The sequence below is a fragment of the Achroia grisella genome, unplaced genomic scaffold, assembly GCF_030625045.1.
Source record: "Achroia grisella isolate CSIRO2021 unplaced genomic scaffold, CSIRO_AGI_Agris_v1 utg1062, whole genome shotgun sequence".
Classification (NCBI taxonomy): domain Eukaryota; kingdom Metazoa; phylum Arthropoda; class Insecta; order Lepidoptera; family Pyralidae; genus Achroia; species Achroia grisella.
In genome coordinates this window covers 1,261,191-1,333,279 of record NW_026712566.1, presented here as the reverse complement: position 1 = coordinate 1,333,279, position 72,089 = coordinate 1,261,191, and the positions used below count along the sequence as shown (strand labels likewise).

The 72,089-nt window shown below is 33.0% G+C and overlaps 1 protein-coding gene across 1 annotated transcript; it reads left to right on the top strand.

The window, feature by feature from the left end:
* The first annotated feature begins 24,254 nt into the window (after window positions 1-24,254).
* LOC131854406 (B-cell lymphoma/leukemia 11B) lies at window positions 24,255-69,970 on the top strand. Its single transcript, XM_059205537.1, has 5 exons — window positions 24,255-25,044; window positions 52,179-52,355; window positions 52,666-52,866; window positions 53,339-53,524; window positions 66,409-69,970. The coding sequence occupies exons 1-5, from the start codon at window positions 25,008-25,010 to the stop codon at window positions 68,406-68,408; spliced, it is 2,601 nt and encodes an 866-aa protein (XP_059061520.1). The 5' UTR covers window positions 24,255-25,007; the 3' UTR covers window positions 68,409-69,970.
* The last annotated feature ends 2,119 nt before the right edge of the window (window positions 69,971-72,089 follow it).

The window sequence follows — 72,089 nt, the reverse complement described above, 5'->3', positions numbered from 1 at the left end:
TCAGTGCAGTGTCGGTATATCTATCTGTGATTATGTTATCTGGCGATTGTTTATAATAGCAGTTTATCTGCATCGATGATATTGTTAATGATTGTATTTTTGATTTATTGAGAGCTTATGTGGTTATTTAAATAGCTTTTATATATAGTAGTGAGACGAACGTCTTAGCATTCCATAGATTCACCATGTGTGTACCGGGTCCATCGTGTGGCAAAGAGGAAAACAGCGAGCTGTCTGTAGATTTAACTAATGTGGGCAAGGGGCTACTTGCTGACATAAGTCAATCACCTTTACCACTCGTGTATCTCTACCTGAGGTATACAACAATTTCGAGGCAGAATTCCAATGTGAGAAACATCTGTATACTATATTCTCTAGATACCGTGATGAATATTATATTCTCTAGATACCGTGTCTATCTGTATTTCAGTTTCGTGCAGCTACGTAGGCTGTAAATTGATTTATTTTGAATACAAAAAAAATATTCCATACTAGCTGAACCTGTGACTTCGTACCCATGCAACTATTTTGTTCATAAACAGATTGGTATTAAATAAACACAAAACTTTAAATTCATCTTACTACAATATATTAGTGAAAAACGGTATTCACTGGTATAACCGTTTCTGAGATTAGCATACAAAAAGACAAAAATTCTAAAAATCATTATCGCTCCTCAACATTTATTTCTTATTCATATGTCATGGTACAGACAGTGTTTCAATATATTTTTATTACACCTATATGTAGATAATAATTAAAACGACCAGCGTCTTAAAGAATGGTATACACTGTGGCAATACATCGACACGAGCGTACACAATGACCGGCGCGATGACAGAGCTGCCCACGCGCAGCCAGGCTCTAATCACACGTATCTTGCGCTTGTACAGTCCATTCATGAATATTTGTTTCTTTTTTATCCACGTGAGTGGGTTGTGTAGAGTAAAACGCGTATTTTTAACAGTATAGTAAGGTTTACCCGTTTGCGCTAACGGTATAGAAATGTGAATATAAAAATATCTAAATTCTTTAGTACACACCCTCTCTCATGCACTCATACTTTATCACATGTAAAGGGGTTTTATGCACACATATACAAGTTAATTATTATAACTATATTCCATACTTCAAACTAAAAAATTCTGTAACTTTTACACCCAAAACAGATACTTTAATATTTTTTTAAGAATGTATAATATTATACTGTAAGGTCCCGGAGAGAGCCTGGAGTTTTTACTTCGTTTAGACTCCAGACTCTCACACTCTCCACAATGAATAAATATTGTTTTCCTTAGCTGAAAGTTTAAATATAAATTATACTATAAGGATATATGAGAGTGATGAATAAAGATTATTATTATTATTTACGCTATTGTCGCATTTTCTTTTTATTATTATTAATGGAGCATGATAGGATGAGAATGACGTCAGGTCAGGTAAGCTAACGCTTATAGTGATGAGTTCACCAACAATTAACTATGATGTTTTCCAGAAAGTACCGTGTGAAAGTATTATTTCAATTATGTAACAAGAATGACAAACCGGCTGACGGTAAGTGGTAAATGTCACCAATATGGTATACCACGTCATCATGCGACGTCTTATGTTTTATTCGATACAACTTCGTCATTATGTTACCATCTACTGATACTACATTAGCAAGAATTAAAAAAAAATCACAATTAAAGAATATCGGCTAGCTTAATACTGACAGGTTAATTATTTCATCATTATTACAAAAAAAGTATTATATTAAATTTGAATTTAGAATTAAATCACTATTCACGAGAAACATTGGAATAAAATTTAAATTTAAAATATCAATAAAAAATCATAGATGTAATACATGGACTCGAAAACGTTGCGTCATCATTTCAATATGTTCGAAATAGAAAAAAAAATATGAACAAGGCAACGGCTAGTGAGAGACTATTCATAAATTTTAATGTAGAAGACATGTCCACTGTCCAGTATGTTAATAGGACGTGTAATGTCAAACTCCTCGACTTTGTTACGAAGACTAGGCTCGTGTGACACGCCCTTTATTTGCCGGCGCATTGAATGGGTCATCATTCATAGGGCAAATTCATTCTTTCATTCATATTACGTTCGGCATGTTTTATTTTTAACACTCATTTCCGTTCACTTTGTTGACGTAGATACCTATTGTTATTTTGTTAAATGTTTCCTTTACAGTTTAAGAACTAAATATTATTGAATTAGCATAACAATGAAATATTCAGATGTAGTGACTGACCATGGCTGAATACAATTCTTACTAGTCCTAAGTTCGGATTCTAAAACTAGTTAGTAAAATTTACTCAACGAATCATTTTCGTGCAAAAAATTAAGCGTATATAATAACAATAGCTATAGATAAAAGTTGTGTACTTAAGTTAAAATATATTTTTTAAAATACATACATTCGACGGCCTCGATGGTCTAACGGTTTAGCACACCGCTTTACTTCCGATGACAGCGGATTCGATTCCTCGCATAGTGCAAACAGTTGTATTAGTGCGTATGATTGTTTGTAAACAAAAGATATCTAAGTGTTTATATCAGTTGTTTAGTACCCATAACACAAGCTCTGCTTATCGTAGGACTAGATGGCGCTGTGTTAATTGTCCAGGGTTATTTATTTATTCAATTAATTCCACTATTAACTTGAACAAATCACTAAAAATAGTTGTAACTGTAACAGATTTTAATTGAATCTTGACCTCTAAACAATAGACGGTCCATCTTCACCGCACTACATTGGACTATAAGTCTATACAATTCTGAATACTGATTTATTATCTACGTCCATACAAATACGTAATAGTCAAAACGTAGGCGATGGATTATAGGTACAATCAGGGAAGAAATGTATACGTAATCATAAAATTATTATATATCTATAACATTATTATAAATATTTTTTTATTTTTATTTATATATCAATATGCGTGTATGCATATGTATGTATATATATGGGTGTGTGTTGTGTGCGTATATTTGTATCTCGATGTTTAGTTATTGTTATGAATGTGTGAAAGTAATGGACGTCAATGAATGTTTTTCTTCTTTCTTTTTCTTCATCATACTCTACATCTCATACATTAAGTTCCAATCAATCGCACAAATATTATATTATACAAATAAATAACATTGTAGTGTCAGTTTGTAATATCAAATGAACAACTTTTTCCTAAATGTGAAAAGGCTATACCTATATGTCAAAATTTGTTGGAATATAAAGAAATATATATACCTACATTAAAAGGAAAGTTATAAGTGTTAAACTATAAACACAAACCAGACTCAAGTACTGATATGCTTCTAGGTCATCCCAACACTGTCTTAATAAATTCTTATTGTTTTCGATGCTAATAAATATTTTTTAATTTATTTTTTTAATTACATTTTTCAGAAGATATAAACTTTTTTGCATTTTTTTTTCAAACCACATTTGACCTTGTCAGTACATCCGATTGTGTACCTCTAGGAGCCTACGCATCCAGTGGGCAGACGGTCCGTTTAGCAACTATCTCTGTTCATCACTAAGCTGCCATTAATTACACGCCAGTTACTCCTCATTATAAACAGACGAAACCAATTATCATTACACAATGCACACTTTTGATGGATTGTGTTATTCATTTCAATTTTTAACCCGAATGTACCTCAATTGTGTGGTGTTTTTGGGTTAATATCATTACATCATCTGTGATTATGTGTTCTGTAATGATTTTTTTTTATGATAATGGATTGGTGCCCCCGTATATACTTACGGTTTACGCTAGGGCACCAATGGATGATAGTATGAACATGAGGTCAGGTCAGTTAGCCCATCCATTTATCATGTTGGTTTCCAGGGGGAACCGCGTGGAGGTCAACCTGACATGGTACATAGCTAGGAATAGGCTCAACAATCCATATTACTAACAATTCTCTTTCCTCCCACCAATTATCATTTCAAAATGCACACTTTTGATAGATTGTGTTATTCATTTCAATTTGTAACCCAAATTTACCTCAATTGTGTAGTGTTTTTGTGTTAATATCATTACATCATCTGCGATTAAGTATTCTGTAATGATTTTTATGGATGATAATGAAAATGGTGCACCCGTATGCACTAACGGTTTACGCTGGCAGGGCTCCAGTGGAGGATGATAGTATGAGCATGAGATCAGGTCAGTTAGCCCGTCGTGATAAATTAAACAGGAATTTATCATGATGGTTTACAGGGGGGAGGGGGGGGGGGGCGAGGAGTTCAACCTAGAAATAGGGTCATAAGACCTCATTACTAATAATCCCCTTTCCCCCATTCTGTATGATTTTAAAATGGCTTCTGCCCACAACTTCTATTGGCCATGATTGGCTGTATCGAAAAGTGTCTATGTTCTTCTACTATTCAAGTGTATTTTTATAAATATGAATTTTTGTTTGTCTATTTGGTTGTTAGATCTTAATCTTAATGAAAGAAAGGGTATAGACAATCTTATCTCATAAAGCAGACGAAGTTAGATGTATCAGTTAGTAACACATGATAGTTCTCAATAACTATATTTTGGTACAGGCTATATTTAAATTAACGATTCTACCTTCGAAGGAACCCTAAATAATACATTGACATATGTTGTCGTGGTGCCAAAAAAACCAAGTGAAAGCCAGCGGGCAGTCAAATACTTAATTTACATGCGAACCGCAAAACTGACAAACTTACATTGCCTATACATAATACGTGAACATTGAAAATTATTATATCCTTTTAACCGGTTTCAAAAAGAATTCTTTCATTTCATTCATTCTTTATAATAATAATATAATAAATAATCCTGAACAATTAACACAGAGCCGGCTAGTCTCACGGTAAGCAGAGCTTGTGTATAAGTACCCACTTTTTTTTTTGTAAATACGTACATAATATACATGAATACACCCAGACCGATACAAACTCATGAATACGAGTATTTTCATCGTGCGAGAAATCGAACCTGCGACCATCAGAAGTTTGTATACCTACAGCACATATACGTGGTCCCTAACTACGGGCCTCATAAATAAGCTCAAAGTAACTCAGAGAGAAATGGAGAAGGCGATCTGTGTGATTGTATCAGAAATGAGGAGATCCGAAAAAGAACCAGGATGATCGATATAACCCGAAGAATTGCGAAAGAAAAGTGAGTGACAAAGGCCCCAGCGGCCATCTGGCCGCTGGGGTAGTAAAGTCTTCGAGTGGCGACCGCGGACCGGAAGACGCAGCGTAGGAAGGCCTCCAGTAAGGCAGACCGACGATCTGGTCACGATCGCTGGAAGGCGTTGGATGCGAGCAGTGAAAGACCGATCGTCGCGGAGATTTTTGGGGGAGACAAGGGTATCTCCTTCCCTTCATTAACCTGCGACCATTGCAAGTAATATACTGTGCTAAACCGCTAGACCACAGCATCCCGACCACCGTCCACTTAGCATTAGATGACGCTGTGTCAAAAATTGTATAACAAAATGTGAGCTCAGTAAAAAAATCAACTGTTCTGAGTTGGAGCTTATACAATGAGCGGTATGCAAATGATGCCAAGTTATTATTTAATATCGACTATGCTCCGGTCCAACTGTATGGTATCTCGACCAACATGACGCCGTCGAGGATAACGTGTGTGGTAATCACTCAATTGAATGCAGAACCTATACTTGTTCTGGTACTGGATAATTTGCTCGCAAAACAATAATGGTGTAGAGTCGCCATTTATAATTTGTTTCGTATATATTTCTGCAATAATTTTTGGAATTATTTTTAAGATTACTGACACGGCCCAGCTCCGCCCAGGTAAGTATATATAATGTAAATATTATATATAACCTATATTCTGGATGTAATAGAGATTTCACGCAATAGAAAATATCAATGTGGTATATTGCATGAAAATTTAGATTAAAACTGACGAAGTGTACAACAATATTATTTATTATTAGATGTTACCCGCGACTCCGTCCACGGGGATCTCTTATTTTAATAAAATAAATATAATATAATTGTAGCATAAGTTACGCCTTCTAAATATTAGCTATCTGCCAGTGTAGTATCCATCAAAATTGTTTCAGAAATTAATAAGAATAAACAGTAGAGACAGTATTTTTTTAAAGTCAATTATGATTTTAGTTCGGTATAATACAATCATAAGACTTTAGTGAAAAACTGTTAATTTGAATTTCAAAGTCAGCATTATATTATCCTGGAGTAATGTAACCTTGAATAGAGATTCTACAAATTACGTAAACGAGATGTTTCCTACCACAACATAAGATTGAATCTAAGATCGTTCTATAAGAATTTAAGAGCTCTCAATATTTCCACTATGATACAAACCTGGTCACGGATCGACTGGAGATAGTTATACGTGGATGTAAACAATTATTATGAGCAGCCAAATCTGCCTACCCACTTCCTTAGCACTTAATACTACTAGATAAAGATTATTTTTACATGTATTTGCTTGTACAGGAAACCTGCATTCTAGAAGATTATATTAAAAAAATTGTGTAAATTATATTTTATAGCCGCTCCATACCATTTTGTTCTACGAGGACCGCACATCAGTACAACATTTGGCAAAACCGCGAAAGTGGGATATCATTGTTTGACACGGTCGCCATGCGCCGGCCTGTCGTGCACTGAGTTTATTTTGATACTCCACCGTACAATAACATATTGGTCATCACAATGAGGTATAAAGACGTTTTGTTAAAGCAACAATTGTGTTATTACGTGTAATTTAGTTATTACCTATAAGGTTTGCAACATCTGTTTAAAAAATAACACTTAAATGCATCGATGTTCAAAATTCGTCAATTGATTGAAGTTTTAAAATACGAAGTAAAATGAGAGTTGGTTGAATCGGTAGGGTCAATCTGTAGAATTAAGACTAGGTGTTTTTATATAGATGATATTGAAATGCAATCAAATGCACTATGCTAACGATATATGCTAGTTGGGTACCAGTGGAGGAAGGGAGAATGATGTCATCCTCATAATAGGCTCTAATGGGACTATAACGGGCTGACTGACTTCATAGTCAGGTCAGTCAAAGTTTACTTTTCCAAAGAGTAACGAGTATTTGTTAAATATTGTTTTGAAAAACAAATATCTTCGAACATACTAAATTGTAAACTTGTTATTTTTAAATTACGAAGTAACAAGTTTTGATTTCAAGGCACGCTAAGCTTATCACACCTCAGAGCAAAGGTTAATTTGACAGACTAATTTAACAAGTCAACAGGGCTTCTAAATTCAAATTTAAATTGAGAACGCACAACGATCGACCTCCAGCCCACATGGCGGCCCACACTGCCAGTCATTTGCAATTCGGGCCGCGTGCCCATTGTTTTACTTTTATTTGAATTTGGAATCAGAAGGGTTTCGGCAGATTATCATTCAGCCATAAATCACATGCAAAATTATCATGATCCATGAGCTTTTAAATTTTGACGTTTACCAGAACTATGTGAGGGATCTATTTAAAATGGTCATGACTAATGGTCATTGATTCGGACTTTCTCCACTTACGACACCTATTGTCAACTGATGCTTGGCTCATGACCAAGTGTTTTATTGCGAGAACGTAGTACTATGTCATCAGTGTCCTTACATCCTTAACATGTCACTTTCTGGGAAAGCAGAAATCAAACGAATTTACATAAGTAAAATTTATTATTTCTTCAATATAAAATTGCATAGGTACATATATGTCACTTTTACTTTTTTTCATTGTTTTTAATTTATTACAATATGAATTTAAATTTAAAAAAAATTCAAGGAAAAATGATAGCTATATAGGAATCTAAGTACCTACTCAGTCGGATTATGAGTGTATTACACTGTCAATTTATATAAGTATCTATATATAATATAATTTGACTAATTCATTGATGCACTTATGGGTACCTATATAGTGGTATATAATGTAATAGATGTGAGTATTTGTAAATATTAGAAATAAGATACAAAAATTAATAAAATAGGCACTTTTATTATTATATACTTCTGATATTATTTGTAGTTATGTCATGCATTGTTTATATTTTCAAAATCTACATTATTATAATATGATAATATACTTATATCTCTTGATTTAAAAGTATCATATTACTGAATAAATTAGACTTATATACACTAAATAATATTGAACTAAATAATAATATATGTATGGATGTTTGTCACTCTATAACGCAAAAACTACTGAACGGAGTTTGAAACTTTACAGTGATATAGCTTATATATCAGAATAACATATAGGCTATAATGATGTCATATTAGTGTAATGCAGCAGATGAAGTTACGCGGGTCAGCTAGTATTAATATATAAACTAAACTAGTTAAAAATAAGTACACTTAGACCAATACGTTGAAGCTTATTTATATATTAAAAAAACTACAATAAAAATACTATAACATACAAACACAACACCTTAATAATAAATTCGCCTTCACTATTTTCGAAGTCGGTTAAACTTTGCACTACAAAAAATCATTCACGCAATTCCATCTGCAATTCTCAATTGGGTAGCGCTGTTTTTTCAGCGGCCCATCGCGTCCTAAATAACACAATATGCAACGGACTTGTCAAAACATTTACTTTACCCGACAATTTCTAACAATAGGCCACTCTGCTAATAATGCCATTCGCCATTCGGAGCCAGAATGGCATGTAATTGTCATTATAATTCGTCTGTTCTCACTATTTTGTATGATAATAGACGTTCGATATCCGATTCTCGATTGACAATCGAGATGTGTCTTAAGATAACGGTGTATCGTATTGCTTAGTTCTGTTAACATCGATATTTTAATTCGATACTATATTCGCAGATGCGAGTAACAAAAACGTGTGACTACTGAATACTCTACTTTATAATTGAATGTGCTATGTATTCATTTTTTTATTATAAATTGCTTTTATACTATGATGATGGCGAAGAAGCTGACAGTCCATCTGATAGACCGTTACCATATACTTATATATCTACATGATCAGCACTACGGACATCACGTTATCACGTAACACTCGTGATACCACTCGTACATTGTCATTTCCAACTTTTCGATATTTTTCTAGTATTTTCTAGTAATATTTTCTAAGGTTTTCTATTATTTTCTAGTAGTAATAAACTATATTCTTATGTTTCTTTAGCAGTTTCTATAACAGGACAAAGTTCTCTAAATAATGGAACGTGACAAATATTTGGGACATAGCGGGTGTTTGTATTTTTGCTTTTTATCCAATAATTTCACTGCTCACTGGACGATAGGGGGCGAGTGCAGATGGCACTCCAATCCCGCGGAAGGACGTATGGAGCGGCTGAGGGCTAGCTCCCGCCTGACGGATACGACTTTAGTCTGATGGCACCGTTAGGGGTTCGAACCCCGGCTCAGGTCGTTGTAATTTCGATCCCCGTTTGAATCGGACGGGGAATCGAATCGCAATAGCAATCTACTTAGTGGCTGAAGACTGAGGTACCTTTGAGACTTAGGTACCTCAGCGCGCATACACGAATATACAGGATACGGTACCTAGGTACATCAGATGCGCCGTTCGAGGAATCAAACCCTCATTTGATGTAAAGTGATGTGCTAAACCTTTAGAACAACGAGACCGTCAGAAACTGGTACATACATCTTCTTAAAAAAATCTATTGTAAACCGAATTTCAGGAACTGGGAGAGATATTCAGATTTATTTGGACAAAGTCCCAAGCGGCAATTATTGTAATATTAAGTATAAATAATTTTAGTGACAATACAATACAAAATTTTAAGACAAAGGTGAAAAAACCCGTCACCATTGTTAAATCATAGACAACAAACCGAACACTTCGCTGACATAAACAAGAATCAAAATATTTACCTCAATTTACCAGATACGAAATTCAACTTTATCGTCTTCGATATAAAGTACACATTTGCATAGACAGATATTAGTGCTAGTGCTACATGATGCGTATGAAATTGAAGCTTACGGTATAGGAAATAAAGTTTATTGTTGTAAATTATGTTACATAGATTTTGAATGACAACTAATGAGTAAATTTTAACAAAAACAGTGACCCTATGCTGGTCATTGTACAAGTGTGTATTTGTATGTTAATTGTGGACGTCATCTCGCGTAACCTTGACATAGAGTCATCAGGAATGAATTACGGATCGCACTTGACCACAAAGGTCAACTAATGATTGACGAACTGACAGCTTTTTGTCTATGTATGCATTATAGACTTTGTCTTTGGAAGGTTACAAATATACACGTAACTATGTAGTTTTTTTTTTATTTTTGACTATGGAATGGTGCTCCTAGCTGCTTAACGGCATGTTTCTGGGACATCAATATAGGAAGAATGAGCATGGAGTCAGGTTAGTTAGTCCTTCATTGCAAATTCACTAGGAATTAAAAAAATTGTTCAGGGGGGGCCGTGTGGAGGTCGGCCTGACATATTACTTAATTATTCACACATACTACAAGGAACATAACGAGCAATGGTACCTATTAATAAAAATAAATAACCCTGGACAAATAACACAGTCCCATCTAGTCTCAAGGTTAGCAGAGCTTGTGTTTTGGGTACTAGACAACTGATATAAATACTTAGATGTTTTGTAAATACATACATAATATACATAATGAAAACACTCAGATTAATACAAACAATCATAGTCATGAATATAAATGTTTGCACCGTGCGAGGAATCGAAGCCGCGACCATCGGACGTAAAGCGGTGTGCTAAACCGCTAGACCGCCGAAGCCGTCGAAAATAATACTATTAAAAAATATACCATGTTATATATTTGTAAAAATTAGTCTGCGTTTTCGTATAATTCTAGTCTGAGTTACATACTAATCAATGTGAAGTAATTTCCCATAAGAAAGCCGACCGCATGCGAAGGCGAAATAATTCCTTTGTACAGCTATCAACGTCAGCAATAAATATGCGACCACGAACACTACAAACTTGTTATTTTACTATAACTTATTTAATTGTGGATAATATTACAACATCTAACCTGAATTGTAAGCTTAAAAAAAACTGACAACGATCGTAAATGTACTTTTAAATTACAGTATTAATAATGTCGTTCGTCGTTATCCTCATAATTTTTCTCTATTTCTCCAATAAAAAATAGGCCTATTGTTGTCTGTCATAATCTTTATTAAACACTGAAAAGTTCTCTATACAAAAATGTATAATAAAATTCTTAATAGAAAATACAATCTAAATATGAAATATAAAAATATATGGCCAGTACGTCAGCAACAGGGTCCAAAAATAATACCACATTTTCTTTCCACTCGTGTTTAACTTTGATCATTCATTTGGATTCTTCTTTCTTTCCATATGTTTTAAACGTATTAACTAGGTTTGTAACCGGTGTGTTGTTTACACACCGGTTACATGTTGAGCGGAGCATGTTTATTCTTAAGAACTCGACCTTGACCGATCGGACTTTTTTAAAGTGGTAAACGATGGAGGTAAGGTCAACCTTCCTAATACCAGAGTCTGTTATATATCTGCCTGAAACAAGATTTAAATGTCATATAAAATACGTCCTTTGCAAAAAAAAGCTTGCTATAAAATTGAAGAATTCGTTAACGATAATAATGTTTTTATAGAAAAACTTAAAATCCATAGCACTGACAATATTATCTGATTACACTAATAATGAGTGCGTAGCGATTTCTATGATGATTATCGCATGCCTCTTACTCGTTATACCTACTGTAATTATTTATATAAAAAAAACATCTATTCAAAAGAGCAACACACAAGTTTCTTGCTCATTCTTCTTGTGATGAATCTGCATTCCGAATGAGTGGAAGAATCAAAATATGACTATTCAAAAGTGCTTGTAACGAGTTTATTTGAATAAAGATTATTTCTATTTCTATTTCTTCGATGAAATACTGGTCTCAATCGGTCAAGCCGTTTCAGATGTGTATCGTTACAAAAAGTGCAAATTTGATCTCTAAGATCTCTCCGTGCTTCATGCTCCGCTCAATAAATACAAATATTTGTATTCACGTCTATGCTTGTTTGTATTTGTCTTGATGTTATACAAGTATACCTACTATGTATGTATTTAGATAATAATGTACATAAGTGTTTTATCAGTTTTGTATACACATAATAGGCTCTGTTTGGCTTGGGACTAGATGGCGCTGTGTGAAATGTCCTGGGTTACTATTGTTAATAACTTCAAATCAAAAATCATTTATACATGTGGAACATTTTAGCCGCTTATGAATGTCAAATGTTTGTATTATAATTTTTCCCTATCATTCTTACTACCTTCGCTTCATAATATAAATGTACGAATATATAAAATTTTATAGGTATTTTGGTCTATAGCTGTTTGAGCTATATCAGGGTGTCTTAATTGTAATATTCCCAAGTCAACAGTGTATGTGTTGCCACATTTCTATGTAGAATGACATACAGGCAACGTAATTGTGGCAACAATACAGGCATTGTAACATCTTTCTTCCTTAGAGGCATCACTTGCTTTTACAACTGAATTTCTATTCAAAACATAAGTAACTAAATAATGGCTGAGTTATTTTTATCCGACTTTTAAAAGGATGACGTTTTTAGTTTTCCATTGTTTTTCGGACTACTCTAATGCTGTTGGCCGCAGCTGAACAGCTTACCGGATCTAATTAATATTTGAGGCAGAGATAGATTGTATCAAGACCGGATGTGAACTATCTTATATAAAAGAAGCAGAATTAAAAAAAGTCTCGGCTGACAATTTAGTATACCTATATATCATATACAAACTAGTTATTACACACGACTTCGTTTGCATAAAGACACATACTCCATTTCATTTTGTTACAGATTTCTTAATAAATAAATGATAGCCTATATCCACTTTCGCAATAAATCTATTGCTACGTCAATTTTCATTAAAATACATTCAGCCGTTTAGTCGCAGTTGAATGACAAACAGATATACACATTTCGAATTTATATTATTAGTAGGGTGAACCAAGATATGAAGCTAGTTGTATGAGAAGGCCATGGCCGATAGCGGTCAATACATGGTGCCAGCCGGTGCCTTACTCTCACTTTGAGGGTGGGAAACCTCATAAAACCGACCCCATAGTTTCGACAGCATAATTTACCATCACCTCCACAAAACAGATTCTAGTCTTAGCCGGTTAAAAACAAAGTTTATTTATTTATCTACAATCTAAAATTCCTATTTTTTATGAAATATATATTTATTAATTTATATCAGTTGTTTAGTACCCATAGCACAAGCTTAACTTAGCTTGGGACTAGATGGCACTGTGTAAATTTTCCTGAGATATTATGACGTTAAAATTAAAATTTAGTATTTTAATAATTACCTACTCTTAAACTTTCGCGTTTGGTACACATTATTAATATAGTTAAGTGGGTTATAACAAGAATAATTTTGTGGTAAATAAAGTTCTCCCTCATCTCTCTCAATGTTTGGACCGAGGTGCACTAGCCCTGGTCACGAGCTACTTATTGCCAATACAAACTTAATAATTAAATTGAAATGTGACGTCATAAACTAACATATCTCCTAGGAATCTAGGAGACCTACACAATATTATACGCCAATCATCTATTATTCCACAAATAGTTTATATCCTTGTAACCCCTTATTTGTCAGCCTTATTTGTATATGTTGTAGATACATGGTAATGTGGTTTTAGTATTTTTATAAAAAATATTGACTAGCTCTAATATTAATCAGCTCTATTTTTTTATATAACGTGAACGGAACAATAGGGTATTTGCCACAGTTAAACTTGTGGCAAATTTCGCACTTCTCCGTTCATGTAAATATTGCAACCATACTATTAGAGAAATTGGAATCATATATAAATAGAGAGGAACAACCATATTCTAAATTCAAAATTTATTTCCACGAAAGTTTCTATTACAAAAGTATTTGCTTGTACTCATTCTAGAACGATTCTTCATTTTTCTTAATGACGAGTTAATTTATTTTCATTGCATTTATAATAAACAAAAAATAACAATAAAGGGTTATTTATAAACAAAAGAGTTGGTCCGAGTGGTCGCTGCACAATCGCGAGCGACGTGGGCGCGTGCCAGTACTAAATTATAAGCACTACTAAGCGATGATATCGTACAACTTTGAAATTGGAACGTGTTTTTGAAATATGAGAATTTATGATTAAATTCAAAATGCGTTCTAAGTTTGAAAAATATTGTCACGCGAATATTTTAATCACGGACATTAAGTAGCAGAGAAAAAATATTTAAAAACTAGTTTAGCCTGCGTATTAGGAATGGCAATTGGTTAGAATATTTTTGTTTGTGAGTAGCCAATATATTATATCAAGCAATGCCTAAATGTTAAGCTAAACTTGCTACAATTACATCATGCAAACCGCATTTAAATCGATTAAGCTGTTTTTGTGATTCGCGTGCAGTCACTGCACACACGCACAGATAAATATATTATTAAGAATACTGTCATACTCGTTAACGGGTGCTCCTTGTGGGGATTTGTTTGTTCTGGTTACGCCCACTGATTAGACTATTTCTTTTTGCCAAAATTGCAATAGCATATGCTGATGGTCACTCGATTCTCCCTAATTTGAATATAAATTCAACCTATATTTAATTGGGCAATTTAATATATATATACATAGACCGACCACCACGCGGTCCTACTAGAAGTTAAAACTGATCTGAACTCATATTCGTCTTTAATTCTTCACTGGTGTGCCGCCTGCGTATACTATTATAATACTACCTTCCTTTAAAAAATACTACATCTGGGTTTGTTAGTAATAAACATATAATAATAGGTCTAGTATCCCCATTGCCAGCAATGCACCATCTTAGGTTGACCTCTACGCGGTTCCCCCTGGAAACCATCGTGGTAAATTCCTGGTAATTTAATCACTATGGGCAAACTGACCTGACCTGTTCATCTTATCACCCCCCGCTGGTACCCCTCCAGCGTAAACCATTGCGTGCACCCATTCCATTAAAAAAACACTAACTGGTAAAACTGGCGTGATGGCAGATATATTATTATTATTTAGAAAGGAGTTGGCGGCTGACCCTATAGTTTATTCATTAGGTCGGCAGCCATTGTGATCGGTCAATAGATGGTGCCCGCCGGTGCCTCGCGCCGCCGGGGCTGGGGTACGATTCCGTGATTACAAAAAACTCCATTCAAAAACATTAATATACCGTTTTATTGTCTCAATCATCTTTAAACTTAATAAAAGACGCAATACTTTGGGAATACCTGAGATTTTTCGGTAGTTACCGGTTATTTATGAGGTTTTTATTTGTATTTTTGGATCACGCGCTATTATGAGGAATGTAAATTTATTATTTACCTCTGTGGTCTGGTGGTTTAGCAGATCAGCTCACTTCCGATGGTCGCAAGTTGTATTCTGACATGGTACAATTTGATCTGGACTATTACCAACAAATATTCATAAGTATGATTGTTTGTATACATAATTACAAAAAAAATGCATAGCGCTAAAAATGTTATGGATACTAGACAACTGATATAAATACTTAAATATATTTTAATAAATTCATACATAATATAATCATGAAGCATCCGGACCTTTACAAACAATTATACTCATGAAAACAAATGTTTGCACAGTGCGTAGGCACGAACCCTCAAGAATTGGAAGTGAAATGGTATGCTAAACCACTAAACCACAGGCCATTAAATGAATACTATACTACAACAAGTAGGTGAGCTAAATTGTAATTATGGAATGTATGAGAATATAAAGGTAGTCACGCCCAGAATTTCATAGAAGGGATTCTATGGACTCTAAACAATGTAGTTTGTATATGAAACCCACATAACAAAGTTTTATGAGCTATGAAATACATATTTAATAAAAGCTAGTATAAATACTCAGGTTCTGTCTACATTTTACTATTAAATATTTAATTGAAATATATTTTATTCTTCTATTTAATCACACTTTATAATATTTTGCAATATAATTTACCAATATTTACCCAGATATGAACTAAGTAAATTATTATAGTTAACATGTTTTATTGTTAAATAAACTCATAGTTCATTGAATAGAACTGTATATACATCTTAATTTCTAAATCAATTTTTTAAAGAACAATACATATGGTTTTGCTAATTCTCCTTATGATGAGTCTGTGTTCGTCTGCAAATGAGTGCTAGAATAAAAAAAAAATGTATCTATTACATAGTGATTAGATATATTAAGTTTATTTGAAAAAGATTATTTCTATTTCTATTTGTAACGGTTTACGTAAATATTTACAAGCGATTCCAAATAAATACGACATTACGAATTCCAAATGTACGCTGTTATTTTTTTTTATTCACCGGTAAGTTAGTATTAATTTTTTTCTAATACTTAACTAAATTATATTGCTAGTGCTAATTAATGTACTGACTAGTAATTACAAAAATGTTTTATATGTATAACAAACATAAATAAAAATAAGCCTGGACAATACATACAGCGCCATCTAGTCACGAATTTATTATCAAGAAAACGCCATAATCAGTTAAACTATGGAATAAGCACTAAAAATATTTGTATACACAGACAGACAGACACGTCATCAATATAAACATTACTTATTAACAAATACGAGGTTTTGCAACTGATGATTCAGCCTGTGAGAATATTGGATGCGTGGGCGGTAGGCAGATGGATTGCGAAGTGCTCTTGCGCTGGTGTGGATACCACTCAGGTCAGGTCAAGTTGCATCCTTTATTGTTTATTTATTTATTTATTAAATTAATAAAACTAGCGGTTGATATATAGTACGACGGCATCGGTGGTCGTGGGTTCGATTCCTTGTACGGTACAAACATTTGTAGTCATGATTATGACTATTATTATTTTATTTTTTTATTAAAATATTATTGTTTGTATCAGTCTGAGTGTTTTCTATATATTATATTATGTATTTACGAAAAAAATAACTAACTATCTAGTACCCATAACACAAACTTTAGCTAGCTTAACTTGGGTATATGTGGCGCTGTGTGCATTGTCCTGAGATTATTATTATTATAATAAAATTCAAAAATCATTTAAACATGTAGATGTCTTACATACATCATCAGAAGAACGGGCAAGAAACTCAATTATATTTATTTTTTTTTAAAGCCAGTTTATTCACGATGTACCTTTATATATGTAGGTGTCTATGTCTAACATTAAATGAAAATGCCGTGCTTGAACAACTATTGCCATGCACACTCGTCATTTAAGTAATTGTTAATGAGTTTTGTGAGGTTTTGCTCCGTAAAAGTATAATAGAACTAGTGGTCGATAGATAGAACGACGGTCTCGGTTGTCTAGCGGTTTGGCGCACACCACCTTACTACCGATGGTCACGGATTCGATTCCTCGCACGGCACAAAAATTGTATTCATGAGTACGATTGTTTTGTATCGTGTACGTGATCGTTATCTAACGGTAGGTAGGTACATTTACAAGATGATGACGATGATGAGTATTTCCCATTACTGATAACTCCCCCTCACCTCTCCTCTCTTTTCATTAGGGATCTAACTACAAAATAGTGCAATCCAAAATTTCTAAATTAATAATTTGATGATTTTTTTTAATTTTCTCATAGAAACCGTGCGAAACTGGTTACAAAAGCAAGTGTTCAAGTAAAAATTATGTTCATACATATAAAATAGTCGTGGTTTATAGGACAGGAGGATGTATTTGGATACGCAGTTGATTAGCACGTAGGCGCATGAGTTGATTCACTGCAGCTTGCAACATTTATCCTAATTAACGAATAATAATTCTTCTGTACCTACGTCTGTTTGTCATCTAACACCTCTGTAATGGCTGGACCTATGTGGATGATATTTTATATACATCCCCTTCATTCTTTCAGGGATCATAATGGGATGGTCCACTCGCTTATGCTAACGGTATACGCTGACGGGACATCAGTGAAGGATGATAGGATGAACATAAAGTCAGGTCAGTTTGCTCATTGTGGCGAATTTACTACATGTGACAGTTTCCAGAGGGACCGCGTGGAGGTCGACCTGGCGGGCTATATTGCTATCTATGGGGTTATTAGTCTACATTACTAACAAACCCCTTCCTCATCCTACTAGGTTTTTTTAATGGATAATATTGGGGTGGACACGCCTGCGCTAACGGTTTACGCTGGCAGGGCACCAGTAGAGGATGATAAGATGAATATGAGTTGAGATCAGTTAGCCCATATTGATAAATTCATGAAGAATTTCTCATGATAGTTTCCAGAGGAATAGCGTAGACCTGACCTTCCTGACATGGTATATTGCTGACAATGGGGTTATTAGTCCATATTACTTACAATCTCCTTCCCGCCCTATACTAGGTACTTGACTTAAGTTACCCAACCAAGACACTAGTAGAACTGACTTCAACATACACGAAATACCATCATGACTATTATCTCGGACGGGGTAGTCAGAGGCATTGTTAATTGGTGATGTCTAGATATCTAGGTAGTGTAATATTTCGGTCAACACTTGAGATTCTTCCATTAGTTTACGTCTCGACAACCATAGATTTAAGTTAAGTGTAAAACAGTCCGCTTTACAACTCCGCTTTGAGTACTCGCGTCTCTAATAAATATTGTAGCACATTACCAATACCAATAAATACTAAACTTAATAAATAGTACAATTAATTATCGGTATACTCACTACCTACATACTACAATAAATAATATATTAAGTAGCGACACCTCATCACACACACAACATATATAACGCTACAGTAGTGAGGATAACCACCGCGCAACAGTATACAAATTTCACTAAATACATATTTACATCAAAGAATTTATTTAAAAAACATTTGTCTGTCTTTGTTCCTGCTAATCTTAGAAATGGCAGGACTGATTTTGAAGGGACGTTCTCTTGTAGATAAGGAGAATATTAGGCTAATTTTAGTTTAGAAATTTTATTTATTTTAATAAATTAAGAATATATATAAGTATTTATACCAGTTGGTTAGTACCCATAATACAAACTCTGCTTACCGTGTAACTAGATGGCGCTGTGTTAATTGTCCAGAGTTATTTATTATTATTATTATAAATAACCAGAAATAATAGTTTTAGATGTATCAACCAGTCACTAAGTGTTATGGTGTTCCGCCACTAAAGTAACATTGTCATTTCTGTTCTAACCATGGAGGGATGTCTGTCTATTTCCGTCTGTGAGGACACCCTAAAAACACCACCATATACTATACCGTTCAAACCAACAGAATTAAAGAATTCCCAACTGTAACACTAAGAGATAAAGTCTATAAATTATTTTGTAAATGTACTAATTAAGTTTGTTATACGTCATCGTATAGATACCATTCTACATTAATTCTTGTCGGACACACGTGTGTACCAAATTGTATCCTCAGGTTTAGTACTGGCCTGATCTATTTTAAACTTGCCCTTGGAAGGGACAGGGCGGGCGAGTGTCTCTGTTAATTAAAGAAATAATTTATGAGTCAAAGTTCGGGACACTCAGATTTTGTTTGTTATACTATATATGTCAGATTTGTTTTTATTTTTAACAAATCAAATCAAAATAAACTAGTTGCGTTTATCTGATAGACTTGTTAGCCAATAATTATTAATCGAAGTATTTGTAACATTAGTTAAGACTAGTTTCTGCTAATGGCTTTATCTTTTTCTTCCTGTCCTGTTCCTTTATCGCTTCTGCCTGTATGGCGGGGTCTACTTTCCTAATCTTAAGGTTCCATGCATTTCACTGGCCAAACTCCTTCATGTCCCTATGGTCATTACTCAACCAGGTAGTTGGTTGAGCAATTCTGTCCTCTTGTCTCGTCCTTTTGTCATTGTAGCTATGGAAAGGCACCTTTTCACGACGTGGTTTTCGAGTTTGCGCAGAATACGTCCATACTCCATACAGTACACGTATATACATACCACTTAATACTACATTCTTTAAGCTTTTCGCTAATAGGTGTCACTCAGAAACTGTCCCTTACAATCTTACGGCTTTATCCGCCTGATTAAATAATTAACCAGGATAAATGTAGTAGCTACACGGCTTTCCTCTTCATTTTATGTTACTTACAAGCAGAACATATAATTAGGATATTTATTTAATACTAAATAAAAAAAATATTAAATAAAAAAAATAGGATAGTTGTTTTAGCTGGTAGGGCTTATGCCTTTCATAAGGGCAACAAACAAACTCACTTTCACATTTACAATATTGATTAGGATGGTTATAAGAAAGTTTATCTTCTTTTCTTAATACCCTCTACAATTGAAGGTAAGTGTTGCCATACACCGGCAAGAGGCCTAACACCCGGGTCACAAGTCCCGAGAACTGCTCGAATTACCACACGATAGACTGGACACTCGGTGAATCCATTAATGCTATGAAGTTCATCTCATTATATGTAATTTTATTAAAAATTCGTTCAGCAGTTAACTCGTGAAAGGAACAAACAGGCAGACATCGAACATTTATACTATAAAAAAAATATAATGAAACTGAAAAATGCTAATCCTATTTCAGTTCAGTTAGTTACACGTTTAATAAAATATCGTGAAAGCACACAGAACTTGTAACAGTTAAATTTCGCGTGACAAAAAATAACGTCAACAGGATTCGAACCCGATACTTTTACAGATATAACGTTACGTCTCGTATTGGACAATCTCGTATCCTGGCACACATCTGTCACGGAATAAAAAATGTATCCGTTTTAACGTTTAGTTAAAGAAAAAAATGCAGTTTACTTAATTACAGTTTCAAGATTCATATGACAGTTTACTAACTTAGTTTTAACCGATTTCAAAAGAGTTGTTCTGGATTAGATTTTTTACTTAATGACTGTCTTAGCTAATGCTGAAGCGAAATCAAATCAAATAAAAGTATTTTGTTTTATTAATCTGTAATATATATAAGAAGTAAGAGGAAGAGATTGCTAGTAATATGGATTGATGACCCCATTATTAACAATATACCATGTAGATTGACCTCCACACGGTTCCCCCTGGAAACCATCGTGCTAAATTCATGGGAAATTTTCCATAATTTCTTTTTAAATTCATGTGTTAACGGATTTGACGTCATGCTCAACTTATCGTCAGCTCTGATGCCCCGCCAGCGTAAACTGTTAGCACAGGCTGGTGCACCCTTCATTTCTCATATATTAAAAAAAAATACAAGTAAATACATTACTTTACGATTTTTTTTGAGAGTAGATATTTTACGTCTATGCATTATGTAGTTTCCAAATACAAGCTTTAGTTCTAATTGCGCTTAGGTAGCATTGAAAACATTTATTCAAAAGACCAACACACAAGGTTCTTGCTCATTCTTCTTGTGATAAATCTGCGTTTCAAATGAGTGGTAGAATAAAAAAAAAATGTCTACTCAAAAGTACTTATTTATTATATACTTGTACTGAGTTTATTTAAATAAAGATTATTTTTATTTCTATTTCTATTGCCGGCGCTGATGGAACAGAGAGCGATAAATTTACTAAGAAATAATCAGTAATTTAAACAAAACACTAGCAGATTTTTCTCTTGAATTTCAATTTCTGTTTTGAAACAGTCAGGTTTTAACTTTTGTTTCCTTAATGAGTATATTTTTAATTTTTCCTCTAAGTCAAGATTTATTAATTTTCTATTTTTTAATCCAATCAAAGATATTACGTACTTCTACATTTGTAAGAACCCGAAAACAGAACAGCGTTTTCCACGCCGCCTAGCGTCGAGTAGCGTCGAGAAAACCCCGTACGTATGAGCCCCCATCCCTTTCCACACACCCACGCACCCTACACATGAACGGGATAGTCGTATATCGGTCATTATATCCGAGAGTTTCCACGGGGGAAAACGGACAACCCTTCAGCCGTCTCTGTTTTCGGCTATTAAGTCTGTTGATTAAATAAGGACGGAGATATTTTCAAGGTTGTATTTTGAGATGGACACGCGATGACCAAGTAGTTTTCTTGAGTGACCTATCCGAGTGTATTTGAGTGCTGAATGTAACTATAGGGTGCATTCACATAGTGGTTTAAGAAAAAATAAGCAATAATTATTTTTCCAAAAACATTATTCTAATCTTAATTTGATTATTTAGATAAACTTTTTATTTTTTTATTCTATTGGATACTAACAAAAATGCTTTGTTAGCTGGTTATAATAATATACGTATTCAATAACGGATTATGATTTCAATTTGATAAATTTATAATAGTCATAATTTAGAAATTATAACATTATATATTATAACAACACTGCAGTAAACTCTTTTTATTAAAAATATAAGCAATATCCTTACATATAAAAGGAACGAATTAAAATTCCCGTTTTTTTTCAACTACGTTAAAACACTTATTACATTTCAACTAGGACTTGTAGTTACTTTGATAAGTCTCTATTAATATATTTACGTTTTTATTAGAACAATACAATGGACAATGCATCAGCGTGAAATTTCTCATCTTGTGTGCTTATATGTATATTATAATTGAAAGATTATATGTATATTATAATTATCTGTGAACTTTCTGTCATTTTCTACAAGTATAGTAAAAAATTGAATAATTATGTGTATAATTAATCATAAGCATTCAATCTTTTTAAATAAAATTGCTTAAAGAACATTACACCGACATACGACATTGAATTTGTGAGTAAAAAATACCATGTATTATTTAGTTGAGTATCCACATTTGTTAATTTCGTTAAGTGATTATAAGTAAGGTAGTCTACAAATGTTGACAATTTGCTTAAGAAAATACTACGGGGACAATATAGACTTTAATAAAAATGTAATAAAAAATACTGAGAGACAAATAAAATAAAAAAAAAAAAATATGTGCTAATATTTCCAAAATTATTCCTATGCATGTGACTTTAGATGTCAGATATAGATTTGTGCAAAAAAAGTATGAATAATTCTATATTCAAAAAAAGAACGTTAAAATCATTTAATGCGAATTACAGAAGAAAGCAGTCATAACAGTCAATCGTGGAACAATTTGAAATTTCAATAATCGAACGCGGCATTTGCGAAGTTCCCGTTCGAGACTGTTCAGAAACAATTATGAAAAAGTTCTTTTCGTCGCCCGTTCTCGCGCCCGTTAAGTCTCGACTGACACTCATAAAACTTATTAAAGTCAAGGACCGACCAAGATAAGTTCTTCGTGGCGCTTTAAGTAAAATAACGCGGGGAAAAAAATTCGCTCGGAAGTTAGCGCGAGTGAGAGTGAACGATCTAGTGGCGTTCTTGTTTTCGACTACGTGTTGCTACGAATTTATTATTTAATTATCATACTAAACTTGCAATTAACATTATTAGCCTACTTAATTAATACCTTCATTTGTATTTTGAAAATAAATATATTACGTATATTACAATATAAAGTTCTCATCGTAAGGTTATATACATACATGCTATATTATATTACATAGATATATATTAATGGCATCAAAATAAACTAAAATAAAAATTACAAATCAAAGAAAATTAATTCAATTGACCAGTAGCGTACGGCGCGGTGCTACGACGAACGTAGTCTGCGTAGCATCACTCTACGAAAACAGATAGGACATTTGTACTAACAAAAATTTATAGTATCTATGTAAGTAATTCATTGGCATTATTATTATTCTCGTGAATATTATTTAAATATTAATTACAAAAATAGTATTTTTATATAATTATTTCATTACTATTACTTCTAATGTAGTTCTTAATTATACGTTATTCATTCACAAATTATCCATACTACTTAAACGTCAACTACAAATCATTTTGTTAATATAAATTTTTAAAATTCGAAGTGACCGCGCGTTGGTCCATTCAATTAAAAATTCCATCTCCTAATCGAGTCATGAAATATGCAGGCAAATATTATCCCTTTTCTTTTGTGGCGCTGCATCTTCGCCCCACCCGCGCACGCACACTGACGCACGGCACTTATGACCTATGCCTGTCTCTGTCGGCCGTGCGCGGGCGGAGGCGCACCACGCGAGGCCCTGTCTCTGTCGAGCAGCCGAGGCGGCGGCGACCGCGAGTAACCCCTGGCCACTTCGTGCGGACTCGCACGCGCCGTCGTCGGCCGTCCGAGCGAGACGGAGCTACTCGTGGACATGCGGAGGCCGCGGAGCCCTCGCGTAAAGGGACACAGGACAGACGCTCTCGGACATCGGGCGAGAGCGGGCGGCCGGCCGCGCACCTGCCTCGCACCGTTCTACACGCGCGACGTGCTCGATCGCGACACGCTGTATCGTAAACATATAAAACATTTCCAATACGAACGAAATTATTGTTCACCAATTTCATTGACATTTAATGTATACCGAAAAATAAAAACTATTAGTAATTTAGAACAATTTTAGTAAATTAAATAAACTAAAAGTGAATCATTTTATTTTTCTTGGAAAGACTAAAAAAAAGTGATGAAGTTTTAAAATCGAAGATAATGATATCAAAAGTGACCAGATGTTGTTTGTCTAATCGGAAGATCGCCACTAGGTGTGGATAGATTAGATACGGTACTAAGACACCCGTACGATTATAGATAAGACTGCGTATGACCAGTAAATTTTGGCAAGTTAACTAGTGGTGGTTTAACAATAATATTATGCCGTCACGAAACACTATGAAAAGAAAAAAGTAGTTGGTCCAAATCGTAAGATGAAATTGGTTACAATGAAGAAGTTGAGAAGATGACTAAAATGTTTGTTGATGATGTTTACCGTCGGACATTTAGGGACGAAACTGTGATGGAACTGACTTTTTTATCAAAAACTGTTTAAAAACTTGCGATAAACCGCTGGACCGTCGGCGGTGCGTGTGAAGTGAATTAGAACTGTCGCCTGATAGCCAAGATATTGAGATAAATATTTCTGGCGATAAAGCAGTTGTTGAAGATATAAACATAGGTGACCAAATCAAGATGAGAATTAAGATGCCAGCTGTACGCATCGCGCAAGGTAAGTTTAAATAAATTTTAGCGTAAAGAAATAATCTTAATAAAGAGAGATTAGAAATAAGTATATATAAATAATTTATCAGTGAAATAATATAACAATAGCAAATTTGGTGTATTTTGAAGCTAAATTCAAATAGCAGGTATTAATGTAACAAAACAAAAAAGTTTAGAATACTTCATAAAATAATGTTTAAAATAGGTAAAGTACATAAAATAAATTCTGTCGCCCACATAGTTTAATAATTAAATTATATTTATAATTTCAAAGACTTAAAAACAAATTTACATTTAATTTATATGTGAAAAAGTAACGATTCTGTGTGTTTTAATTTTTCATTATCTGTAGTATATCATCTAAGTAAACATACGCAAGTGCATCCCATCTGTGCCGGCGAGACTCTATTCATGCAAACGAGCTACTTAGTAGCCGAGCTTGTGTCAATATTGACTCTAGGCCGTGGTCATCTTGTCCAAAAGGGACAGCATATTGTATTCTAGCCTCTTAGAGTAGCCTTTTCAAAAATTCATAACTCGGCGAGATCGAGAAAACCTTTTTAAGATACAATATATATCACAGTCTAGCCACTGAATGAATATATTTTGTATTAAAAAATTAAGCTTGCATCATTATATCTAGTCTAGATTATAAACGTACATTATTTTAATAAGATAATTAAACTAGTGAATCGATTTAAATGAACCTATGATACTAATATAAAATATGTATCCTATGAAACAAAAAAAAATAATGCTACAAATCACACCCAAATTCATGAATGGCGAAAAGCTGAAGTAACAACTATAAAAAAAGTACATGCCAATTCAGAACCTTCTGCTTTTTTCAATGTCGGTTCAAAAGAAACTTTTCACGAAAGAAATAAAATTGCAGATAAAGCTTTATTACCCAATCACGTTTGTAGGAACGATAAAGTAGAAACGGTCATTGCAGAAATGACCAATAAAGAGACATTGTAGTCATCAACATTAGTATTTGACGTAATACTAACTAATTATTGCTTAGTCTGTCATGTTTCTTGGATTTGGTGTTTTTGAGGTTAATCAGATTACCTATAGGTATAATTATTGGCCGATCCAACAATTAGTTACCTTATAGCCTTAGCGTAAGGTCTGAGGTCAGTAGTAGTAAAACTACAATGTAACTGCCAAGGATAATTAATTTATTAACTGCACAGATCACTTTAAGTTACAATCTGAGTTCATAAGGCAACATTGTATTTAGCGACACCTATTATAGCAATGTATAATTTTGTTGACTATGAAACCAAATCACTTACAAATGGAGATAATTTCAGGGTTAAATATTATAGGCTAGATTATTTACCTCTGCATACATTTATGAGAGTGATAATAACTATAGGTTTTTACACTGCAACATATTAAATACATACAACCAGTCTAAAAATAAAATGTTTCCATATTAATTATTTAATATGGAAACATTTTATTTTTAGACTACAGTTGGTTTACGAATGATGGAGTTCTGAGATAATAAATCTACGAAACATCCTTTTTTAAAATACGTCAAAAACTGTATAATGTTTAAAATAGTATAAAATGTGTACCAAAAATAATTCCTGTAACTGCATAGAACTGCATGTCTGAAAGAGGGATATCAGGAAAAGAAGGTGCAATGTTTGTATATTAATGACAGAACATGTACAAAACTAAAATATAACTAGCTACATCTGATAGTGATGTCTATTGATCATATTTTATTTTACATTTAGATAACACTCACAATAACGAATGAATATTAGGACTATTATTAACAAATCCTATATAAGCACACACAGTTCTAAAATCAAAGAATAAGCTTTTTTTAAATCTCTGTTAAATTCAATCAATAACAGTATTATAATCGGATAGGTTGCTTGACAATATTCGAGTCTGCACTCCATTGAGTACAAAAATCTTTATTTAACGAGAACCTCTGATCTCATATCTAGAAATTAAGTACTTGAATTATTTTTATCCAACCGCAGATTATGTATCCTATTTACAACCCCTATCATCTAAAAAGGACAAATATACTAGAGTTGGCTCCTTATCCAAGTCGAGTATTTTAATTCTGCATCTAAGGCTAGAAGATAAGATTAAGAAATAAACAATATTTATAAATAATAAGACGGATGTGAGTTATACTGTGTGCAAAATGCTAAAAACACAGATTTTGATCATGTGAGTTAGCAAACATTAGAAACTGTTATGATACCTTCGCCATTGTCTCGATATCTGTGACTTCTCACTGGCCAACGGTTAGACTTAATTTAATTACTCATTATAACTAACAGTGAGGCGTCAAAACTGTTCTCATAGTTTACAACAACCTTCAAGTAGAATGGTCAGAAATTGTATGGGAAAGTATGTTGCGAATAGATACTTTCCAAAAATTCGTTGTTTTTTGTTTTATCATGAATAATGCTATCAACTTTTCTTATTCATTTTAAAAATAGAATAGATTAAATATTAATTTGCTTATGATATAAAAATTATATAGTATGACAGCATTGAGATAAGCATTAAGTTTATACAACGGTCTAACGTATTCTTTTTCTAAATCGCTTCCATGTAATTTAATGTAATCTTTATGTGGAAATAATATAATGAGTCAACTCATGCGCACGGTTTCTTCTCAAAACTAACGTTACAGCACACATGGGCAATTAGTCCAAGTTGACCGGAGGCGACGGGCTACTCTTATTGGTCGGTGGCCATGTGACGTCACCGACGTCTGCGGCCGTCGCGCCCGATTGGTCGACACGCGTCATTTCGTCGATGACATGTTTGTTCTTATTTTGAACGCAAGAAATTTGAAGTACTCCGTTTTTGTTCGACTACACAATAGGGCCCCTCGGTACATGAAATTGGACTCTCATATGCTCCGTATAGTGCAAGTTTGGGTCGTTCCACTATTTTTTTTATATAACTAGAGTACTAAGCAAGCTATCGAAAATTTTTCTTACCTGATGGAAAGTGGTAGGAATTGGCGTCTGTATAATAATAACCCTGGAAATTAATACGGCATCACCTAGTCCCGAACTAAGCTTATGTTATGAATACTATATATTTCTTATGAGGGCTCGCAGGACAGAGGACAAGCTGCAGATAACATCCCACCACTACAGCTTGAACCAACTTTATTATCATGTACAAAAAATACACCTATATATATACCATTGTAATTCCTATACTAATCAAAACACAAACAGTGAATCATTAACAGCAAATGACATGACGTTAGTGATTAAAAATTAAAATGGTCGGCATAAAGTTACTAACGCGATCGCAATTACATTTAAGGGCAGAGAAGAGAACCTTTCGACTTTTTTAAACCCTCCTCAAAAGTGTGAATTAGGGAATCGTAAAATTACTTTATCAGGTGGGAAGCCAGACGGGGATGCTGCGGGCGTAACTTTCGAACAAACTTTTAAAAATCTAAGTTAACTTTTTCACGGTCTCCCCGCTTTAGCTAAATAAAACATTAGAGGGCCAGCAGTTTTGTTTTTGCCCTGCACTCTTCCTCGCTAATTGATGAGGGTTTTTGTATCCACTGACACTTTTTAATTGATATTGGTAAAACTATGTAATTATAGAAATATTTCGCTACTTCGTCAATGCAATAACTAACGAAGTATCTTTATAAAGAACAATTTTACTTAATATTATAAACGTGTATAAATGGATGGATGCTTGTTACTCTTTCACGCAAAAACTACTGAATGGATTTTAATGAAACTTTACAATAATATATGTAGCTTATACATCAGAATGACACACAGGCTATAAATTTCTCTAATGTATATAATATTAGTAAGTTTTTTATAGTTTGATTATTTTTGATGGTATTTTAAATTGCAATAATCTGTTGCAATCTGGCTTTCATTTAAAATATCTTCATGTCATCGGCAATACTAAATACAGCAATCGTAATTGCAATTAGTAGTAAAATATACGTATCTCTTAACTTGAGTGTTCTAGCAATCTACTAAAAATTTTTTTATTTCTTATATTTACATAAGACCATGTTATGAAATAACCTGACAATACCTATAATAGTATTTAACCCAATTTTTTTACTTTCCTTGAATATTTTCAAATATTCTCTTTCATACAAATATTATTGGTCTTGGATTATAAACGGTCAGTCATTTATAATCCAAGACTAAAAGAAAATAATTAGCCATATATTTACAACCATCCTAAAATAATGCGTTGACATGAATACATTCGGCAATTAATATTTATTTATATAGATTAAGCAGATTTTTATGGAAATTGACTTTAAGATCAATTAGATGTCACATAAAAGAGCCGCATGTCAATTTGAACATTGCGCCTATATCTTGTCTGCTGCCGCTTAGCGATTCAATATGTCTTCATTAAGTGAATATCGAAGCATCGCATTTACAAGCGGAACCTTCCATCTTGATCTTTGGTCAGGAATTATTACTCCATCTAGTGTCTTGTCTTCCTCGTGTAAGTCGACTATAGCATGTGTTCTCAGGAAAATATTATGTATGATATTGTCTATAGTATATTATTTAGTAGTCTTCGGGGTCATTACTAATAATGAGAATAGAGGAATAAATAGTAAGTTATTAGTATTAAGTAGTTGTACAAATCTTTTATACTTAACAATGGTTAACATTATGAATTTAAATGTAAGTACACAGTTTATTAAAAGCTCAAATTTTGTACTTGTTAAGCTATTTCGTAATCTAAATAAATAGTTAGTTACTAAATTAATAAAAGTAATGAATGTACTGAAAATTTTAATTAATAATATTTTGTATAACAGTCGTGGGAAATGCGGAATCAGTGTCATCTTCAAATCGAAAGAAATAAGAGCATCAATAAATTTGATGCATCGACTGAATATAATAAATTAAGCAGTTCATGTCATGAGTATTTTTTATTCATTAAAGTTGTGGTACGACACAGTCAGAAGAAAGGGAAAGATACATTAAATAATATATTTCGCAAAAAGTACCGGCAGTTGATATTTAAATTATGGGAATTAAGTTAATTTTCGTATTTAGAATAATGATGCGGCGGACGGCGGCCACCCGTTTTGAATTTCGAACTGGACGGGCTCGACTTTTCTTGTTTCACTTTTTAGTTCAGCGCATCGATCGGCATTCTGCATTTGTGATTCTTAAGATAAAGACGTATGGATTTACATATGTTATGTCAGTGGAGGTCCGGAGAACATTTAAATTGGATTTATTTGTCCGGCCCTATTAAGAAGTACAAAGCAACGTTGGAGGCATCATTGAAAGAATACCATACAAATTAAAATCAAAAGTTATATAGATTCGTTGATGTCTCAACGCACGGTAGCAGTTCGAAACATTTAACAACAAATAAATACAATTTCTTTGAATTCATATTTTTTTTTTTAACAAACAAAGCAAACAATCCTTTCTTTAACAAAAGGATTAGTAACGCTGACAATACAAATCGAATTACAAACAGTAGCTAAACTATATTTTTTTTCGTTTAAAACTTATCAGAATATTGGAGATGGGGTCGTATGATTACTAAACACTTGAAATTTTCTTATCGAATACGAGTAATCTGCATTGTAAATATATTTTAGAAATGATTTAGACATGCTTTCTTTATCAACTAGATTTCATCAAATAAACAATAGTAGATTATGATTTTAGCAATAAAATTATATTAAAGAGGTATTATGTTGTTACTAGGTACGACTATTATATTTAGTTTTGAAAAGCTTAACGAAAGCCTCCTAATCATTCTAAAGCTCTTTTGTTTTCTAATGTACAAAACATATAAAAAAGAAGACACGATCTTCTTCGGGCCTTCTATTCACACAGATACACAATCAAGCCTTTATCCGACCCATACATCCTTTGACCAATGCCCATTACACTCTATTACCGGCCTAGTAAAATAAATACTCTACGAAAATACAATGGAATAAAAAATGTTCATAACAAGAATTAATTTATTGTAAGCGGACCACGATCAATAGCTGGGGAGTGGGTGGACAGTTTCTGAAGAGTCCATCTTTGTCAGGCTTTGATACCAATTTGTTATTGTCGGCCTTTCAACGCTAAAAACGATTTAAAGTTTAGTAGGTGTAGTCTTAGATTGGTCTCTAACAAGAACAAAGGATTTAAAAATCCGTGGTATTAGAAAAAAATCATTAGCACATCGCGTTACAACACTAACGTCTAATCCAAACAAAAGCTGCAAAGATTTTATCGAAAATCAACAAAGACCCGCACAACAGGTTCACAATGGGTTCGAATTCGATAGGCACCTGAATCTCCAATATTTTCCCATGGTCAAACTTCGATAAACACCTTGACAAAAAATCATTCCAGCCTGCCTTTGACAAACAATTGGTCAAAAGGATTTTTTTGAGCAAAACAGTTTCAAAGTCCGCACCCACATGAGCCGAATTGTTGATAATATTTTAACAATGCCGAATAGGGTTGGTATTCGATGTCGCCCGTAGGCAAAATAACTATTGTGCATCATTATATGATGTCTTTCATCAATTTAACAGAAAGGGTTTACAAGTGTCACTTTCTTCGTATTTTTTCACTTCTGTATTTGCTTTTATATTGTCGCTTATACATTAATTTTCGGAATATGGTTTACTTATTAAACTACCAATCAAATGTTGCTTCAGAATTGTTTTTGCTGGCTTTTATATTAGCAATAGTTGATTGAAGGGAAAATTGTTACGTGTCAGTTGTACTACCTGATCTTTATATCGACCATTCTTCATCCCCGAGCTGTCTGTCTGCATGAATGATTCCTCCGTGACCATTGTCCAACCTCTTTTGATTCGTCGTGATCTCGTCTAAAGATTTTGAATTCGATTTTTTTCTACCATTCGCCATATGGCTCACATGTCAAGATAGACGAATGCGGTCTTTTAATTTAAGCGAAAAAAGTTTTATTTGTTGCTTTACTAAGAGTTTGAGGTATTTTCTCATTGTGATAACAAATAGTAGACTTTACTAATGGATGTAAATAAGAATATATGTATGAGATCAGTGTGTAAAAAGAGAGGAAAGTATATTTCAAAGTCTGGTCGATCAAATTTTATTTTAGTCTCCGATCGCCGCAAACTAGCGTAATAGTAAATTTAACACGACATTGTCACATCATAAGCTTATTGTTTCGCTAAAGAGATTAAGTGGGTGTTAGGAATCATAAGACATACAACTAAAGAAGTGAAAGATGATAGCTTGATGTGCGTCCATGATTTATGTCGTGTTGTGGTGTGTGTTAGAGTATTGTTTGGTTGTCACTGTATAGTGTGGGCGGATCTGTTAGATTTATAATACTGACGCCCTTTAACTAAATACTCTTAATATGAAAGGGGAATTGAATTATCTGGACACTGGATTGTTAAAGCTCAAATGGAGTAAAAGAGAAATCTATTATTGTTTGCTTTATGCTTAAATACAAAACCTGTATTAAACCAATTTTATTCTTAAGAGTTGTAGTATCTTGTAAACCTATTTATTTATTGGTTGTAGTGGCTGATCATCCTCATATCATGGTCTCGGGTTTGTCCGAAGCAGAATACAAATATTTGTATTCATGGATACAAATATTTGTATTAGCATAGTTGTTTTTATTGTGTGGTTAAAAAAATGTATTTATTTTATTATCAATAGTACTCATCAATAGCAGTTCGTAGTTGTAGTAGTTCATCATTCAAGTATTTTTTGATCGAGTGTATTTATTTTATCCATTATTCCACAAACAAACAATTCAATACTTTAATTTTTACATATTACAATAGATAATAAAGTATAACTAGTATAAAATTTGTTTTGTTTTATATCTTCATTATAAGAGATATAAATAAGTACTTAATAGGATAATGAAGCAATAATATAGACAATAATTGTAATTGAATTAATTACAATTGATTGATTGATTATCATTATTGTCCGATAATGATGGTTAAGACGGCTAAGGTTATAGATATGATTAATAATTTTTTTACCTTAAAAAAGTTGCAAACTTTTTGCTTATAGTGTTTCTTTAATTTGACAATTGAGGCTGAGGAGTTTAGTACCCCTACTAATAGAGATGAAAGTCGTAAAATATTTGGTGTGTTATTTATATTTTGTGATGATGATGATGATGTAATCATCGATACAAACCAAATTAATCTAATGGATTTTTACAAGATTTTTAACCTTTGTACAAACTTATTTATAATATTGACTATATTTTTTTTTACACTATTAAAATGGTGCAACCATTCAGTTGGCATTGCGTTACATGCTAGGTGCGAATGCATATTGCATTTCCTAGAGTTCAGATGAATAAGGCCGTAACAGCAATTGTATTCTGGGAGCTTTCTCATAGCGGCCAGTTCGTGACCGTTCGCCTTGTTAGCGACCTGGCCCCAGATTATGCACTTACATCCGTTTGAATGATGACAGTCTAATTGAGGCCATGTGAAATTAGTAAAAGGTAAACAAAGCGTAAAATCGCGTGTAAAGTTAAATGATATTAAGTCTTTAGAAATGAAATTCTGAGCCTAAATCTTTCTTTTCGAGCGTTAATAATTGTAACATGTTCGTTAATCGATTTAAAATCATCTTCCCATATACCACCAAATTTTGTACAGGCTAATACTATATTATTCAACATCAATTACTTTATGTGTTATACAATACTTTGCAATTAATAAATTTTACTTCCATATAGCATTATTTAAGTTGTTTTTGTATTTAGTACTTCATGATGTTCAATTATTTGAACTAAAGGACTAAAACATTAATTAACAATCGATCATATTGATTTACTGTTTGTAAGCGGACAATGGGCTAGTTTTATCATTCCATTTATTGATAATATAGATAAGGATTTTCAAGAAATTAGCTATAAACCATCAAGTAACCACATGCAAAGACCACAGAGCTAACTGTAAACAGAGGCGAACAGTACAATAAATTTTAGTGCGCGTACTTTCTTCCGATCGCGAGATAACCGCGTGCGAGCCTATTGTCTGCGCGGGAGTCGACACAACATTTAAAACTGAGTCGTTTATGCTTATTTTAATTTGTGATTTATAAAAAAAGATTTAATTCATCCGATACATGACTGATTAGCTGATTAAAATATTTGTCTCCCTCTATAAAATTCAATTGTTTAGATTAATAAAAACAATTAATGTAAAATAGTTTTATTCTCAAACCTTGTGACAACTAAGAACTGATCCTAGCCAAGATTAAGCTTAGAAAAGGATATATGCATTAATAGAAATTTATGTACTTTTATAGAAATTAGGAAATAATATATAGACAGAAGAAATATAGGTACTTCAAGTATTTATTGTTCAATTACATGATTTATTTGTTGAAATAACCTTTTTTAAGTCAAAAATATTCTTCTGACCTTTCAGTTCAACACATTAAAGTCCGTATTCATTACTTGCGTGGAATAATTTCTAAAAACGTAAAAACTGGCCACCCACCATTGATCTATTTCCCATCGTTTCTTATCGTTTTAATTTTTGCAGTTTATACCATCAACGACCAGTTCTTGTTGAGCTCTGAACGCACTCTTCATCTTCCCATTGTTATGTCGATACTTCGTAATGTAACCGGCGAGGTGTGTCAACATAAACTGGTATGTTGGAAGCAATTAAGTCTGGCATGAATTAAATCGAGTTGTGGGTAATCATTGACATTGTTCACATAGATATACGAGATATCAGGCCATAGATATTATGGATAGATATTTATATTTCTTTTTAACCGCCTTCAAAAAATTGTTTAGAAACTTCCTTCTTTAATACTTTTTATTTTTCATATGCCAATCCTGAGTCTGCAACTTTACTGACTTTTCTTGCAGGGTTGGTTCAATTTAGACTAATATTATAAAGCGAGAGGACCAACTACTTCAGTTTATGTACTTATATATGAGAAATCTTCAGAGCCTCCACATCTATGTAGAGAAAAAAAAAATCATCGTATTTAATGGACGGAATTTTACTAAGATTTCTAGATACCTATGTTTTGATAGCAGTTATATTAAATAAGCATTTGTTTGTCAACTGTCCTTTCCCTACCGTCCCACGCTGTCAACATTTTTTCTTTCTTTTTTCTCTTAAAGGTGTCATCCAACCCTTTGGAATTTTGCATCCGACAATAGTGACCATAATGGACTCGACTGGAATCAGAGCACATGTATGGGATTCTTTTTTGCCTCTTTTTTTGGTGTTTCAAATTGATCAGTTACGCCCCTTCCGTTTTGCGTTTGAGGTTTATGTAATTAATACTATTTTGACCGTAAAATATTGTAATCACTCTTCCTTTACTCTTACCCCCTTATACAGACTTATAAACCTATAGTAATGTTTACCTGGTTCATCTGTATCCTATATTGAGACTGTTTTCCTTAATATAAGAAAATATGTTTAAATCCGAAAGTCCTTTAGAACAGATGTATTGATTTTTAGTCTTTCACTTAAAAATACTGAACTGATTCCAATAAAAATTGGCACACAGATATAACATAAGCTATATGAATACATAGCATACTTTTTACAAAAAACTTACTCGGACAACAACTAAATACAGAAAAGTTTGTTAAGGTTTCTGTGATACATGTTCTTGAATCCATTTGCTATTTGATTTAATTTAAAGCAAGTTTAAATCAACTTCATTTAAGAATACAAATTGCCACTATTATAAAATTTGAATTCCGAATACATTTTAAAAAATATTTCGTTCCAAACGAAGCGAACGAACTTCATTTAAGTAATTCGAAATTTGAATTTGACTCGAATGCGATTGACTCGACATAAATGAAGCAAAAAGAGCGATAAAACCAAAAATACTCGGCATTTCACGCAAATGTGGAAACCGCGAATCTCTCGTCACACGCGCTATTGTCCGGCCGTTCTATAATTATATCGAGAGATACCGCAGCCACCTGTTCGGTTTTCACACGATCGGAACAGGTAGGCCCATCGGACAACGGTACGTAACAGGATCCTTTTTTGTTCTTCCGCATATTTTTTTTATCCGAATATGAAATTTGATTATCGAATGATGAGTTGGACCAATTTTTGGGTTGTACCGTGTTGTTCTTTTTTTATGTATTACAATGAAATCAAGTATCTGTTCTCGCTTACGCTAACGGTAGGTACCTTTGGAAGATGATAGGATGAGATTGAACTCAGGTCAGTTAATTCACTGTGGAGGTTTTATCAGTAATTAATCATGATGGTTTCCAACGGTGACCACGTAGGGGTCGATCTGACATGGTAAATTAACTAACAATATATACCTACCAGTATTATACTTATTAGGAACCACAACACGGTGCATTCTAAAATTTTGTATATAAGTATATGACGGACGAACTTTATAGTCTAGTGGTACACACTATTTCACTTTACATTGGTTCGATTCCCATAACTAAATTTATGAATATGATTATGTACTGTATTGATTGTATACATTACTGTACCCTCACCTATTCATATACAAATATATGTGTAATTATTTCTAATAATTATTTAGTTGGTAAGTAAGGTAGTAAAAATACGTAGTTTAAAACACTACTTAATTTAGAACTAAATATAAATATAACTTAAAAAGAAAAATTTGGACATGTTCTTAGATATATTGATTTTATTATTATTACTTGATATATAGTAATTTCAAAATGCACTTTTAACAAAGTATTTCAAGAATAATGATTCATCTAAAATTTAATCGCAGAACATTGAGAATCTCTTTTTTATGGCTGTTAATATAAATAGATGAACAAAATACAAGTTTTCTATTGGTAACATTACGCACAATTTGTCGCCGCGGCCTACTCAAATCGAATTATACTGTTTACCCCCTATTATTTGCGTCAGTCTACCAGATGTACACTCAATGTCAATCTTTTCTGTTTGTTTACCTAGAAACAGCAAACATTCTACATTGGGGTCATTTTGCTTGCTAAATTTGATTGTCATAATTTTATTACGCAATATCCCTCCGTCCTTTGGATGGCTGTCAGAAAGTAGACCAAATATTACAGAAATTCTATTATGTTTAGCCAAAATGATGGAAATATAGTTGAATTGACTTAGAATTATGGGCAAAGTTACAAGCGTAGTTTTTTTTACTTTAAATGGCAACTGCATAAGCAAAGGAGCATCTTATGGAAATAGAATAGAAATAGTATTTTAATTATGGCAACCAATTTTATTAGATCCTAATCAACAGGAATTTGCAAATAATTATAACTTTTTGTATTTACAAGATGGATCGGTAACATGAGGGAGAGATTCACCTCGCTCGATCAACTGTGGACCAACAAAAACCACGTCAAACCAATAATTCATGCTAAATATAACGCGACACAATTATAAGTCATCCGTCCATTCAGATCTGTGCAAAATCATATTCATCCTCTAATACCATTTTCGTGACATGCACTTTTTGCCATTCAAATTGGGGACAGTTGTACTTTTTCAATATGAACCTCTATACAGTAGGGTCCGCTCTTGGGCTCCGTAGTCGATTACGCATATTTTTGCTCATACGTTATTAGGGGTGGTTCGTGTGAAAAAAATATACTATTATAAATAAAAGGAGCCCAACAAAGGGATGCGAGCGCGATCGGGGTCACTAGGAAACGGCGGTTTTCATACGGGATTTTTTTACCTGCAGTGTGGGGTGCTTTTTTCATTAAAATTTTTAGGGCCTCAATTTTATAGAGGTAGCCAGCCAGTCTGTGTTCATCTGCGAAGATGATCACATGCTTTATGACCCTGAGGAGTGAGTCGCCAATTGGCCACTGGTCTTACTCACTTAGCATACCTTATCTTAAAGCAGTGTTAGTGTACAAATAGATGCCATCGGGACTTACGTGTGACATAAACAGTTTCTGTGACATAGTGGAAAAATTGCAACGAAATGGATTTATCATCGAGGAGTAAGTCAAGATTTTTCGACTCTGGAATTGACTTAAGACGTAAAGGTATTTGCAATCACAATTTCTTTAAAGCCCACTCTAATTTAAATGAAAGTAACTGTTATTACATGTTATACCAACTTTGGCAAAAGTAGATTTGTTTGTTTTTTGATTAATGGGTAGCTTTTACCCGTTCCAATAATATAATCTCTTTTCACGTAAAATTTTATTAGTATCCGTTCAGTAATTTAGTTTTAATAAGGCAACAAACAAGACTGAGTTTTGGGTTCATTAATTTATTTACATATGAAACACGTTATATATACGAAACAATATAAATTGTGTATGATAACATATACTACAAGGTCTAAAACATAATAGTGGCTTAAAGCGTAAATTTTGTTATGACAGCAAGCATAGTGTAGTCAACTGAAGTCTTTATAGTCATAATATTAAAAATTAGAATTAGATTTTTTTATTTATATGAATGTGAAAGTAATATAAAAGTACTCATTCCTTTCAAATTAGGTTCCATATAAATTTCATTGAAACGCTTCAGTAGTTTTGTTTTTAATCAAACTAACGTAACCTAACCTAGATGTGATTGTCACCGGTTATTTTTTTTTTGTCATAGTATTTACCGAATATAATTTTTGTATATCAAACGGAAAGTGAAGTTAATAAAGGGACTGGGGGTTCGTAACTGGTAATAAACGAAGCAATAACAAATACTGAGGACAAATTGGAAAGTAATAGAGCAGTGAAAATGATATCTGCGCCCGAAACATATCTCTATATGAATCTGAACGAACCGTTTGCCATTAACATATAAATGAGTGCGTAAGTGGACGGAACTTTGATATACTCGTATATTTATGCGTGTCTATAGATCGGGCCTATGCTCTATGGGCAATAAATTGATAAGATTAATATTGGTTGATCCTCATATGAGATTAGTTTCATTGTTCAATAATTTTGATCGAATTTTTATGTTAATAGCTCGCAAATCAATATTAATTATTCAAACATTGTATTTATTTACGCACTTTCACTATATCCTTGTTTCAACACAATAACACCTTCATTGTAGATCTTTAAAATATATATAAATGTAAAACTGTAATACTTCGTTTATTTTATTTTTTAATAATTAATAACATGTCCATTCTCGTGTTACAATCTATTTTCAAACCAAAATTTGATTAAAATCCGTTCAACCATTTAGTAGAGAATAAACAGCTGACAGACATAATATCAAATCATTTACAATATTAGTACGAATTAAATCTTTGTAATTAAAAATCTATCGCTTAATATGAAATCATTATTATATAACGTCAGCATTTTTAATTTTCATTACTTTTCCTTATTATAACAAACTATACAAATATATTTTCTAACGAACATTATATAGGTACAAACCTTATACTTGATAATTACAAAACTAAGTATTTTTTTTTATTATTTGTTCTAATATCTTAAATTGATGTAGCCGTAAAATCGTACTTGTGGCATAAAACTGCGTGTTTTCTTTAGCCGAGCGAAATTGGGACGGCGGACTAGACTATACTACTACTATAAATAGGAAAACTTCATTATTTAATTTTTTATTTGTTTTAATTAATTTGCATTATTTTATATTGCTGGAGCCATGACTAGACTAGCTAGACACATGCTGGTTTGCCCATATTGTATTCCATTGGTTTGAATCACAGAATAGAGAAGTTTTTTGTTATGTGGTTTAAATAGTCTTTAATGTATACTATTTGTAATTAAGCCTATATGTGTACTAAGATACAAATAAAAAATCGTATCTATCTATCTATCATTAATGTCACAATTTGACGGCCTCGGTTGTCTAGCGGTTTAGCACACCGCTTACTTCCTATGGTTATTTATTTAATACTTGACTAATTAAAAAAAAAATGTATCTGACAACATCAGCAAGATCAGCTGATATAACATACAAACATATTCTATTCGGGTAGAGTCGCAAGATAAACATAGTTTTCATCTATATACTTATCATACCAAATACTTGAATAATTAAAAAAAATGCATCTGACCCACCAATAAGATCAACTGCGATAACATACAAACGCATCCCATTCGGGCAGCATCGTAAGATAAACATAGTTTTCAATAAAAATTAGCGAATGCGTACAATATTTGCATCAGTGCAGAACCGGGCCGGCTAACTATAATAGTTTACGAAAAGTTCCGTTCAGTTGTATTGACCGCAAGTCTCGAGACACAAAGGTTGTATGTCAAAATAATGACCGGCAAGTAAAGTTTAAAGTCAAGAGGATAGAAATGCAGACTTGTTTTATTGGAATCTTCCATATGCAATTATAAGAATTTCGCCAACAATTTGCTGGATGTGGTACTGTTATGACATTCCAGTTTGCACGATTTGTTTGAAATTTGTTCTGCATCTGAATATGAAACAAGAGATTATATAATTTTCAATTGAACGGTTTCAGACAACTATTACATGAAATTATAAAAAATCCTACAATATACTCTGTGATAAAAAAATACTCTAATTTTAAAAATTCTAGGTCTAGCAATCATATTTATGTATTTTATACTCTTGATTGAAGGTTAATAAATAAAAAAACTGAGGTGATTTATATTTCATACTAACTCTTCGGTAATGGAAACACCGATAACAAAACCTCGCTCCTTACCAATCCAACGAGGATTCAAATATACCCAACGAAATGTGGACATGTCACGTTGACCGTTTATCATATTACAAACTTGACATTGCTTCTGACCATCTCATCTGGAATAAAATCCTGAGGGCTGATCATTATTTACTATTTGACGACCTCGGTGGTCTAGCGGTTTAACCGCCGCTTTACTTCCGATTGTCGCAGGTTCGATTCCTCACAAAATACAAACACATGTAATTATTTGTTTGTTGTTTATATTGACCTGAGGGTTTTCCATCTGCATCATTTATGTATTTATATCAGTCGTCTAATACCTATAACAAACTCTGCTTAGCTTGTGACGCAGTGTGAATTCTTCAGAGATATATTATATTACTTACTATAATGCAATAATAAGTAATGTTAGGTTACAAATGACAGTTTTTTTTAAATTCGTGTTTAGTTAATTTAAGAATATATATTTCTATACTATACAACTATAATATAATATAGTGTTGTACTGCTATATGTTATAGTGTAGTAATATTTTAAGTTTTATTCTGTGGTTTTCTATTGCAAGGGTTGCAGTGGTCCCTGGCACGGCTCCCGGCCGGACGCCGGTTTATGATCCCAGTTTTATTGCTTTAGGAAAAACTATATCTTCTGTTCTATACTTTTCGACATACACATCGCCACATCTATATATTAAACTGTCTTTATTTATACTTCTCTATATTTATTTATACACTAGGTCTTGCCTGTGACTACTTCTGCTTTTTTGTTAATATTATTAATTAGCATAGGATATAACAATATGACGGTAACAGGTAAAATTACACTATCTTTACATATTGAAGTTGCTATCGCTATCGGTTCGGTTTGATCTTCTAAACTACGCAACGAATTTAAGTACAATTTTAACAATATATAGAGTGATTCAAGAAGAAGGTTTATAAGTATAATATATGGGTGTACCGTGCGAAACCGGAGTGGTTAGTTAATAAGTAAATAGATACTGTCCATCTTCGTAATACGTTTCAAATTTAATTACCATCTTCAGTCGCTGAGTCATGTAAAGGTAACAGAGAGACAGACACAGATAGAAAATTTGCATAAAATCTAAATCATAAATCACATATTCATATAAGACATTTAAGTAGCTTATTAACGCCAAATTTTAATATTATTTACTACACTTCAGTTACTTACACTTCAGTCTATGAATTCATTTGAGAACCACTGGCTAGAAACTAGACAAGAAGAGAAGTTAGATGAGTCTAGAAGTTGATGGTCTTTACATAGTATAAAAGAAGTCGCTTCCGTTGTCTATACGCTTAGATCTATTTTTATACGCAACGGATTTTATTATATTTTTTAACAATAGATAAAGTGATTACAACAGGTAGGTTTATGTGTATAATACATGTACACACGTGCCAGGCTCCGGCAGGTAGATAGTATATAATAAATAGTTTAGTATTTTTTGTACTTGTTCCACGAATGTATAAATATTCTACTCAGTATATATAATACATACGGTACTGTAATAGATACAGTCACTGGCAATAATTACTGAGGGCAGTTAACGGCAGTGCTGCTCTGGATTAAGATTTTTGCTATAAATGCTCAGCAGCCAGATAAAACTGCCGCGCCAAGGATTAGGGGTTAAGTGTCCGCTTTAACGGGTATTGTACTAGTGTTGGACGAAGTGATATCGATAAAAGATATCGTTAAAATACACAATCATAAGAATTTATATACTCGAATATGTATAACCAACAATAAAAATATGATATTATAAAAAAATACATTTCACGTAAAGAAAAATAATAACATCTAATTATCATCAAAATTCAGATTAATTGAAGATAAAATATGTTTTATAATTATTAGTTTCTATTTATTTGTATTCAGCCGATTACAGATTAAGGTAAAAAATTATATTTATTTCACATAAATAAGAACCTCTAAAATTCTAAATAATTCAAGTGATAAATTATGTTTAGGAATTGTTACTTTGTATTTATTTATATTGAGACCGTTACGGATTAAAGTAAAAAAATATATTTAATATTCCGTACTATTAAAAAAAAACACCGAGTATTAGCCTTTTGTACTGGATGTATATAGGTTATATTATCGCAAGTCGTTTAAAATATTGTTTCGAACAAAAACTACAGTAAACATTATTAATTTTCGATAATTTATCTATCGATACACCGTTGCATCACTAGGGTATCGTAGTGTAGTAGCAGACAGTCCGGTGTGGCGTTTTTATTGACACTCGTACCGTGACAAATATCTTCAGAAAGAGAGTAACTCAGGGCGAGATGGCCTTTACCGAGCACTCAGTATTGGACTTGTAGATTTACTACGAATATGGATTAATGATGTACCATATATCGATATAAGAGCTGACGCATAATATTTAGTTACTGACTTACTAAAATTGTCGATATATATGTATATATATCATTGTGATATTACACATTGGTTTACAGAAATTCTATCTTCTATTTCAGATTGAATAAATTTAATTAAATCTATACGTGTAGAGATAAATAGTTACATAATTATCTTCTATATTTAAAAACGTTAATAACGTTTTAAATGTAGAAGATAAATATCTATCTTCTATATTTGAATATTTAAAAATCTAAAATTACTAATTTAAAAAACTAAATTAGTACACCCGATATTTTGGCAACTCCCTCGGAAAATTGATATTGTAAATTCCCAATTTTTACACAGAAAATTTGTGGCGCGAATTGTCCGCAGAAGTCCCTAGGCGGCATATCGTGTTACACACCTAGAGCACAAAAAAATGGAAATAAAAAAATGAAATCCCTCTAACGAAGGCCAATACACAGGAGGGACTGTTTTCCTCTGGTTATATCCAGAATATTCCAGTATTGGATATCTGTAATACGATTATTGACCTGACCTTAATTCAATCATTCAGTCCGTGGTCGGTGCGTTTTTGTTGTCACTCCATTGGGGCAAATATTTATTGGATATAGTGTAGATATAACATCAAAAAAAGTTCTTATCAGTATTTTGTAAATTGTAATAAGAACAAACTAATAATTAAATAACTACAAGTATTAATCGATATATAAAAATTAATAATAATAATAACTGTGGACTATGATTACATCGTTATGTCGCAGAATGAATATATACTAATAATATTAATAAATATACAGTAATTTCAGGACAATTCACACAGCGCCGTCTAGCCCCAAGCTAAGCTTGTATTAAGAGTAATACAAAACTGATATAAATACTTAAATACATTTTTTTCGTAAATACATCCATTATTTCGAAAACATACAGGGCAATGCAAGCAATCATTATCAAAATATTTGCACCGTGCGAAGACTCGAACTGTCGACCACCGTAAGTAAAGCGGACTAAACCGCTAAACCATCGAGGTCTGTTACAAGGAGTTAAAGTATGAGTGGTCGTGGGAGTCACCTTATAACGTGACGTAGTAGTGCTGTTAATGTATATAGCCGACGGTTACCATTTACCACCAGGTAAATATACATCATACAATACATCAATACATCAGCATGTTTGCCTATACTAAAATTTATATTTATTTAATTTTAAAAAAAATCTAAAAAATATTCAAAAATCAAAATTTTATTCATTGTAAACAATCGTCGATTTACAGTCAAACCAATGCAATGTCCAAATTTAATATATTAAGAATACTAGTCCTGTTTGAAGTTGATTTAAAACAACAATGTGTTTTGGCGACAGACCCTAAAATTATCTAGGAAAATACCTTCCGTCTTGAACAGTGATCCCTTTTAGGTCCCTAGGGTCGGAAAAAACAAGATGGAGATAATCAACCGTTTTTGTCGCTTCGTATTTTGTTGGATAATTTGATTAGATATTGGTGGGTGTAATTCACCCTCTAAATTAGTAAGTCCTTCTACGTGACCATGGATTTATCACAATTATATGTAAGCATTTTCAAGCCATGTTTCTTAAAAGGTAGGCAGAAATAATAGAGTCTTTTAATTGTTATAAATACTCAGATATATATTTTTTTGTAATTACATACATAATATACATAGATAATGCCCAGATATGTAAAAACAATCATGAATGAAAATGTCTGCAACATGCGAGGAATCGAAACCACGACCGGTATTATACCGGTGTGCTAAACCACTAGACCACCGAGACCGTCTATATCTATATATATATATCTACATTATTGTATGATTAAGTACAGAACTTAATAGGAAACTGCTTCTTTTTGTTACAATATATAATGCAAGTATATAAAATCGTGGTAACATAAAGTTGAGTGTAATTATAGGCGAAAAAGCAAGGGTTGCTGAGTGGCCATATTGAGAGAAGTGTGACGTCATTAGCACAATGTTTACACAACCCGCCTTTTCATAATGAATGGCGACGTAGAACTGCCTGGTTAGGCGTGTTCACTATCATATATACTATGTACTACTATGTAGTAGTACATATAGGTTGAAAATTAAATATGTATCTAAGAACCTAAAATTAAAAAGCTTAAAAAAAATATATAATATGATGACTAAAATATATTATTAAAAGGGGTCCCTTTAGGCAACGTTCCGAAGATACTGGCAGCGTTCCCTCTTTGAATAGCTAGACTAATTCTTTGTCCAATATACATATATTATATATTACAAATTTTACACATGGGTCAGGAAACAATAAGGATGTCGGTTTATACTTTGTTCAAATGACTTCACGATAATAGCATTTATTTTTATAACTCATCATCTGCTTCTTCCTTATCCCATTTATTTAGGGACATCGTAATATGTTTTTCTCTTCCATTCAAGTTACTCCATTTACTTAGTTACTCCCTTTTTTCCAAAAAGAGATGGATGGACTGTGTGAAAGATAATCTTTCACAAAGTCCATCCATCTTTTCTTTGGTAATCTTTTCTCTTTACATTCTTACTAATTACTGTGTATAATTGTGAATTACACTTAATATCTGAGTTAAATAGGTGATATAGAAAAATCATATTAGTAAATTATTTTACATATATCTTAGTAATATTACAAACGCGAAAGTTTGTATGGATGGATGTATGTTACTGATTAGTTTTCAATAGATATTGTTTATTTTCCATAGCGACGTGAAGTTTATTTAGACATTAGCTGCAGCATATTCAGTGCTGTTTCTTTAAATGTAGTAACTTTAAATACGATTCAATTTATATGTATACCTACTATAGTAGTACCAACATTCGATCTCAAATTGCCGACACAGGCTTTATTCTCAATGCCTTTTAAAACCGTATGTCCATTTCCGACAACCAAACTATTGAATAACTGGATGTCAAAGCGCCGATGTCAAAACTCAGTCTACAGCTTTTGAGACACAAAGAGCAAACAAAATAAGACTTTATTCGATGACCTATGCGGCATTCATTCTCTTAAGTAAGGGTCCAGGTTTTAATTTTCGATTAGAATTTTGTCGTTGTAACAAACCGTTATTGTTTTAATATTGAGATGAATAGAAGTTACTGTTACCATTACAGCTACCACTTATCCCAACAGTGGTCGTTGCCATACTCCGAATCGTCGTAACTAATTTTGATGAAATTTTATTTGTATACTCAGTTGGTCTGAATATAGGTTGTGGTCTATTTTTTATACCTCTAAGTAATGCTGGACCATCCAAAAATGAAAAAGTTTTGAACAAAAAATTTTTTTTAATAATGTAACTTTAAAAAATACATATATACTTTTAAATTTACACCCTACTACGACTAACTCACATTTTATAATAACGATATTAATTTATATGGTAAAACAATATTTGCTGGCTCAGGTAGTTTGTATATTTAATTAAAAAATACACATATAAATAATAAAGATGGAAAACAAGTTCTATTCAGTAGGTTTTAGGACGTATAGAATACCAAGAATAGGACTGTACGAATAGAACCCTAAAATTATGTCCAATTTGGCTGCAACCCTGACCACCGTGTCTGATATTAATTGGCAGGGGATCACCGACACCCCATTGTGGATCGCCATGGAAAAAGTGCGTTTTTCACAACAATAACTCGAAATAAAAATAATAAGAGACGCCATCAAATGTTGCGGGGGTGTTTTTATTGTTACATGAACATATTATAACTTTCAATTGTATATTGAACTTCTATCAAATAACGGTTATAATGTTATTTTAATAATAATTTCAATGACGGTGCCCACTAATATACCATTACGACTCTAGTCAAAAATGGAAGAGTCAGAGTGTCAACAAAAATACAATTCTATCTAAATTCACATTTCATTACCAATATTAATATATAACGTAACAGGACGTGAACCTAATTCGTTTCTTAATATAGACAGTTAAAATAAATTTACACACAATACGCACGCTAGTTTTTTTGTAATGTCCAGAATCGAAGTTACGATATTTGACGATATTTGGAAACTGTATGTGGGGATAATAAATCACAGTGCTCTCTATAAAATCAATAGATCTATAATTCATAACAATTGAACGAATACTACACTACATAATCGTTTTATTTAGTGTTGTATTTGTTCAGAAAGTTAACCACAGTACATATTAGAATCTATTGAAAAATAGCGATGGAATAATTTTGTTATAGGTAATAATTAAAATTATTTACTTCAATTTTGTCATAAAAATGATGTATAGAATATAAAGTTTGGATATTTCTAGAGTCTATTGTATCCACTGTTACATTTGTAATATGTGTGACCATTACCTTACTTCGTAACACTTGCTGTGTGCTACACTAAAAGGCTACAGGACAAAATGTAATTAATAATTAATAAGCGGGAACTGAGAAAGTTCGCCTAACACACAAGTTCCGTACTCGCTCGACGCGGCCCCGTCCTTTTCGGCGAAAAAACAAAACTCGAATATAACTGGCGTGTCGCTCTGTATGTAGTAACGAGCTAATTTAAACTTTTGGGTACCCCACTCCTTTGGGGTGGTAGGGGGCTACATCGTCACCTGAGGCGTTGGACTATCCCTGCGACTAGACGATGTTTTTCAATAAACCAGAAATAAAATACAGTTACGGCGGATCCATTCTTTTCCTGTTATTGAAATTTTCTATGACATTTTTCCAGCATGTTCCAAAATGGAATTTGCATTTCAAATAACATTACATTTAATTTTTGTTTAGATACATATTAAACGATTACGGTCTGTAATTCTTGTAGCCTAACACCGCGTCTATATACTCTTACGAGTAATTTACCATTTTTCAAATGATAAGAAGTTAGGTACTAGTAACTTGTATATTCACAATGTAAACTTAAGTACGTCATGTTTGTAAAATTCACAGTCTACATGGACGGCATGATTGTAAGTTATAATTATGTTTTGATGATTTAATTATAAAATATATCAGATAACATCAATCACTTGATTAGGTACTCTGACTGGAATTCCCTGCGTTTTTGATAAATATGTGAATAAGTAAAAACAGATAGGTATTTCGGGAAAGTTTAAATCGCAATGATAATCGACATCTACATTTACACAGGAACTCAAAACGATCAATATCCTCGATAAAAATCCTACTACTTTTTAATATTACAGAAGAAAATAAATTTATTTAAATAATATATTACTTGTAAATAGTAATTGTGTTAAAATAAAGACACAAAGTACATTACGCATCATTAAATTTATTAAAATTAAATAGAGATGATGTGAAAGTTGGAACGATTACCTAAACGTCCATGAATTCATATTTTTCTTTTTATATAAATATATTTAACATAATATACGAAAGTAAACCAACATTTAAATAAACATGTATTCATTTTTAAAATAAACTGTAAAAAGTACAAGTGACAGTACTGCAGTTGTCGTTAAAGTAATAAACACGTCACACCAGCCGTTCAATACACGCAATAAATCACTTCACACAATTATGGAAACAGATTTAAAGTGTGGGTGTAAATTTTGACCACGCGCATGTGTGGGCTGACCACTGTCCGTTGGGGCGGTGGGTGTGTCCAGCTTGACCCCAATGGACACGAAATTCCCGTTTCCACGTAAATGAAAACCGATAGGGTTCGATTACGTTTAGGTAACTCGTTCCACTAGTTTCTTCCCCATTGGACGCACGATTACGGTGAAGTGAAAAGGAAGGTTATCTTTTTGACTTGGGTTTTGGTATTTATGTTCATATGTAATTACCATTTATCTTTTTTATCTTTTGCCTCTGGCGATAGTTCATAGTTTTTTATTTAGATAGCGTTAATATGTATACTCATTATTGTTTATGGTTTTGTTTTGTAAGAGAAGGTTATTAATTGTAATGTTTTTTTTTCGATATCTTGGTTAATAGTTTTTTTTTAATTATAATTTAACCGTAAATATTGACACCAAACTGATCTCTTACTGATTTTGTCAAGTTTAAGGAATTGATTAAAACCAATTCGTCTGATTACCCCAACTTTGGGCACAAGCGTAGATACAGATATTATAACTTTCAAAGGTATACACAGCTGTTTATTTTTTTATATGAATGTTCTTTTCACCAGAAGATTTGTTCGAGAATTATTTATTGTAGACTAAAACTTGCCTTTTCATTTCTTTTATTATTAGATTTATTTGATATCTAAATAATGCCTTAAGGCTACGTAATAAAGATCAAAATAAAACAAATCATTATTTATAACTTACTTAATTATTCGAGGTGTGAAACAAATTGCCGCCCAATTTATTAAGGGGAATACACACACGGAAGTAAATAACACACAATTAAAACATCCGAGAGGAAGCAAGAAAAAAATGGAAGCATTTGCCACGAGCGGCGGCGTACGAATCACGAAAAAATCACCATCAATAACATTTACATAAGGAACCCTCTATACAAACTAGGTAGAGCCAACAAAGCGGTCGAATCACGCGCTTTTTTCGCTGTATTAATTTAGTACTCGTGTTACAAGAAGGTGCCCCTGTAAGTACGGCATTTACAATGAAATTGAAGGAAAAATAATAATAAAAGGAATGCAAGGGCGTCTACGGTACTTATGTGAAATTAGCCCGGCTTTGATGTGCCGACCAATTGAATGCTCGATGTGAGAGTGGCTTTATTATTTCAAACGACTGACTAACTTATATAGATTATTTTTATATAAACAAAGGTTTTCAGGTACTTTCTTCTATCATAATAATAATATACCTGGCATCCAGTACCAAGCTAAGAGCAAGTGTTATGGGCTAGACATCTGGTATAATTACATAGATACAATTTTTGTTGTTTGTTTTTAAATAGTAATAATATACAGTATATAAAATACAATAATAATAATTTATTTATTTTCTTGCATGGTACAATTTCGGATGAACTGATAAAAATGCATGACATACAAACAATCATACTCATGAATACAAATGTTTGTATCGAGGAATCGATCCCGCGACCATCGAAAGTAACATGCTTATGCTAAACTACTAAACCATCGAGGCCGTCCTATGGCAATTCTAAAAGTAGCTAGTATATGTACAATTCCTAAAATTATTCAGAAGGTATTGAAGTAGATAAAGTTCCGGGCAAAAGTCTATTACTTATTATTATTACAGAAAGTACCTGAGTACTTTATCCAACAGATAAACCATTACGTGATGATATTAACACAAGATCAAGTGATAATCAGTTTTAAGATCACGATTTTTTAATCAAATATGTTTATGTTATCTGTTAGATAAGCAATGAATGATATATTTAGGATATGGTCAATAGTTCGGTGAATTGTTCTAGTATGTCAAGTCAGTATATATCTGTATACTATATTTATTAGTTAGAGGGTAGATAGGAAAAAGAAGGATTGCTATAGTCTTCTATTCCTAAGACAATTCTTGTTTTAGTCAATTTTATTACATATATTCATTAAATAGGTCTATCTGACAATTACAGAATGTTCTAGGCCTCTTCCAGTACTAGCTTCTTTCTACTTTCTCACTATGTATATTATTTAATTAAACTTCTGTCTAAATATTCTAAAATACATGTATTCATAATCTTAGTTAGGAATATTTTTTATATTATATAAAACATAGTCAAATAGGCTTTCTTTTCACCCACACTCATTTTACTATGAGTCTATATATAAAATCTTACTAAGATCCGTTCAGCGATTTAGTCATTAATAGATAACAAACAAACAGACACACACACACAAAATCGCATTTATAATAATTAGCATGAAAGATAGTATGGATTATATCATTGATGGCAATCGAAATAATTTGTTACATTTACGCTAATCCTTATTGATATAAGTCTTTGTATTTAACTTTTTTTTTGTTGTAAAATAACTTATTGTAGAGCCGTTTGCGACCACGTCCAAATGATTGTAAAACATATCATTATATTTTACATTTAAAATCCACACAAAAAAACATTTAAGCCCATTGCAACAAAAATACAAAACCCTTTTTAAATTGTAAACCACAAGACAATTACTCCCCTTAAGCAGAGAATACTGCCATGCAATTTGCAACCTCACTCTCTTAAATTTTAAAGCACATATTAATATAACAGATAATGAGGTCCTTCGAGATAAATGGTCAGCAACTGACACCTTATTTTTGAAGACCGTGACTTCGGTAACATATAATTATATGTAATTTTACACTTATAAAGCCGAGAAAGTGTCATTGGCCATATGTTGTGTGCTCAATGTTACTAAACATTTCAATAATTGCCCCTGTATTATGGTCCTTGCAATATTTTGTACAGAATTGTGGTCACAATGACTTACTTGCATCGCTGGGCAATAAAAACAATAACCGCAAATTATAATTATTTATTTCGGATTCGCCCACGTTTACGTCTTCGGGGTTTTCCCCGAGTTTCAGACTCTAATCTAGTATTAGAATTAATTCTGATAATCATTACAATTGTAAACTTACGACATATTGGTTTCGTATTACGAGATTATTAAATAAATTGTATAGAAGTTTATTCGACACTCTTGAAGTCTTAACTGTATTTCAAGAATTAGTTCGAGTCGCAACTGAATGGGCTTGAAATTATATTTTTAAAGTTGTTTTTGATCTGTTAAAATCAGTATTATTTCTTTATACTATATTATTAAGAGAGGTAAACTAGTAAAAAGTCATCTGCGTGGGTACCAGTCTCATCTATTTCAACTGCAAGCAGCTTGCTTAGTAAGGAAATTATAAGATTTTTTAAAAGATAATTAGAAGGAAGACTTTCTAGAGGACCAAGATGTCATGCCTCTACATGACATCTTGGTCCTCTAGAAAGTCAACCCATAAGTGGCTTTAGGGATATCATATACTAACGTGAAATCCGTAGTACTGTTCATGAATATAGGCGACGGTTAGCGCTTACCATTAGGTGAACCATTATCGTATTTGCTATTATAATTACATTAAAAAATCGTATTAATTCCCATGTAGTTAAAATTGAAATTAATTTAAGTACGGATATAAATAAAGGAAGCAATGAAGTATTAAATATTATTTCATTTGTTATAGCGGATGCGGACAGCGCGGCAGAGGGCGGTGGGTCTCCTACTCCTGGAGTACCAGCCGATACCCTCACATGTGGGGCTTGCAGACGAGCCTTCGCCCTCGCAGACATTGTGCGATTCATTCAGCACAAAGTCTCTTCCTGTGATAAAGATCTCACCTCTTATCATTGCTACAGTGCTGGTAAGTGATTAGTTGTTTTATATTTCATTCAACATCATCTGTAAGGACACTTGGAATTAAAGGCATTGGAAAGTTGCTTATTATTTTTAAAGTACACACACACACACACACACACACATATTACAGTTTTTAAAGTGTTATAATAGACAAAGACATGTTACAATAGACAAATTACAATTAGTTAACAGTCCATTTAGCATAAATTTGAGTCAAGCCTGTCTAATAAAGTTAATATCTTATAGTGAAACAAACATATTAGCTGTAAAATCTTTAAAAGATTTTATTTACTAACATAAAAATTACTTCTTAGGTCCCAACTCTGACCAGGAAGATGGGTCAAGACCTGGTCAGGTTTCAACTGGCAGTGCTGGCAGGAGACCCTCACTTTTGACTGCAAGAAGACCACCGAGCAGTAGGGTGCATACTCCTCCACTGGCCAGCCCATCGATAGCACCCCCAGATCTTTTAGAAGATGGTGGCGCTTCGAGTACTCCTAAACGATTATTGGACGGTCAGTTCATCAATAACATATTAATATCTTTAATCATTCTCTATTAGTTATTGAACTGTTTAACCCTTTTCATCAAACAAGTATCTTTTTAAAAATAATGTATTCCGTTTTTGCAATAAAATATTCTTATAATTTAAATTTGTAACAATTTTGTTTCCAGATAAAGTGCTCAAGTATTTAATGCAACTATTTACATAATATATGACTCAGATGGTGTTGATGAGTCAGATCATGATGATCTATATAAGAGGTTAAGAAGTCTATATAAGACCATCATTCATAACAATGGAAAATTCCTTCATTGTTTTTGAAAATTAATAGATAATGTAGAACATTACGAGACATCAGTAATAAGCAATCTTAATTACTACATAGAAAAACTTTTCTTCCTTCTTAAAATAACCTAAAAATAATAATACTTATAACATATGTTACGCCATTAGTCATAAACCTTATAAATTTCCACATACAGAACCGGATGTTGAAACTTCAACACCTAAAAGAAGAGCATCAACATCACCGATGCCATCTAGCTCGCCTGATGAAGATATCAAGCCCAAAATCAAACAAGAACACATGGACACCACCGGGTCACCTGAGGACCAAAAGAAATCAAGAACCGAAGTAGCTGATGCTGAATCTAATACAATGCATAGTGGTGAGTTGATTTAAACTTAATCTTTATATTTAATTTCACCATTTAATATAAATATATCTCATTCATTCATAATTTAAGAGCTACGCTCTTGACGGTGGAGCTCTTGCAACTTTCCGCGATCTTCCATCATGCTCTTTAATTCTTGTATATTCAAATATATCTATACTCAGAAAATAATTTGTCTCGACTAACTATCAAGGCATATCCATGTAAGAAAACTGAAATATGGATCGAACGTTTATTTTGCAACAAGTTTGGAAATAATTTTTAAGACTCTGATTATAGGTATAACTGTGCTCCTACATTTTTTGTCTTTAGGACTGTTTGTTCAAACCAAACCATACTTATTTAGCTATAAACATAGTTAGTCTACATAAGATCTGATTGTAAAATATAATGTCCCATTATATTTTGCCCAACTAGACATGCAACATTTAATATTTTAGAATTAATTAGTGCAATATGTTAAGTCGCATAAATTTATTATTTGCATATGTAATTAATATCTTTTAAATAAATTCAACATAATACATTACATATTCTTTCCGTACTTCACACATGCAGGCCATTTTCTATATTTAGATTGTCAAGTGAAGAATTTGATACTTTAATCAACATTTGTCATTTCATAATCGGCTCGCTATAAAATGCATATATTGAAAAAACTACCGAACACTGACTGACTTTCTTTAACTGATAATGACGGATAAATACCCTAAAAAAATCCATACGCATTATATATCTTGTATCATTCATATATTTTACACTCATCATGTGTACGATTAGGAGCGGAAAAGCCACGTGCAACTGACAAATTCCTTTTTATTTCTACATACCACGTCATCGCCTTTTCACGGTCCAGCGTTTAGTTATTATTAATGATTCCTACAATTGGGTGACGTAAAAGGATTCTAGAGACAATTTTATCTACACATATTGGCGCCTTTGTCTGGTGTGCATGTTGCACAACTACAATACTGGACCCAAAGAATGCAGAGTCATCTCGATTCCATACATTCGAGATTGACTTAATCTCATTTCTGAACGAGCACACACGGTGTTTCGGGTTGAAAGAATGATACGACAATGTAATTTATAAAATTGAGGAGGAAAATATAACTCGTTTCTCGGTAGTGCTCATCTTTGCTTTTAGTGTCAAATAGCGTAAATTTAAATGTTATACATCATAGATAAAGTAATTCTCTTTGATTTTAAACAATTACTGAAAATGGAAAAATTTAAGGAGTTTCTACAGTAAGGTTATATAATAAGTATATAAGACTATCCATTGAAAAAATATAACTATAATGCATTCATAATTGACCAAAATATTGTAGCATAATCAAACATAAAAAAAAACGCAAAACAACCTATAAAAACATTAAAGTTTCAACTAAACAGTCTCTTCTTAAAAATAACGGGGGTTGTTATTCAAAGTAGACAATCGTAAGAATCATCCACTAATCCTTTAACCATTTAACAAAATTAAATACAAAAAGGAGCCCGAGCATCTGTATGAGCGCAATCTCGCGGGGGTGGTTCGAAAAATAATCTATCCGTGAACGTAACCCTTTGTGCCGGCAGATGTGCCGTCATTTGACACTTTTGTATTAAACCGTTGCACAACAAAAGCTTTCTTACCGAAAATGCGCTCACTTCGTAAATTCCTACCCGCATTTTGTCAACGCTTTGTGGAGCTAGAAATATGATCGTAAAATGCCTTTAACTAGACTAGCGTTAATTCTTTTACATCGACATACTCGGTGTCCCTCCCATATGAGTACGCTTATGTATATACAAAGTTTATATTACATATTAACATTTACTTCGCAAAAGTACAATAGCAAAATATAATTTAATTAGTTACATAAAGTTCTATACAATATATTACGATTAAAATTACTTAAAATACAGTAATAAAATTAAGTACCTCTAAACAAAAGTTCTATTAGATTCTAATATTCCTATTACGCATACACAAGTTACGTGCTACGTTGTATAAATATTAGTAAATACCATTTGTATTTCATACAAATGTCAATTGCAGGTTTGCTCCAACACCAGTTGTTTCGGCTTATTGAGTTTATCCTAACCGTTCATATTAACCCCTTCGAGTGAGCTGTCATACCAGCTATATTCAATAACGCAAGGGATCCGGGCCACTACAATAAAAATATCACCATTTATTAAATTGATATACAGAAACAAAAGAACCTATACCATAAATCCACTGAACTTTTAAACCACATTCATATACGATAGTTCATTGTCAAAACAAGGCCATAATTCTAATGGTGACAGTAAGTCGCGACCTCGTGCCAACTTAAAAAAGGGATCTTAATTTTAATTGTATTATTTTGTACATATTAATTAACCCCATCGCTATATGAACAGATAAAGGGGATGTTTTGGATGAAAAAAATTATTTGCATGAGCACACGATTGACGTACGCGCATTGTTATCATTCGCCTTTTGTGATGACCCCTGTGTTAACCATGACTACGCAACCGACAAAAGAGCTAAGATCTTCTGTAACACTTAAACGAAATTCGGCTTTCGAATCATTCGTTTAAAGTTCAACTTAGAAAGATAGCTCAATGTCGCTAATGGTTTTCCGTGAACAACAGAATGATATTATAATTGTCAAAGATGCTACCGAGGCCCCATTGTTAGAAGCGGCCTTTTATAAATTTTTCAAAGATAAAAAATGTTTGGCGTGTTCCTGACACGTGGTACATGCTCATGGGTTCACCGTGACCTATGGAACTTCTTTGAGCATGACACAATGGTCGTGGATATTTTTAGTTTTTGTACAAACGGGAAGGTGGCTAAGTGGCTGCTTTTAAATAAGTGGGTTTTAATTTTAGATGTGACGTCGTGGTTTTGTGTGAAAGGTGAGGGGAACATTGTCTCGTGTCTATCGCGTGTCTTTTGACTAAGTCGTAAACTATATTTAGGTATTCGGAACCAATATCCAAGTTGTAGGTGCTTTAGCTCTGAAATATTTTTATGGACATACGTTACTTTCCATATTTATATTATTTCGTTTCGGTGTCATTAACATTTCAACAATGAGCCTATTGAATACGTGGATACTGTGTCCACAAGGTGTTGCTACAGTCATTAACATCACAAAACGCTGGAAACCGATGGCCGTCACTTATTTGTATCAAAACAAATATTGGATCAAGTGTGCATTGGGTCCAGTATTTGGTCTCTTTTGTTTGGCTTACAAATTAATGAAGGATTGTCGGGCTGGTTATGGTGTTTCATATTCAAATTATTTGGACCGTCGTGTTAAATATTTGTTGGGAAATAGATTTACAACTCGGTTTTATATCATTCTCCATTTCAATTTCAACAACAAATACATCGCCTTACATTACATGAATTGATCGAAATAATAGCTTTAATAATGTGAGATCAACGGTTGTGGTTTTGGTCAGTGATATCGATTTTGTGATCCCCTCGTGCAGTGAGCATGTCCGATGATAAAATTATCCTCTCAAACTTGAACGTGCATGGTCTACCGCATCGCAAACGGTTCGGTCAGATGTGTTCGGGTTGCGACACGCTTTTTATTTGCTCACTCGCGCAAACTGAACAACAAAAAAGGTCCGACCTGCGTACATTTTAGAAATCCCTAACCTTTGCCAGCTAATTACGCATTCATGAACCGTTTCCTTGATAAACGATTGCCCACACAAATGATTTCTCGATTAAGTCCAAGATATTTCCATATCAAGACATGTTTTCTTAAGGGTCGCCACAAAAGGGCCATCTTGCCGCCCAATCTTTAATCCTATCTCGGGACCTTTGCGGGCAAATTTAAATTTCTTTAGAAATATCGTCCTTATTATATACGTGCGGGTTTCTATTCCTTGTGACGTTCGTGGGTGAGATAACATAAGTTAAGTCCGAGAGGAGATTGTTGTGAAAAAACTACCGCTAACTTTGACGAGATCCCATCTGCTGCAACGCGTACATACAAATTTCATCTTTAAATCTTTGCGCATAACATTTCATATCGTTCGATGTCGACGGGATTAGTACAACCTTATTTTGTATATGAGGTGATAAGTCTTTATGAGGGGTCAACCTTTTCTATAGTGAACCTCACCCTTTTAGTGAAAAGAGTCCGTTGATAGCTGATTTAGGAATGGTGATAATGCATTCAGTGTCTGTAAATATATCATAGATTTACTGTGATAGATTGCCTTCCTTTTTGCCAGTCCATTGCCAGTCCTTTGCTTTTGAGTGGATGACTATATTTTTTATACTTGTGAATTTGCAATACATTCGTACAATTGAATTGTAAAGAACATTCTTTTATATTTCTTAGTATTTAATTATAATTTTATTGTGATAGTCTTTAGCATTACACCGTCTGGTATATAACCTTGGTTGTAAGTTCAAAAAGTATTTGACGTAGGTGTTTGTTTAATTTCCGATTTTTATAACTGCCAACACATGTAGTCGTACGAGTACATTATCAACACAATCTTAAATATTGTAAATGTTAAATACTAAAATATTTTTTTAAATCTTATATATTTTATTTATCTTCAGTATGACCGTTTGAAAATTAGCATATTTAAATTTATTTCCAATTCAATTTAGACTTTGACGTACGTTTTGAATATTTTTCGATAGTTTTGCTTATTTAATTCGTTTTAACAAACGGTGTAAATATGTACTAACAGTTTTTTTAAATAACCTTTAGTGTTTGTCAGCGACTTTAATCTGTTATATGTAATCACAATCATCATCATTATTAATGAAATCACAAATAAACTGACTGTTCACCAGAACACTCGCCTAATGAATAGTACCACGGACCTCATAAAATATTGTGATCCCCCTTACAATCCTGAAGACAGATATCACACTTTTGTACCCTATAATTTCTATACTATATCTCTAAACGCACTTACAAAGCAAGCTGCTGGACATGATGGACTGGCAAAAATAGGTGATAAAGAAGGATAATTCTTTATTGCCTATTTCTACCAGACCATTCTTTGCGCAGTCGATATAGCACAAAACCTCCCTCGGCCAAATTGTTCTAAATTAAATTATGATATCCAAACAGAATCAATTTTCAGCACGCATCGGACACAGATTCAAAATTTCTTCCCACTTAAGCGTCACCCCTCGTAGTTTTATTGTTTTTCCAACATTTTTTGTAATATGTGGTAATGGCCGTCACACATGTGTCGACTGTTATTACGAGTTTAAAATAGCCCCCGCACATCGCTGCGACGGCCGTGGACCATTTTCGGAGACCAAATATTGATGTCTCCAAAAGCCATAAGATAAGAACACTACATATGTTCAATCATCGTTTATTTATTACGCAATATTATAATTAGAAAGATTAGTTTTCAAGTACCTTCAAAAAGATAGAATTTAGCAATTTGGGTCCTATTTAGGTATGTACAATACGTGATTATGTCTTCGCAAATTCTGACCCAATTTTGATGATTATTTTTCTAAGTTAACTCTAATTACTACAACTACTAATGTTTAATAATTGGTAAGATTTTGTTTCATTTTCTTGGAACAAAATCTAAAACACTTTTTTGGAACAATTACGTAATTCTGGAAATTGAAGTAACAAAAAGTCATATATAGTACATATTTTATAATATTAATTTCCTTACTAAATTTAAAATACTTTGAAATAGTATACATGATATTTAATTATTTTCAGTAATAAACCATAAATTGCTTTATAGCATTGGTAAACACAAGAATTTTCTCTATGTAAATGATACTTTATAGTTTACGGCCATTTTGGATTACTATGAAATTAAAGCAGCTATTAAAATCATAGTAGGTATCAGTAACGCCTCACTTACATATAGGCATAGCTGATTTTTGTGGGAGGGTGGCGTCAATTTGTGATGTAACGCGATAGTTTACTGAAAATCGAGGTATTAATCGAATTGGGCGCGGCTTGATGCCGTCATCATTAATTGCTGGTTTATACATAACTTCATGACTACAATCCCAGATAGGGTAGTCAGGGGTGTTATGAAATGATCATGTGAAGGTGTCAGTTAAAGTCTTCAAGTTTGTTGGTTTATAACTTTATTAGCTAATGATTGCGGACTCATCAGCTTCGAATTACTCAGTACTTCCTTTAGGCCATTTTTTATTTTGATTATGAGTTTTATATAAGTGTCTGATTTCCCAAACACCTTTTTATTCCACTATTTTACCACTGCAAATTTCTTCTAAGCTAAATGATTCTTGAGTTAATCTGTATTCATATCAAATTTCATTAAGATCTATTCAGCCGTTTGTCATTAAAATTTACCTAAATTAGATAGACACACTAGCATTTATAATATTAGTAGGTATGGTATGGTAAATATATATTTTCTTTTGTTTTATTATACATTTTGAATTTATTTGCTACTATCAACTAATGTGCCGGTGATATTAATTAAGCTTTTGTTACAAAGACAGGTCACTTTTTGTTCAAACATAAATTATCATTTATTTGTTTCGAAACACATGTGGCTGGGTCAACATGCGCGGTCGAATCGGTCATTTTACCTGAACGTAGGCACTTAACCACAAATTATTATTTCAGTTGTGTACTTTTGACCCAGACATCATTGAAGGCGTGCGTCATTTCTCCTTCAAATGGTAAAAGATCTGTTTGCATTCCAATTTCGAAAAATATATTTTATTATATCGATTATCATAGCTTGCTGCCAGTAGTGGCGTTCCAATTAAAAAAATATATTTATAATGTATAAAAAAATGTTTTTTTCAACTATTGGGCCTCTGTAATGTTTATTAAAACTAAAAAAGTAGTCTTGAAATGTTTAGGTACAGAATTTATTTTATAAGAGTGTTTTTATTCTAAAATTTCTACGAGAATAGAAACTCAGTTATTATTAATTAATAAACGACAGTAATCTTCTCAAATATTGTACAAAAATATGGGTATAGATAGAAAAATACTTGCTACATTTGAGGCATGAAATGAAATGAAAATAAAAGGTTACCAAACGAACGTAAAATGGTCTAAAGCAAAGACATTTTTTCATTTCAAAACAATAAATAAATTTCTAAGTTTTAAGTTTTAAGTTTAAATTAAAGTAAGTATAAATTACAGAGCGATTAACACTTCAAACTATATAACAACTGTTTATGTATGGTTCCAAAAAGAACCGTTTGCATAGTTTCAAACAAAAGTTATATTATTCTTAGTTACGCTACAAACTAAATTGCATGAACAACACAATCGTAGCACTGAATAATAAAATAGCGTTCCATTTTCAAAATTTTATTTTTCTATTTCATATATTTCTTGCCAGCAACATGTCTTCAGTTATGGGTCACAATTTGCACCATTCGGGATATAAGTTCGCGACGGGGCGAGAGGGGGAAGTAGAGGGGCGGAAGGGGAAGGCGGTCATTCAGCGCAGCGGCGCGACGGACATCCGCCGCATAACAAGTCGATGGCGAGTCTCGCTGGAACGCGCCACCCCGCCATTCTTATTTCAAATTTCGAATAGATACGAAAATAGAATAACATTTTACTTTTTAATATTAAATGATTATGGCCAGTCAACTAGTTAACACCAATCATAAGATTTATCGATAGTTAGTCGTAGAATAAAAGAGAAAATTAAATAAATTAAAAGATGACAATTTAAATTTATAGTAGTTAGTTACTAATCATGATCAAACAAGAGAAATGTCGTCACCTTGTATTCATAATAATTATCATTCACCTTGAAGTTAGTTGTACTTTTTATACTCAATTTTTATATTATAAATCGTTATTTTACATTAATTACTACAGAGTAGTAAATGTATGTTTATTATAACTAATAAAATACAAGTATCTACACGATAGACATTCTGTAACAAGAAATAGCTACTAAGTTAATACTTAACTTTACTTAACGTTTATAACATAGAATAAATATATGTTTAACAAAAATAAATTTTTAATACCAATATAATTTTATTTATTATAATAATTAAATAAGTATAAAACCATATCTTGTTCGGTTTTGAGATACTATTTCAATTTTCAAAGTTTATCTCTCATTCACTTACTTCTTGATTTGATTACGTATCAAGTACCTGCTTAATTTTGCTAGAGTTGAATTGCTAATGTTATAAATGCGAAAGTGTGTATCTATCTGTTTGTTACTTTTATCGACTAAACAGACTTTACCTAATGTTTGACGTGAAGTTTGTGTCACAAAAATCTAAATAGTCTAATCTATACAACAATACATACAATGAAGTAATAAATAGGTAATAAATATTGCATATTATAAAGCATATTTTATATATATATTGTATTTTGTTATATATGTATATATATAAAAAAAACATATTTCTACACTTTTTACATGGTCAGCTTTACAGACCATCGTTTTCTTTACATACAACTAATATTTACAGTTTAAGTAATTGTTATTAGGGGTTTAAGTAACTGTAACTGAAAGGGTTTAAAGGAATATAAAAAAAAATAGATGAGAAAAGTAGTCACAGTATTATCCTCACTATGGATGTCTATGGTAGATATAGTATAGTGTTGTGCGGTGTCCGCCAGAGGCGCTGAACTCACCGGAAACAGCGCCGTCGAGTTCCGCCCCACAGACTGTATTGCACGAACTTGTTTTCTGTTTCAGCAAACTCATTTTCATGTTAACTGCAATAAAAAAATAATATTAAATATATATTATTATAGAAATAAACATTTTATATGTCTGTTTGTAAACGATAATCTCGAAAATATTTTCGATATCGATATATTCTCACATACAGAACGTTACTTAATTTGTTTCAAATAGAAATAGAATCATACAGTAATTGAATTCGTGTGAAGCCAGGGCAGAACAATAGTATCTATGAAATCATAAAATAGCTTCATTAATTATTACTACAACTTTTACAATGAGAATCGAGAATATCTATAGTCACTTTGGAAAAGTTTGTTCAATACAAGTTCAGTGTAATAAAAAATAACAACGAATTACTTAATGTCTTCATGTTGGTAATTACTTATCTACAATATTATATTATACCTCTAGTAAGTTGAAATTCTATCTTCATCATCAGATATCATTATTTGAGGTTGGAGCAGCATGTCTCCTTTCCACAGTCGGTTAAAAAAACTAAATCGTCAACCCACCAAAACAACCTATTAGTATATACCATTGCTGTCCAGGCCATACCCGGATGTGCCCTCCCGGTTGGGCTAAACGCTCCCCCCAAGGGGTGGGGTTCAGACGGGTGGTGGTTAAAAATTTCACCCCCACTGGCTGCCCACACAATGGCCGGTAATCAGCAATTGCCTTTGAAATCGAAACGGTTGTTAAACTTTTTGTTGGCTACATCCTGTATCTGGAACTTTAAATTTGGAATACACAATTCGAAATTCAAATATTTTTAGAGTTGCAAATGATAAAATAAAAATAATCAAAACCTATTATATCGATTAAAAATAACGAAGAATTAATTCGATAAATAAATATATTATCGATGGTCAATGGTTTAGCACACCGCTTTAGTTCCCATGGTTGCGGGTACGAATCTCGCCTCGCCTCGCACGGCGCAAAAATTTGTATTCTTGAGCATGTTTGTTTGTATGATCAGGGTGTTTTCTATGTACATTATATATGTATTTATAAAAAACATTCGAAGTATTTGTATTAGTTGTTTTGTGTCCATAACACAAGCTCTGCTTATCTGGAGACTAGCTGACAATAAAATAAATATACGAGTAAAAAAAACGCATCACAAAAATGGCAACAAAAATTATAGTAATTAGAAACAATTTTCGATCTATTATTGCAGTATGATAGTTTGATACATGATTGACAAATATAATTAACTTAGCGCATAAAATTTACTGCATTAAACATTTACAAATGCTTACTATAAAAAAAAGCGTTACCGTTTAAGCCGACCACCCAACTAACATCCCACTAGCAACACGGTTTAATTATCGGTAGTAGTCGATTATAACATATACCGATCTTATCGATTCAAATTACATGTGGCCAGCAATCGGTATAATCCGGTATCAATCGGACTGTTGGGTCCCGCTACCGTGTTCGCTGTTGACCCTACTTACGTGTTATGTACGGTGTGCAAAAAAGATTCACTTTCTCCGTTTTTTCAAAGAACTCTTATTAAATATTTATTGCATGCATATCAAAATTAAACCTATGTAATGTTATGAACATAAAATTTGTCTGACTGTTTTTTACTACTCAACGCCTTAATGAAATTTGTCTTTAAAATTTATATAATTGACAATATGTACAATGCATCTATGAGTCATTGTATCAAGAAGATGAACATATGCTATCTTTTGTTTAAAATAAGCAGACGAATTCGCGGGTAACAGGTAGTGCTATAAAAATATTCAAAAAGAATTGCTATTGTTTTGTTAAAATTTTTAATATTAATAAAAATTAATATGTTTTTGTACTGACCATACTAAGAACACGATGACCAAAACGCAACACAATGAACAATGTCTGGACAAAAAGGTCACAATATTGATACCACGATAAATGTTTATACAGGCTGTTCACAAAACTAGTTAAGTAAAAATGATTCCGTTGTGAAAATTGAACTAAATACTTACTGTCATTATTATTTCTCTCTCTTTTACATTAACGTCTGTATATGTATTAAATATTGATATTTGTAGGTTTAATCGGATTAAGAAAGGAAAGGAATTCTTGTTGGTTAAATATGTCATATTGCTTAGTTTTTTTAAAGAGCACTTCTAAGTAGAAGTATTAAGATATATATTGACTAATTAATCTATCACTAATACTTGATTAATCAAAATTTTTAATTTATTAATATTAATATTTATACTGATTGATAGGAAAAATGTTATGTAAAATAGAAACAGAAACATAATATTCTGTTTAAATACAGTTGTAACTAAAGACATTATTGAAGGCAACTTCAGTTACTTCTGCTTATGTAATATATATTTGTCAAGTAATCATGGTAAATCTATATATAAACTAGTCCATAAAAATTTGTTCAACTATATTAAAGCTACATATCTGAACATGCTGTATATATGTTTTTTCCGGTCGGTCACAATCTGACCGTTACAATTCAATAATCGTCTTAACAGTCGAGATCGCTTATCGTGCCGCGCCTACTATCTTTAGTGATGTGTATATAACTAAGTGAACATAAATATCGATGAATTTGCTTTTTAAACATGGCCGTGTCTAGCGAATTTAGAAATGGAAACAAGGAATTCAAATCGTAATTTTTATCGACTAAATACTGTTATAGATTTATTTTATTATATTTTTCTAGTAAATAAAAATTTATAAAGTACATAAGACTGTCAGCCACGACTTCATCTGTTTTAGATATAAGATAGCCTATGTCCGTTCACATAATATAATTTACATTAATAATATTCTATATATTTCCAAATTTTTCATTTTTGTTATTTTAATCTTAATCTATAGTAATTAGTAATAAATTACAACGAAACAATTACAGACAACTTACCGCGTCTAAATATTAGTATGAATTTTTCCTACTATTAATAGTCAAGTTGAGTCCATCCCACGCAGAATGTTCGTGTCTTTGACCTATAATACATCCATAGTCCCTCTGCGACTTTTATGACGTTCTCATTTCAAAGCAGGGATTTAGCAACGTTGTGAAGAAATTGCAATATTATCAATTGGCCTTTTAATAATATTGCTACGAACGTTACGCTTCTCTAACTAAATTGCCTAGTTGCAATCGGTTTATCGATAATCGAATATTATACTATTACATCACTATTAGTTGACTAAGAAGCGATTGTCTTCAAAATAAAATGTGGCTCGAGATCACAATGAGCAATCAAATCACTGTCAAACTTAAGGGCGCGGGTTCGAATCGGCATATGACCATGTAACATAGTAGGTACGTAATAAAAAATATTGTTGTGTCTGGGTTATTAGCTTACAATATATTATATATAAAAATAATATATTGCTTCTATGTTATAATAACAAGAAATGATATGATACTGAGATATATAATATAAATAAATACAAATTACGAGAAAAAATGTAACCTTAATTGCAGTAAAGTTATCTACATATTACCTTCACCTAAATGTAAAATAAAAAGTACGATTCGTTATTATACTACAATTTATTGCGAGTGCGATAACAAATGAGTATTTATGTAAAATAATTTTTGTTTAGACTGTCCATACGTTCATGTACAATTAATTCAATATCTGAATAGACGTTTTTGAAAATTATAACAATAATAAAAACTTATTAGAATTATTTCAATTCAAATAATGAGTATTTAAGTCGATATTTAAATTTTGAATAAATCTACCGACGACACTAATAATACGTTATGAATTGATATTCTAAATTTGAAAATAACAATTAAAAATAAACGTATAAATCTTATCGTATTATTTTAAAAATAGAAGATCTATCAGACCAGTGATATGCCACGAGAAATAATATCACCATTTATTTTTCCCTTACTAGGATAGTGTTACATACATAGATTTCAATATCAACAGTCTTAACCCGAGCGTGTACGTGATTCCGGCCCGCGTATATTTCATAAGATTTTAGAGGTGCATGAATCACGCGGGACACGGAGGGGCGATCACTCACAGCTCTCGACGTACGGAACCCTTGGACCTTCGCCTACTTAGCATGCGGACCGCGCGCACACCCTAGGCCCAACACTACGATATGTGAGAGCTATTACTAGACACTTTGCCAGTGTTAATATTACTGTAAATCACCCATCGGAAAGCGATTGCATCTGCGTGTACTCCTTAATAGTTTATTTGCCGCTCGAAACTAATATGGCCATCATTTGTCCACAGAGCCGAGTAACTACGTGTGTTCGACGTGCAAAACGAAAGTGCATTCTGCGTGGCGGTTACTCCAACACGTGCAGCATGTACATGGAGTAAAAATCTACATGGAAACCCTGCCGCAGCCGCAGAGCAATAAGCAAAATCATTCCACCTCGAGCACCTCGTCGACCAGTTCGGGCTGCTCATCCACGGGAGCACCATTGCCACCGCCGACGTTACGTCATCACCCCTTACTGCCACCTCCCGACATGCATTCGCCGTTCGGAGTAGGAGGTTTACTAAGGATGCCTCTACCAGGAAGCTTACCTCCATTAGCACATCCGTCTGTGCCACCAGCGCCGCTATTTGCACGGCCGAATCATCACGACCACCGATTCAGGATGGAGCAACTTGTCTCAGAGCAGTTCCGTCATCATGGCCTCAACTTAGCAGCCGCAGCGGCTGCGGTAGCGGCTAACTCCCTACCACCACATCAAGCATTCCCTTCACCAGCTGACCGGCCGCCTGTCGTTCCAACATCTATGTCGGGACGAGAGAGGCCCCCACCAGTATCACAACCCCTTTCTTTAGAACCCCAGCTGGATTTTTACTCGCAGCGCTTGCGGCAACTGGCCGGTACGACCAGTCCAGGGGCGGCCACAGGCAATTCGAGCTCTCCTAGCCCCAGGAAGCATTCTCCTCCGTTCGCTTCCCCGTCGCCCTCCCGAGTCGGTCAGACTCCACCGGCGGGCGCCGGACCCGGAACGGTGGACACGCCTCGTGAAGCGACGAGGCCTCACAGTTCGACGTCACCAGAACGTCGTATTGAGCCAATAGTGGCTGATGCACCGCCTCCCGAACGAAGATCTTCGACACCACCTGCTAAAAGAAATAGCGAAGATGCCGTGCATTCCTGTGAGTTTTGCGGAAAGAAATTTCGATTTGAAAATAATCTTGTCGTACATCGCCGATCTCACACCGGTGAGAAACCTTTCAAATGTAGTGAATGTGATGAATGCTTCGACAAAGCTTCTAAATTGAAAAGGCACATGAAAGTTCATAGACCGCCCGATGGCAACACGGAAGACGGAGACTCGGGTGGTGATACTGCAGAAGATGACTCAGATGAAGATTTAGATGATGAGGAATTGGACGGAGAAGAGGAAGAGGAAAATGAAGACGGAGAAGATGTAGAAGAAGCGGAAGATTTAACAGTATCAAACAGCAGTGCTCCATCTGCTCCTCCGCGTAAACAAACATCTATTACTCCAGCTCATCCTCCCACTGCGTCTGTTGTAGGTGAGCTCATGGACAAATTTGGGTTATCAAACATTGCTCAATATAGTGAAGCTTTCAAACAGGCCTTGCAAGAATCAGGGAATTCATTAAAATGGCAATTGGCAAAGGATCGCGATAATAACAATGGCCCGCCAAACGACAAACCTAATGGTATGCCACCAACTGCTGCTCTACGGTTAAAAGAAGAGTTCGCTAAGATGCCACCTCAACCGCATCCTCTCTTTAACCCTTTTGAAAACCCGTTTGAGGCGTCGAAACGGATGAAATTAGAAATGGACAGAGGAGAAGGTTGGTGGCTACCAACGCTTCATGCACAAAGACCACCAGACAATATCTTCGATGGGCTTAAGAATAGTAGTAACGGGTTACTGCAAAACCCTTTATTAAAATCAAAAGATGGCCGTCGTAATGACACATGCGAGTTCTGTGGTAAAGTCTTTAAGAACTGCTCAAACTTGACAGTACACCGACGTTCTCACACCGGCGAGAAACCCTATAAATGTGAATTATGCTCGTACGCTTGCGCCCAAAGTTCCAAGTTGACGAGGCATATGAAGACCCACGGCCGGCTTGGAAAGGACGTGTACCGTTGCAGGTTTTGTGAAATGCCGTTCTCTGTGCCCTCGACACTTGAGAAGCACATGCGTAAGTGTGTTGTGAATCAAAGTAATGGTGCTCCTTTAGCATTATCTGATGACTCTAATGCGTGCCGTGAGGAGGCGTCGTGACTCTACCCGTGGGGTGGCCTTCGGCTGCCACCACCACCGCCGCCCAGCCAGATATTTTAAGGCCTAACTCTTTAGTTTAGTTTCGTTGTACCCTCGCGACAAATCGCGAGTTGCGTCGCGGGAAACCTGGTCGACTTTGTTCAACTTCTAGTCTTAAGGGTTTAATAAGTTGGCGTATTATTTATCGACCATTGCAATATGAGCCCAAAGGGTTACCACCGAAGGGCATTATTTTATTACAAAATATAACATATCTTTCGTGTACTGAACCAGTGTTGTTCCCGTTACATTGTTGATGTTAGTCTGCAAGGTTTTTGTTTCGGAGGCTGCGATGATTCCTCTCGTTTACGATATTTGCGTTACTATTTCGATATTGTTTTGACATGTTTTTATTTATAGAAAAAAATATGGAAACCAATGCCAAAGTTAGCTATGTTGATTTAACGCGATTTTAGTTATTAAGTTGTATAGTGTCAATTAAAAAAAAGTTAGATTTTTTCCAGTATTTTCTAGGATCTTCATAGTTTCGTGTAGTATGTGTATAGCTGTAAGTTGTTTCGTAATTTTAGGATATTAATGTACAATAATAAGCGAAAATGTTTCCTATCTTAGATAAATAACTTGTGTAAATAAATTGATGTAAGTGTAATGTGTAAATTGAGTACCTACCTATTGATGTTCATATTTATAGACACTGTGTTTCAAATTTATTAAATGGAGAATACAAAAAAGCATTAAAAAAACGGTGAGTTTCCTGTAATCGATAATTAAGCATCCTAGAAAGCAAAATTGGAATCGATAAGGGTAGGTGTTATTCGTAATGAGGTATTTCTATATTAATTAGAATTTAAATTATTAAATTAAATATCTTGTGAGGCATTCGATCTTCATTCTGTCCTTTAATTCTGACAAAAGGGAGCTAGTTATTTTTTAAGACTGAACATTATTCCAGTTTTGTTTTTAAATTTGTTTTATTTGTGATTCTTGATTCGTGGAAGAAGTATTTCACTTGTACCTAAATTTTAGTCCAATCGTGAAATCTTTCAGTATACGTACTTAATGTAAATTATAATAGAATTTATATTAGATAAATATAAGTAAATTATAATAGAAACATCTTGTCGTCCATCGAGTCTCCTCATGAATTCTCTTTGATTTTTAATTATTTAGGACTTCTTCGGACGGTGTATACTGGCCATTCGTTTAGTCCAAATAAAAATGGCCCTTATGTCGTTTGGATAAGACCTAAAGTTGTAAAATTCTCATGCTCAATATTTTTGTCCTGCTTGCAAACGTTTTCAGGATCAAAAAGTCATTAATTTATCATTGAAATGACTTTTTGGTATGAAAAAAAATATTGCTGTAATTAAATCATAGTTTATTTGTACGTCTGTGTACATAAATCATATCAATCGAAAACTGTTAAGGATTATTGAAGAGGAAATGTACAATTAAGAAGAGAGTTGGTAACAAAATTGACATTATATTATTTACGTAATTTATTTAAAAATAGGCAATATTGTTATAAATTATAGACACTTTGTTTTTGATTGTACATACAGTATTCGTCCCGGTTGGCCCTGGACATTATAAATACGTAAGAAAGGACGACAAATGGACAGACAAAATAGCGAAACAAATACTAAGACAAATTTTATCGTGTAACTATTGTGAAAGATGAACTGTTTTTATTATTTTTCATTTTTATTATTTTTATTTCAATAAATATCCACGATTTGTTAATCAACTATGTTGTTTTAATAACCATTCATTAATTATATACCTATACACTATATTAATAATATATCTTCACGACTTACCTAAGGTAGGGTAAGCAGAGATATTATAAACAGCCGAAGTGAACAATAACACTTCACATGTCCACTTTTGGCGGTATTTTGGAATACAACTGGCAAGGCGTGAACCATTCTCACCGATTAATTTGGGTTTGTTATCGATGTTTACATCACCGAAAAGTCAAACAGAAATATAAATTGACAGAAACAGTTTTCTATTTGGTGTCGGGCAGATTTGAACTCAAGAGCTATGGAGTCTAGGTAGGCCCACCTAATTTACAATAAAATTATTCGTGTTACGACACGTTTACGAAAATGTATATATGTATGTGTATAACATAAAATATAAAGAACTAGTTGTAAAACGTTGTATTAGCATATTTAGCCATGCTAACTAAAAAAATAGGGCATTATGGTAGAAGAGTGAAAATTTAGGGTTGTATGTATTATTTAAAGCTAAATTATAAAATAAAATAAAATGTTGTCCAAAAAATAAAAAAAACATTAGGTCTACCCCTAATGTTTTTTTTTATTTTTATCACTTAGGGGTATGAAAAATAGATAGTAGCCAATTCTCAGACCTACTGAATATGCATATTCATGCGTATATATTTCATAAAAATTGCTCAAGCCGTTTCGTTGGAGTATGGTAACTAACATTGTGCTACAAGAATTTTATTTTGGTATAAGATAATAAATTACTAGATAATACTAAGAGAAGTGATACGACGCGAATATATATAGATAGATGCGGGTACTGTAAAAGACATCTACTGGCTTATCATGACCAGATAATAATAATACTCCAGGATAAATCAGGATTTATGATTATTTTTGCACCGCCGACAATTTTTGTCTGTACTACTTATGGTTGACTGGTAGAAAATACTGTATGGTGTTAAGTCCGCCAAATATACTGTTGCTTTTGTACTGTGTGCATTAAAGTTATAAAAAAATTCAAATAATGTCAGCCAGTTAAGCAGAGCTGCTGCTTAGTGTTATGGGTGTTGGATTATGAAAACAACATACGCTTTAATTTTGATTGGACTGTATATATTATAAGTAATTTACAGGAGTACAAGGCTTAACAGTTAGAAACAGAAACGGATAACAAATTAGTTTGAATGAAACTTTTTAAATGTCTGATGTTGCCATTACAAAAAAAATTATATGCTACAAAATATTTATATTTATTTTATATTCAAATTACCAAACCCATTGATCAAGGGTAACTAGACAACTTATATAAATATTTAGATATATTTTTTTGTAAATACATACATAAAACAAACAGCAAATACTCAAAACAATATAAACAATACTGATGACTACTGACCATGTTTGCAACACTTGAACCCTCGGCCATTGTAAGTAAAGCGATGTGCTTAAACGCTAGACCACATAGACATCTTGACGGTCTATGTGGTATAGACCGTCAAAATGAATCGTATGTCACCTGAAAAGAAGTAAAGATCTTCAAAACCGACGTGTATCCGTAAGACAATTACAAAACTGAATTTAGAAATTAAAAAATAGCATATGCCATGATGAGGTGAGTAACACCTCGATGTGGAATATACTGGACCTATACCTACGTTGGTATTCTGCTTATATCTCCTTCATACTATATATAATAATAATAGCAAAAATACCAATGATATGATATATGTATACATTAAATACATATAAAATTACAGAATATTTTAACTTAATATCCATATCACGCATTAGTAATGGTACTGCAAACAATCCTGGACTGAAAATGTACCGTAACATAACGTACGTTCAATAATCTTTCATATTGCAATGTGCAGTTGCGTACCAAGGTAAAGATAATGAATATTTCAATAAATATGACAAATAAAATTACAATATTTACTTGTAA

Bases quoted from the DNA above. Each gene is read 5' to 3' on its own strand.
- LOC131854406 (XM_059205537.1), top strand. From the start codon at position 25,008: ATGAGAATTAAGATGCCAGCTGTACGCATCGCGCAAG. The intron at 52,356-52,665 runs GTAAGTGATTAG...ATTACTTCTTAG, and splicing joins TTATCATTGCTACAGTGCTG to GTCCCAACTCTGACCAGGAA. The intron at 52,867-53,338 runs GTCAGTTCATCA...TTCCACATACAG, and splicing joins TCCTAAACGATTATTGGACG to AACCGGATGTTGAAACTTCA.